This window comes from Myxine glutinosa, chromosome 3 (assembly GCF_964187855.1).
Source record: "Myxine glutinosa chromosome 3, kmMyxGlut1.1, whole genome shotgun sequence".
NCBI classification, from domain to species: Eukaryota; Metazoa; Chordata; class Myxini; order Myxiniformes; family Myxinidae; genus Myxine; species Myxine glutinosa.
Genome location: NC_136263.1, coordinates 130524087 through 130596175, shown reverse-complemented (window position 1 = coordinate 130596175; position 72089 = coordinate 130524087). Strand labels below are relative to the sequence as shown.

Sequence of the window (72089 nt, the reverse complement as noted above, 5' to 3'; positions counted from 1 at the left end):
TCCCAGACACAGGGGGGGGGGGGGGGGGTGGAGAGAGTGATCGCGTATTATATTCGGGCCATGAGTAGGCCCGAGCGAAATTATTGCGTCACTCGTAAAAGGTTATTTGTCTATGCTGGCTGCCATGAGTCATTTCCACTCGTACTTGTACGGGCGGAAATTTTTGGTTCGAACTGACCATTCCTCCCTGCAATGGCTCATCCGGTTCAAGGAGCCGGAGGGCCAAATTGCAAGGTGGTTGGAAAAGTTGCAGCAGTACGATTTTAATGTGACCCATAGGGCCGGGAGGGCCCATGGAAATGCCAACGCACTCTCTTGACGTCCTTGTTTGGGGGAAAATTGTAAATTTTGTGCGAGGCATGAGGATAGGGAACAATTGGCAGACTCCACCCCTACCCTCGTAGTCCATGCAACCCGGGTGAGGGGGCCAATCTTGCCACTAACCGCGATGAGGAATTTGGAACTTTGCCTTGGAGCACGGCCCAGCGGGAGGATCCCGGACTGGGACCGGTTCACGAATGGGTTTGATTAGGGAGAAGACCTAGTGTGGAAGAGGTCACGGTCACCCCCGCGGGGCACCAACAAAGGCATATTGGGCTCAATGGCAAACCCTGGAATTGAAAAATAACATCTTGTACGACAAGTGGGTAGAGATTCCCTCTGAGAAAACTTCCTGGCTGATGTTAGTCCCAGAGCAATTTAAGAACACAATTTTGCAGCAGGTGCATGGTACCCGCTCCGGCGGCCATTTGGGCAGAACAGAGACTACATCTCGGGTCCGCAGAGGTTCTATTGGGTAAATATGGGGCGCGAAATACAGGACTGGTGTCGGAGATGCGACGCCTGTACTGCTAAAAAGGGACCAGCATGGAGGATGAGGGTCCCCCTTCAATTACACCAGGTGGGGACCCCCGCTTAAGCGGGTGGCTATGGACATATTAGGACCACTGCCCCGCACCCGCCAAGGTAATAAATACATCCTCGTAGTTATGGACTATTTCACCAAGTGGCCGTAGGCCTATGCCCTCCCCAACCAAGAAGCCGGGGTGGTCGCACAGGCCTTTGTGGAAGGATTTGTATGTCGGCATGGGATTTCGGAGGAGCTGCACACCGACCAGGGTCGAAATTTTGAGAGCCAATTATTAAAAGATGTGTGCAAGCTCCTGTCAATTAGGAAGACAAGGACAACGCCCTTAAGACCTCAATCTGACGGGATGGTGGAAAGGTTCAATCGAACCCTGGTTCAACAATTGGCACTATTTACCACCACCCGTCAGGACGACTGGGACGAACATCTCCCGTCTTTGTTAATGGCCTACCGAACTAGCCAGCACGGGGTCAATGCATGTAGTCCAGCGCTGCTTATGTACGGGCGGGAGTTTCGGGCTCCCGCCGATCTGCTATGCGGTCCTGTGCCAGAAACCCCTGATAGACCGCTGGGGGAGGGCTATGCAAGTCACCTGGAGGAAGGCATGGAGTGGGTCCATGCCTTCGCACGCCGCCAGCTTCAGCTGGTGGGTGCCAAGATGAAGCGCAGATACGACCACCAGAGCTAGGGGAGTCAGTATTCTCCCGTGATGAAGATTTGGTTCTTCAATCCCCGGAGGCGGAAGGGCAGGTGCCCCAAACTCACCTCGCCTTGGCAATGCCCGGAGGTCGTCCTGGCACAAATTTGTGACGTGGTCATTAAGATCAAGATGGGACCACAAGCCCTCCCTCGGATCATCCATGCCGACCGAGAGACCCTACACAGGCGAACAGGCGCCCTCATGGATCGCCTTGGCCTTAGATGCCGAGGCAGGACCCAGTACCTCTAATGACGGGGGCTCATAGTTCAGAGGACTGGGGGGAGTAGTGTTGGGGGAAATGGTACCCTACGTGGGGGAATGGTAGTTTAACCATTCCTCACATGACCAGGGCCCATGAGCATTAATTTAGGGGGATGGCTGTGACAGGCACATGGGGGTGCAAGCAATGGTTACATCCATGGGGCACCGAAGCTAGCCGAGGGAGGGCTAGGATAATGATAGGGAATTAGAAGACTGTAGGGACAAGATTTAAGTAGTGACACGGTACCTATAGTGGGGACGTAGGTAGCTGAGATGGATGATAATGAAGAGGGAGTGCATAGTTTTAGGAATATCTTGAATGTGAAGTTAGATAGATAACTAGTGTGTGAGATAAGTGGTGTGGAATGCTGGGTGTGGGAATAAAAGTTGTGGAATGGATGGTGCGAAGGAGTGAATGGGGGGAGATGGAACACATTCACGGACGACCGGGGCATGTAGTGTAAAGCCAGGTAGAGGGTATCGGCAAAATTTGTATGGATATTGACACCTGTGGTGCGGGCAGTAGCAAGTAGTGTTTTGTTGGGTGCATGAGTATGTGGAATGGCTGGGCATGTGGTTTAATTGGTGCGTATGGTTATTGGGGCACTCCGCCACTGGTAGTTTGTTGGCCAGGTGAGACTGCAGGTAGGCTCTGGGAGCCAGTTAGGGTAGTTGTGAGTTGTTGAGTGGGGCCCGAGGATCCCAGGAGAGGACCCGGGTTGCCCGATGCCAAGGTGGGCATTAGGGGGTAAAGTGACAGGAGGGGCCTTCCCCAGTTTAGGTAGTCGCAGGAGCAGGTAAGCTCGGGTGGCGACTTCAGTGGCGGAGGTGCGCAGGACGGTAGACCTGCTAGTGGAGCCACACGACCCAGCCCCGAAATTGTGCAAGGGCACAGAGTGAAAATTCGTTGGGAGTGAGACCCAAATTTTGAAGAGCACCACAGAGTGGACAATGGGAATTTGGGTTCTTAGATCCACATAGTTTAAAGATGGCAGATTGGCAGGGTACGAGCCCGGGTAGTTTAAATGAGTAAATGTCAGTAGTGTAGTTAGGATGAGAAATCCCTTCGCAACATCCACAGCCAATCACCAAGGAGGACCGAACTCCACACAAGGGCTCTGTGAAACTGGTTGAGTTGTGAGACACATCATGACGTAATGTGACATTGTGTTTGTTCCATTCCTTTCTTCCTGGGAGGGATTGGGAGATTAATTTGGAGTAGAGGGGGATATGGGAGACAAGACGTAGAGACGAATTGTAAATACAAGGAGGGCTAGGGTAGTGTAAGCCGACGATGGGGGGTACGGATGGCTAGGGACAAGCCTGCACCCCTCGCGTTGCATTACATTGTGTTTTTGTGTGCTGTTGCATCCTTTCCGCTTTGCTGGTCGTGCTTTGTCTCTCCCCCCACCCCAGGACGATTTTGGAGGTGGAACTGTGCAGCACCATCATTTGGTGCAGCATCCCTGCTGCACTTTGTTACATCTGTGCAGCCGAACGGCACAGCATTTGCTGCCATATCCTTTTGCTGTAACTTTGCTGCACATGTGCAGCCCTTTTCTGCCACAAACACTTTGCTGCACCTTACACACTAATGGACGACAAGTTTTGTGGCCTTGCACCTCTGCCGTGCAGCACTTTGCTGCAAAATCATCTTGCATCTTCGGACCACTTGTTTTGAGTGGCATTAATGTCACGCATTCAGCCCACATGAGGTTGGCCCTGCCTGGCAAAGAAATGAAATAAACATTTTTTTTGTGCATTTTTATTATGGTGTGCTAGGGATGAGAAGATTTGTAAGTTTAGATAGCCCTGAAGATCAAAAATGGCCTGTATGCTGGTCCGGGGGCTAGCCGGTTTGATAGGTACACAGAAGAAGCAAGAAGCAAGATGGAAGAAGCAAGCAGCAAGTGTTATGATTTATGAGTGTGTTTTTGTGTTTTTGCTGTGCTTTCTATCCCCTCCAATCTTCTCTTCCAAAAAAGGACAGGTCCTGGGTAATAGAATTGTAAATAAATTAAGTTTCTGTGCTTGTAAATATAAAATGCTGTCCACCGGGTATGTGTTTAGTTTGACAAATTCCGCAATTCGGTTAGTTGTGGGCGTGATTCTTTTAGATACTACTCAACGCAATAGGGGGGACATATTTAGTGTTTTAAAACTGTCCCATACACGGGTTAGAGCAAATGTTAGGGGGAACCACACCTATATGTCACATGTAAAAGTAAAAGTTAATTTTGCATGTCATTCTCAAAACCGGTCGTTTCATTTGTTAGTTTCGACTCGGGGACGAGTCTGATGAGGGAGAGGGGTAGTGTTGCGGTTTTGTGTTTTTGCAATAAAAGGTTAATTTTCCCCTCATAGTTAGTCACACTACAACATGTAGCCTCGTTTAAGATCAGTTATTCCTTAGTAAGTGGAAGCGTAGACCTTTCCTATGTGTAGTTTTGTGTTGAGTAGAATAATGAGAGTTAGGTCTCCTTCCAATGCTTTATGCCGCCTCAATGCTTTGGTTTTTGGCGCAAATTACCACGAGGCCGGCCTGACAAGTCGAGGCAGGCCGAAGGAAGGCAGAACAGGAGAAGTGGGAGTGACCGGTAAGCACGAGCCGTCAATCAGGGCTCGAGGGGAGTGGCTCAGCCACTGCGTCAAAAGGCGTGGTTTGGAACATTCAATACGGGCTAAGGGCGTGGCAATATAACCCTTTGTGCGAAGCCCCCACTTCAGTTATGAGCCAGGGTCCTCTGTTAAGACTTCTGAGAGTGTGCGGTGTTGAATTGAGTTCCAAGTTGAATGCTCGCTTGAGCTTGAGGCAGATAATCTGTTGAGTTACGAGGGTGAAAGCGCGCCGTTGTATAAATCGAGCTGTGAAGGACCGCCGTGCCGGGGGAGAGACGCGCATATCTGCCTGCTTTGCCCTTGTTCGAGATACGCACCGCAAGGATCCCTCCCGCCTGCCTGCCTGCCTTTGTCAAGGGACGTGCTGTGACCGGCAAAGAGCCACGCCGGGTGAGCTGTTCCTGAACGACAAAGCCGGCACGTTCAGCACATGAACAATCCTTCCTTCATCCCCCTGTGAGTGTGAACTCGGTCCGGTCTTGAGGGGACGCTGGCGTTACTTGTTCGCCGCTTCTCCGACTGGGTCATTGTATATAGTCTGCTTTTCTGGTGGTCGTGGTGGCTTTTTGGCCATTGGGTCTGCCCTCTGCTCGGTTCCGGCTCTGCTCCTGGCTTCACCTGCCCGGCTCTTCCATTGTTGCCTCAGGCCCCCTCCCGTTGCTTGTGGCCATTGTTTGCGGCTGCGGCTGTTTGCCGCTGCGGTCTTGGTTTGCTGAATTAGCGGCTGCGGTCATTTGCCGCTGCGGCCTTTGCTGTCTTGTTAGCGGCTGCGGTCGTTTGCTGCTGCGTCTTGGTTAGCGGCTGCGGTCGTTTGCCGCTGCGTCTTGATTAGCGGCTGCGTCTTGGTTAGCGGCTGCGGTCGTTTGACGCTGCGTCTTGATTAGCGGCTGTGGTCGTTTGCCACTGCGTCTTGGTTAGCGGCTGTGGTCGTTTGCCGCTGCGGCAAGGCCTACTCGTCCTCCTCAACCTTGGCCTCTTACTCGTCCCTTCGCTCCTGCCTGGCATGGCTCTAAGGTACTCCGCCGCAAGGCTTCTTCTGCTCAATACTCACTCCACCCCATCATGCATCTCTGCAATCAAATCCCACGGACTCCTGCGATGACCCAGATACATTCATCGAGGCTCCGGTCGTAAGTTTGTTTATTTACAAACAGGTCACTTCATTCCGGTACTCTGGTCGGCTCAGCGCACTCCGACTCATCGTCCCAGCGCACCTGGTCACAGCAACCCACACGATCGCACCTCATGTCTGCAAACCCTGGCTAAATCACCTGAGTTCATCCCCACCATACAAAGCAACATCAAGCTCACCCTGTTCAATACCCGGTCCCTCAACAACAAAAGCCACATCCTGAACGACTACATTCTGGAAAATAAACTGGACTTTCTCTGTCTCACTGAAACCTGGCAACAACTTCTGGACTACTTCTCATTCAACCTCACTACACCCAATGGATATTTTTACATCAATAAACCACGCTCGGAGGGCCGGGGTGGTGGAATTGCCGTAATTCACCGACAGCACATCAAGACCAGCCTCATCTCCATCTCATCTGCTCCATCATTTGAACACCTGGCTTTTAAACTCTCTGGTCACACACAGTCAGTCATGGCTGTCGTCTACCGCCCTCCCAAACCACACCCATCATTCCTGTCTGACTTCTCCTACTTTCTGACCCAGCTATGTTCCCTCTCCCCCTCAATCCTCCTCCTTGGTGATTTCAATATCCACATGGACTCCACTGACTCCACAATAACCACTGACTTCACTGATTTACTCACCTGCTTTAACCTCACTATAATGTCAACTTTCCTACCCATAACCGTGGGCACATTCTGGACCTTGTCTGCTCTACTGGATTAATTTTGCACCATCTCTCTGGCTCCGACCTCACCCTCTCTGACCACTTAGCCATCACTATGACCATCAACATCCCCACCCCAGCACCAAGGCATTATCGCACTATCAACTTCCGTAAGCTAAACGCTCTTTCACCTACCTCATTCTCATACACCCTCTCTGAAAAAAAGTCCACTTCTCCCTTCGTTGACCTCCACACCCCTTCTGACCTCACTGACTACTACAACCACACTCTCTCCTCCTGCCTTGACCAGCTTGCGCCTATAAAAAGCAAAACAGTTTCTTTCACCCATTCTGCTCCCTGGTTTACCCCTGAACTCCGCCTGATGAAAACTCGTGCTCGCCAACTTGAAAGACTCCGCAATAAAACAGGTCTCACAATTCACTCCCAAGCCTACAAGGACCACCTACAGTACTACAAAGATGCCTTCTCCCACGCCCGCTCCGCCTACTACTCTCAAATTATCCACTCTGGCTCTGGAAACCCAAAAGCACTCTTCTCTACAATAAACAAACTCCTCAGCCCCCTGAACACCACCACCCAGTCATTCACAGTAGACAACTGCATCTCCTTCCTTTCATTCTTCCAAAGCAAAATTGACAACATCTACAACAGCTTAACCACCACCGCACTTGCTGCCCCTCAAACCACCTGCCCCCCCTTATCCTGCCAACCCCTGTCTCAGTTCTCCCCAGTCTCCCCTACTGACCTCTCTGAACTCCTCATAGGAATGAAAACTGCCACCTGCACTCTTGACCCCATCCCCTCCAGCTTTGTCAAGGCCTCCCTTCCTGCTCTCTCTCCACTTATCACTGCAACAATAAACTCCTCCCTGTCTACAGGCATCGTCCCACCATCCCTCAAAATTGCTGCTGTTACCCCCATTCTGAAAAAACCTGGACTCAACCCTGACACCCTAAACAACTTCAGACCCATCTCCAACCTACCCTTTCTGTCAAAACTTTTGGAACGCGCTGTAGCCACTCAACTTAAACATCACCTCTCTACCAATAACCTGCATGAAACATTCCAATCCGGATTCTGCTCCAACCACAGTACTGAAACTGCTCTCCTCAAAATCACCAACGACCTCCTCCTCTCCTCTGATGCTGGCAACCTCAACATTCTCATCCTCTTCGACCTCAGCGCCGCCTTTGACACCATCAATCACACCATCCTCCTCACCCGACTTGAAACCACCTTTAACATTACCGGCACTGCCCTCTCTTGGATCAAATCATACCTCTCTGAAAGATGCCAGTTCATCTCCATCAATAACTGCAAATCCCCCACTGCTCCCCTCCCCCAAGGTGTCCCCCAAGGTTCAGATCTGGGCCCCCTCCTCTTCATTCTGTACCTGTCCCCCCTTGGTCACTTCATCCGCCGTCATGGTCTCCAATTCCACTGCTTCGCCGATGACATCCAGCTTTTCATCTCCACCAAGTCCATCTCCACCGCCACCCACTCTATCCTGACAAACTGCATCACTGAAATAAAATCCTGGCTTCAAATCAACTTCCTCAAACTTAACTATGATAAATCTGAAATAATCATCATTGGCCCAAAAACGCTCACCAAATCCACCCATAACTTTGCCCTCAACATCGCCGGTTTCCCAGTATCCACCTCCCCTCACATCCGGAATCTTGGCATCATCTTTGACCAAACCCTCTCCTTCGACAAATACACTAAACAGATCACAAAGACAGCCTTCTTTCACCTGAAAAACATCACCCGTCTCCGTCCATCCCTCTCCTCCACGGCTGCAGAAACCCTCATCAATGCCTTCATCACCTCCCGTCTGGACTATTGCAACAGCCTCCTCTTTGGTTCACCCTCAATAATCATCAATAAACTCCAATACATTCAGAACTCCGCTGCCCGTCTACTCACCCATTCCCGGACCCGTGACCACATCACCCCCGTCCTTTACAAGCTTCACTGGCTCCCCATCCCCCAGAGAATCCAGTACAAAATCCTCCTCTTGACCTACAAAGCCCTCCATAACCTGGCCCCATCCTACCTGACTGACCTCCTCTCCAGACACACTCCCACCCGCAACCTCCGCTCTGCTGGTACCAACCTCATGACCCCTCCCCCCCCCCCATGCAGACCAAATTCAGATCCTGGGGGGACAGGGCCTTCTCCATCGCTTCTCCCACCCTCTGGAACTCACTACCTCACACCATCAGAGACTCCTCCTCACTCACCACATTCAAAACATCACTCAAGACTCACCTGTTCACACTGCATTCAACATTTAACCCACAGCATTTAACCCCTGACTATCTCTTCTCCTTCTCCTTCCTTTTGCTTTGATTATTTACCTGTTGATTTTTGTCTTTTTGCACTTGTTTTTTTTGTACTCTGTCAAAGCGACTTTGGGCTTCTTGAAAAGCGCTATATAAAATAAATGTATTATTATTATTATTATTATTATTATTATTGTCTGGGCGATAAGTAAGACTGACTAAGATCTGCCCTGTGTCTCTGCTTTCTACCGAATCATTGTAAATAATAATTAAACGTGTTATACCTTTGATTCTGCCGCTTTTGTCCCTTCCATCATTGACTGAGCATGGTACGAATTATATCGCTCTAATCGGGTTCCAATACCGAGGTAATAGCACGGACCACGTGGTGCGCCATCCGCTCGGGTGCACTCAACTTATGCGTGGTTCGTGCGAGACTTGATCCCCGCTTCCACGGCGGCATAGGTACTTAGGCACGTGCGAACATTGTCCCGAAACCCTGTCACGCGTCCGACCGGAAGTGGCGACTCAAGTCTCGCGGTTGCGATGACCCAAGGAGAACAAGGGGCTTAATCTAAGTTTTGACTTTTTCAACATATTTCAACATACAGCTATTTGATCTTAATTTCAACAATATTGATATTGGGGGAACATGCGGGGGGTGGGAGGGGACGGGCAGAGGAAGGGGAGAAAGGGCGGGGAGCTGGGAGCTGGGGGAGGAAAATGGGAGGGGAGGGTTGTGGAATCGGGTTTAATGAAAGGGAGTGTGGGGGCAGACAGAGAATAGACAAAGTGAAGATAAACAACAAATGGGAAAGAAAGGGTGAAACGACAAGAAAAAGGGGTAGAAAGATCGAAGGTCAGAGCAGCTCTTACCTCACCACACATGCACAGCCGCCATCTTGACACGCCAAAATACACCGACAGCCAGCAGGGGGCGAGAGAGAGAGAGAAAGGTGGTGGGGGTGCCATCTTTGGGGCCTGCGGCTGAGACAGGGCCACTGGGTGACATCTCAAACAGGCTTGAATTCCCTTCCTCCTCTTTCTCTTTCCATTAATATTTTTTTCTTTATACTCTGGCAAATATTATTTTGTTATTTTGCTTCTCCTTCCTCTACCCAACACCACACACACCTTTGGATGAGAGAGGGATATCTGTTGGGCGTTTTTTGTCTCGCCCGTATTGTCTTGGCACCTGTCTGTCTTAATTTCATTACTTATTTGTGTACCCCACACATGTCCGTAGGACTTTTCCCATGGTTTTTTTTGGTATTGCTTGGCTGTATATCCTGTTATTTTGATTTATCCTGAGTAAAGGATTGGCATTCATTCTGAACTTGCATCGCATTGCTGGATTGGCATACATTTGCATATTGTGTATCGGTGAGTGGGGGTGTAAAGTTTGCATCAGCACTCAGATGATAACTCCGCTCAGTCACATCTGACTGCTGAAACGGCGCAACCCAGAAATGGGGAACATAGTGACCTCCCGAGTACATAAATTAGGACCTTCAGAGCAATAGGCTGTACCCCGAGCCCTCTTTCCAAGGGCCAGGTCGTAGCAGTCTTCACTCAAGCAACCCTCCTGACCTAGTTGTTCTCACAAACCTGCAGCCTCTGTTGTTGTCTCTCTGTCAGTGCCACCCTCTCCAGACCATAAAGATAGGCTGGTGTTGCACACATCAGAATCTTTCCTTTCAATCTCTGAAATATTTCGGGCTGCCATTACTCCCTCCACTCTCCTCCACTCCTTTGCACCCACCTGAATCCTCATCTGCACCTCTACCACTAACTTACAATCTCCAGCCACTGTTCCACCCAGATACTCAAAACTATTTCCTTGTCTGATTTTTAATAATTTTTTGATGCAGGTAAGGGAAATATAATAACGTTTAAGAGGCAAGAAGGCCAATTTTTTTGCTGTATAAAAGAATATAGTGCATATAATAATTTCGTGCAATTGCTGCAAATTTATCAGAAAACATTTATGACTCAATTGTACATATTTTTGTGGAAGCATTCTTCTTCCTCTCTTCCTTTTATGAGAGGCGAAGCCCAATGGCACCAAGCCCTGTCTTGAGAAATGATGTGTAAGCATATGAAATGAAATATTTACAAATCATGAGATTTACAAAAAATTGAAATTTGAGTTTAGTTTCTCCATATTTCTGATATGTTGTTTCATCGTGCTTGAACCTCAAATACATGACGTAATTGGAGTCGTTTGCATTCACAATCAAAATGTTTATAACTTGAATAATTAGAGTCGTTTGAATTCACAATCAAAATGTTCATAACTTGACTTGAGTATGCATTCTGTCATGACAAATATAAGCGAATAATTATGTTGCTAAACTGGATATTTCGAATCAAATCTATATGTGCTTGGTTATGTGATATTTTGAAAAGCGTATTTGATAATAAAAAAAATCCATGATATTTTGAATTAAAATGTTGATCATTTTGTTGAAAGTTTAGTTGGGCTACGGTGCCGGCTGCAGATGCATGAGTAATAAGAAGTTATATTCTTCTTATGTTCGGACATATCATAGTGAAATATACTGGGGAACAGCATTTTCTCATCTGGTAAAACACTTCGGCTGGACATATGTTGGTATCCTAGCAGTGGAAGATGCTGGTATATTTGACACAATTGCTGATTTTCTGGCTGATGTCACACGTGCAGGCATCTGCATTTCATTCCAAGAAATATTACCACAACACTATGAAGAAAAACACCTTGAATATATAGGTAAGGTAAAAAAAACACATATATGTCATCCATCAGTGCAAATAAAATATTATTACCAAACTTGGTTGATATGAAAGAGCAATATTCTCAGAGATGGCCAAATGGATCTTCTCCAAACTTTCAGAGCACAGGTGTTGGTTGTAAACAGCCCAAATCATGGTAAACAGATGGTCGTGAACTACTCGCAAATGATTAATCGTTACACTCAACTCGATGCGTACCCGCTTCCCCGCATGGATGACATGGTTTGGGCGGTATCTAAATATAGAGTATTTAGCACTCTTGAGCTCCGGATCATGTATCATCAGATTCCTATATGGTCAGCCAATCGACCTGACACGGCCTTCGAGTCTGGACAGCGGCTGCAACAATTCCGTAGAATTTCATTCGGTGTTGCGAACGGCGTTGCATGCTTCCAACGAGCTATGGATGAGATTTTGGCAAAAGAGCATGTGAAAGATGTTTTCGTTTGTGTTGACAACGTGACCGTTTGCGGCTGGAATCAGAAGGACCATGACTCAAACCTGCAGTGCTTTCTGGAAGTGTCCCACAAATACCGGTTGACCTTCAACGAGTCAAAATGCAGCTATTATATGAAAACCATAATTATTTTAGGCTACACGGTGACAGGAGGGGAGATAAGGCCCGATCCGGCTCGGCTCCAGGCCCTACTCGACATTGCCCCTCCCGTCGATCGAGCGACTTTGAAGCGAGCTATGGGCTTATTTGCGCATTACAGTCAGTGGGACTCGAGGTTCTCAGAGAAGATAAGACCGCTTGTCGAGTGCAAAACATTTCCGCTGACCTTGGCTGTTCGGCAACTTTCGGCAACTCAGGACGGAATTTTGGCAACTCAAGAGTGACATCGCCGGCGCTGTTGTGACTTCAATTGACAAGACATCCCCTTTGTGGTGGAGACGGATGCCTCAGATTGCGCCATAGCCGCACCACTGAGTCAGTGGGGCCGACCGGTAGCTTTCTTCGCATGCACTCCATCTGACAGTGAGCGACGCCACTCCTCCATCGAAAAAGAGGCTTACGATGTGGTGGAATCGGTCCGTAAATGGCACTATTTCCTGTTGGGGAAGCGATTCACAGTAATCACTGATCAGCAGTCAGTTTCGTTCATGTACGACAGGAAACATTTTCAAAATATTAAGAATGAGAAGATCGCGCGCTGGTGCATCGAACTGGCTGACTATTGCTTTGAAATTGTGTACAGGCCATGTAAAGACAACCATGTGGCCGACGCATTGTCCAGGCCCATCTGCACCGGAATGACAGTCGACAAACTACAGTTAATACACGCTGCACTTTGTCATCCGGGCGTCGCACGAATGGCCCACTTTGTTAGAAGTAGAACCCTGCCTTTCTCCATGGATGGTATTCGTCAATTCTGTAAGACTTGTCGGGTTTGTGTTGAATTAAATCCGAGCTTCCACAAGCCACCGATGGGTACACTAATACATGCTGGGCGACCGTGGGAGTGACTGAATATTTATTTCAAGGGGCCTCTGCCCGGTATGGGGCCTAATCGCTACATGCAGACAATAGTGCACGAGTATTCTTGATTCCCATTCGCATATATACCCGTGCTCGGACACGTCTTCTCTTACCATCATCCGTTGCTTCCGGCAACTGTTCTTGATGTTTGGATATCCGGCATTCATACACAGCAACTGCGGGATGGCTTTTATGTCACGGGAGATCAAACTATTTCTCCCCGAGTGTGGGATCGCTTCTAGCCATACCACCGCCTACAATCCACAAGGGAACGGACAAATTTAATGTTACAATGGGATTTTCTGGAGGGCAGTCATGATGGCCATGCATACCCGCGGCCTGCCCCATGGGCATGTGGGAACGGTTGCTTCCAGAAGATACACAAACAAACAAACAAAACCATATACATTTGCTCTGTTATAATAAGATAATACAAATGTATTGTTTTCGTAATAATAACAATAATAACAGCATTAATACTAATAATCACACTAAAATACACAATTTGGCATCTGTCTGTCTGTCTGTCTGTCTGATCATTTTTCTCAACCAATCTTAACCAAACTTGACAGGATGACCAAGGGTTAGACAATGAAGGTTGTTGCGCATTCATTTGCCCCCATCCCCAAGGGGGTTTTCTCCCTGCAGCGGGTTTTCCCCACCATTGCCGTCAATGGGGTTGCATGTTGAGGTGTATATCCATGTTAAGTTAGCTTTATGGTGGCATTTTTTCCAAGGCCGTTTCGAATAACAAAACTAATGATACGAGCATAATAATAATGTTATTACAAAACAATATTTATACCATTAATATCCCACCTCCCCAAGGTGTTTTTCCTCCTTGAACAAACGTCGAGTCAACGTTTATAAATAGCTTTTCATGGCGTTTCCGTGGGAGCAACGGCACAACGGCCTCTACCAGAAGTAAAAATATTATAAACCACAAACACCCATGATTAGCTTTTTAAACAGTCTCTATTGCTGTTTATAACACTAAACAAAGAAATTTGGATGAATCCCGACACCGGTGAGGTAAGTTTTACTCACAGAACTGAGCGAAGATACACTGTGCCCTATATACCCCACAATGGTTGTGTAAATAACATGAGCCTTCCTGGCGCTAAAATGGCGTTTTTTGTAGCGGCCTTTTGAATGTTGCTCCATCTGTTTAACATGAAACTGAAAGGGAGGAAGCACGGGTTGTGCTCATTTGCCAAGCTGCTAGCTAGCACTTGCCTAGCCAGACGTTCCTTAATGGTTTTGAATGGAGTGCTTGCTCGAATGGTTAAACCACTTGGTAATCTCTCCACAAGTAACTTGGTAAATGAGTGTAGTGAAATTATACCAAGGCGAACCCAGGGTGTGCTCGCTACGGAAGGGGCATCTATAAGACCCGGGACAACCGGTGCGCGCGGACACTCCAGCGGAACTCACTGTGACATAGTCCTGTAGTTTGAATGGTATGTACGCCCCTAAATGCTGCGCTGACAGTCCTCTCTGTAGGACCATTGTTATATTAAATCAACCATTGCTGCTCATGAAATGCTCTGATTTTAATGCCTGTTGCATGCATGTATTCTTACAGGATGTACTACAGATCTAAATGATATTAAACCTACCCAGAGGTCAAGTCATGTCTGAGCTTGATTTTCACGACATTTAATATCATTTAGATCGCCGGAATGGCTGACCACAAGATGATCGTGGTACCGATTCTCGGAGCCGACCCTCAAGCTGAGGGATCAGCATCGGAGTTCGCTCACTGGCTCAACACGCTGGAGAATTACTTTGCTGCTCACGAAACAGAGCCCACCGCTGGGATAAAGCTGTCCGTGTTACAGTCGAAGGTCTATCACACCGTTTTCCGGAACATTTCTCGATTTGGGACGTACGCTACGGCTCTAGCCGAGCTGAAGCGCCTCTACGTAAAGACACGGAGCGCTGTGCACGGCCGGCATCAACTCTCTCAGCGGCGACAGCAACCATCTGAATCGATCGATCGCTTCGCGCAGGAGTTGCGCTACCTGTTGGCAGACTGCGTGCAGGATGTCCGGACCCACGAGCAAGTGCAGGACGACTTGCTCCGATATTCATTCATCTCCGGAATTAATTCTGGAGTCTTGCGGCTCCGACTCTTGGAGGTCGCGGATCTGACATTTACAGAAGCACTACGGCTGGCACGCGTATACACAGATGCCCGAGAACAATTGACCGCATATGATCACCCACGAGTCGTGGCGGGGACCTCGCAACTCGCGCGACCTGAGAGGGCTACCGCCGAGGATACGGAGGGGGACCCGACCACCACTACGGCCGAGTCTCTGGGAGCTCCTGAAGCGGAAATCCGCTTCCGGCCTCACTGCTGCTGACGCTGCCCGGCCACAGCCTGACCGGTATGCAAAATGTTATTTTTGTGGAAATCGGCAGCACCCTCGCTCTGAATGCCCGGCCCGGGAGGCGACATGCCACCTGTGCTCCACCAAGGGCCATTTTGCAAAGGTCTGCAGGAAGGCCGCTCGGGGCACGCGTCCCCGCACGACCTTGAATGGGCTCATCGCGGAGCCAACAGATCGAGCGCCGGACGGGGCGCCTCACTCGGCTTTGAAGAGCCGCTCTCCTTCTCGCGGGCCTCTGGCTACACGCCCGACCTTGGTGAGATACACCGGGCCGCCGAAACAAATGGCGCGAACGCGACCGGTCACAGCGCGACCGACCTTGACTGGCGTTCGAACGCCTACTTCAAAGAAGCGACATGCTCCTGCTTTGGAAACTCCTCTCGAAGTGCGGCAAACGCAGCACGTGACTCGAGCCCCATCTGACGGCAGCTTTTACGAATTATATGCACCCACTTTGGCATATGAATCTGCAGACGGCAGAGATCTTTCTCACGTGACGCGAGCGCCATCTGGCGGCGGCTCTTACGAATTACATGCACCCACTTTGGCATATGGATCTGCAGACGGCAGAGATCTTTCTCACGTGGCTCGAGCACCATCTGGCGGCTGCTCTTACGACCAATACAAAGCCACTCTGGCGAATGAAACTGCTGATGAGCCAACTGACTTCAATGCTCCTGCTGAGGCCCAACCTGCCGACGCTGCCCGAAGGATTGCAGCCGGCGTGGGATCCACCCGCGAGGCGCGATCTTCTCGCCCGGCCGGTACTATACCTGCCGGGTCTGCCGGCCTTGCGCAGGCCATCATTCCGCTCACGGTCGCGGGCGTTTTTGCGCAAGCTTTGATTGACACGGGGTCCACGGATAGTTTTATCGATCAGCGACTCGTGCATCAACATGGGTGGCCGGTTCTCGGGACAACCCGCCGGATCTTCATGGCCTCTCAGGGACTTTGGTTGAGCACAAAAGGGGCGTGTCGATTGAAACTTGTGATAAAGGGACGCACGTTCCCGGACGTGTATCTCATGGTATTACCGGCCTTATGCGCTGACGTTCTGTTAGGAATTGATTTCCTGAAGCGGCATGGACATTTGGAAATAGACTTCGGAGGGCCGGACACGCTCGCTGTGTGTGCCCTCGCTCAAATGGACATGGAGCCACTCTCACTGTTCCCCAACCTGACCACTGATTGTACCCCTGTAGCCGTCAAATCGCGGCGCTACTCTCGCGCGGACGCGCAATTCATTGCGGAAGAAACGGCCCTGCTCTTAAAGGACGGTATCATAGAACACAGTAGTTCACCGTGGTGGGCCCAAGTCTTAGTGGTGCGGAGTGAGGCCCACCGCCGGTGTATGGTAATCGACTATTCGCAGACGATTAATCGTTTTACACAGCTGGATGCCTACCCCTTACCGGGGATGGATGCCCTGGTACGCCAGGTGGCCCTGTATTCCGTTTATAGCACTCTCGATCTGCGTAGTGCATATCATCAAGTCCCCATCTCTAGGGCTGATCGCGTCTTTACAGCCTTTGAATCGGGTCAGCGGTTGTACCAGTTCACGAGACTTCCATTTGGGGTAACGAACGGCGTCGCTTGTTTTCAGAGAGCTATGGATGACCTCGTTGTGAAGGAGAATTTGACCGATGTCTTTGTCTATCTGGACAATCTTACAGTTTGTGGGTATGACCAGGAGCATCACGACGCTAATCTGAAACGCTTCCTCGAGGTCGCGCGGAAATATCGCCTAACCATGAATGCGGCTAAGTGTCGATACTCTCTACGCACGGTAGACCTTTTGGGGTACACCGTGACCCATGGCTCCGTCTCTCCGGATAAGGAGCGTCTGCGCCCTTTGCTCGATATGGCTCTGCCTAGCGATCGGGCTTCGCTGAAACGCGCTCTAGGGCTGTTCGCCCACTACTCAAAGTGGGTGCAAAATTTCTCCGCGAAGCTCCGCCCCCTCGTGGCCTGCGACACTTTCCCCATGGGCCCGGCCGCCCTGGCGGCCTTCGAGGGCCTTAAAGTCGACATCGCTGGCGCCGCTGTCGCGACGATTGACGAGAGTGCCTCTTTCGTTTTGGAGAGTGATGCCTCGGATCATGCGATAGCGGCGACTCTCTCCCAAGGAGGCCACCCTGTGGCTTTCTTCTCGCGGACTCTCACCTCCGCCGAGCGGAGGCATTCGTCTGTCGAAAAGGAAGCGTACGCGATCAGCGAATCAATTCGGCGATGGCGGCCGTATCTGCTTGGGCGGAGTTTCCAAATCGTCACGGACCAACAGAGTGTTGCGTTTATGTACGACACCTTACATGCTCAGCACATTAAGAATGAGAAAATCACCCGTTGGCGTATCGAACTCGCCGACTTCTGCTACACCATCAAATACCGCCCGGGGAAGGATAACCTGGTCGCTGACGCCTTATCGAGGCCGGCCACTTGCGCGGGGGTTGTAACTTTGGAGGGGCTGTGCACTTTGCATGGCACTATGTGTCATCCCGGGGTAACGCGCTTCGCGCATTTTGTGCGCGAGGGCAATCTGCCGTACTCGATTGAGAACATCCGCCGCATCTGCCGTGATTGCGCGATCTGTGCGGAACTCAAACCGCGTTTTTATAACCCCCCTATGGGGACACTTGTTAGGGCTACTAGACCGTGGGAGCACTTGGCGATGGACTTCAAAGGGCCGCTGCCAATGTCGAGCAACTCTCGCTATCTGCTCACTATCGTCGATGAGTATTCCCGATTCCCCTTTGCTTACACGTGCGGGGATATGTCGGCTGCCACAGTTATTCGGTGCCTGCAGAATTTGTTTTCCATGTTCGGGTATCCGGCCTACATGCATACCGATCGGTGTTCCGTGCGGACATACCGATCGGACATACACGGTGACCTATCGGTGTTCCTGTCCCAGGAGGTGAGGGGCTACTTGCTCCAGCATAATGTCGCTTCGAGCTACACCACCCCGTACTGGCCCCAAGCGAATGGACAGATCGAACACTTTAATGGGATTATATGGCGGGCCGTCATGCTAAGCCTTCGGACCCTCGGCCGAGGCCTCGATAAATGGGCGTGGTCACTACCTGCCGCTCTAAACTCGATCCGGTCTCTCCTATGTACTGCCACCAACCAGACTCCTCACGAACGACTGTTCCACCACCCTAGAAGCTCCGGCAGTATCCAATCTTTACCCAGCTGGCTCGCTGAACCGGGGCCCGCCTATCTCAAATGAGCGGTTCGCGCTAGCAAGTACGACCCCCTTGTTGACAAGGTGCAGGTCCTCCAGGCTAATCCTGAGCATCCTCGCATGTTAATGGCGGATGGCCGCGAGTCTACTTTCTCTGTACGCCATCTCGCCCCATGTGGGGACGACGACAGGGATATCGACGAACCCGTCTATGAGTCTATGGACTCTATCGAAGCTTCCCCTATGGAACTACCAATGTTACTCCCGTCGTCCCCCACTCCCGTGCCCGAAGGCGCAGGGGCACCCCCTCCGACTCCAACCTCCGGTGGCTATTCCGACGCGGGGGACTCCGGGCTTGGGGACGCCGTGCCCGGTAGATTCCGAACACGAACTGGCAGGGAGGTTCGCCGCCCCGACCGCTATGGGTGGACCGACTGACGTGGATTGACGTGACCCATTCGTTTATTGCTGATGCTTGCTTGCAACCTGCCGAGCGGCAGTATAGTTCTAACGGCGGGGAGAATGTAGTGAAATTATACCAAGGTGAACCCAGGGTGTGCTCGCTACGGAAGTGGCGTCTATAAGACCCGGGACAACCGGGGCGCGCGGACACTCCAGCGGAACTCACTGTGACATAGTCCTGTAGTTTGAATGGTATGTACGCCCCTAAATGCTGCGCTGACAGTCCTCTCTGTAGGACCATTGTTATATTGAATCAACCATTGCTGCTCATGAAATGCTCTGATTTTAATGCCTGTTGCATGCATGTATTCTTACAGGATGTACTACAGATCTAAATGATATTAAACCTACCCAGAGGTCAAGTCGTGTCTGAGCTTGTTTTTCACGACAATGAGCACACACCCAATGTTCTTTGGACCCGACCATAGATTGACTGTAAACAATGTACCTGGAAAAGGCATGACCCTTCCTGTCCCTCCGGTAGTAAGCGGGTGTACTATTATAGTAAATATAATTGTTACACTGCAATCAATTTGACGTCATTGCAAAGTTTATAGATTGATGCGGTGTATGGTTGGTTCATTGTTGACCCGAAGCAAAGAATAAACCAGTGTCTCAATGCAAAAATAATTTAACACTTACATTATTTGCTAACTGGCATCCCCACCCAGGTCGTACTATCCTCTTCAACTAAAGTATCAAATTAGCCCGGCTATGCCGATGTTAGACTTTCAGTCTTGTTTTATAAACATAAACCATGTTTTAGCTATTTTAATGATGTATAGAGAGCATTTCATCATTAGAAATTCATGGGCAACATGTAAAAGAAAAATAATTTAACACTTACATTATTTGCTAACTGGCATCCCCACCCAGGTCGTACTATCCTCTTCAACTAAAGTATCAAAGTAGCCTGGCTATGCCGATGTTTGACTTTCAGGCTTGTTTTATAAACATAAACCATGTTTTAGCTATTTTAATGATGTATAGAGAGCATTTCATCATTAGAAATTCATGGGCAACATGTAAAACAAAAATAATTTTGAAATAACAGTGCAATAAAGCCCCATTACTATTTAACACAATCTTTACACTTCATGGTTGCATGCTTCCACCTAGGTAAAATTCTGAAGAAAACAACAGCAAAAGCAATTTTTGTGTTATGGCAATACAAAGATATAATCCCATTTGGTGAACATTTCTTCAAACACAACATCACGGATAAAACGTGGATGGGATTTATTGCTTCACCTCTTCTGAAAATACCAAAATATTCACATGTTTATCAAGGATCATTTGGCTTTGAGATGCGCACTGGTTTTTTACAAGGTTTGGATGGATTTTTGAAAAGCATTATGCCCAATATAACAGCAATAAATACAGAATCTCAAAAAATACAGAGTCCAAATCTAAATCCGAGAATATCTGCCTCTAAAACACAAAATATAATGACGAAGAATAGCAAGAGTGGTAATGTACATATAAACAAAGTATTTCGAGAAAAACAAGATGGGCTTCTGAGACATGCCTTAAAATATGACATTCACAGCAAGATAAACATTTCTTCCATAAATTGTAACAGCAATATTCCAGTTCAACTGAGTCCAAATTCATACCTCTCTGTGGCACATCATCAAGAGGAAAACGTTTCATTTGATTCTCAGAGATTTATTAAATTCTGCAATAAAAGCTACTCTTTAAATAGCGTTGTTAAATATCATCAAACAAAACCAAAGCAGGGTTTCACCATGAATGATGAAACCACAGCAAGCTTGCTTATAAATGGCCAACCATTGCACAATATTAAACCTGCCAATATCTATGACAATGAACACTTATTGAGACTACATAAATTTGTCAATGACATCATGCAAACTTCCTACAACTGCACAATGAATGCACATTCGAAAGAGCAGCAGTCATGCATGACTTTGGATATTGCACATGAAGTGATAAAACAAGTCACAGATGTTTCAGAGAACAGGTTTGGCTACAATGTTTATGTGGCAGTTTTTGCTGTTGCTCATGCACTGCATGAACTCTATTTGTGTTTGCCGGGCTATGGACCATTCAAAAATAATACTTGTGCCTGGAAAGATGATGTAATGTATTGGCAAGTAAGTTTATTTTGATCTCACACCAGTCATCAATTCTTGTTTATAATAAAATATCTTCTTATTTACATCCTCAATGGTAATTTGAATTTATGGGTAAATATGCAGGTCATTCTAGAGGTCATTGTGTTTGCTGTTCATAACATATCTAAAGGCTGCCATCCAACATATTGTTACATTTGTGGGGGTAGGTAATGAAATACCTTCGTGAAGTTCGGAATGTTTAGTTTAGCGTGGACTGTATGACGCGAAGAAGAAGCCCCACCTTGATGTACATAAGTAAGGAATCTGTAGAGCATAAGATTGTATATGTGTCTGCATACAAGGGGTGGAGCTATGCTAATTAGGTAGGGCTTAAGGATAATCCCCAGTGTGTAATTGCCCCTGTAAGTTGTGCCTTATGTTTCATTTCATCAAAAGGGCCACCATTATTACAACAATTACAACAATGGCCATTAAACCAATATCGCTGACAGTATAACCAGACATTACGATCATCAAGGGAACCCTCGCTCAGCTGAACATTCCAGAAAGATGGCTAGACTCCGCCTCCAAGGAGTCCTAAAGGAGAAACCATGCCCCGAGCTTCGTGAGTGGTGAAAAAGACATGGGATGGTGTAATGGGACGTCAGGATTGGTTCGGGAGTGCAGTCAGCGAGCGAGGGACAAGGGAGTATAAGTCCATCCTCCCTCTCCCTCGCTCTCTCTCGTTCTGTCATTCACCCCTGTCGGTCGCTTTTTGTCTTCGGTGGCTCTTAGCTGCTGCTTGCTCGTGTGCTGGAACAGGATGCTAGCAATGGATTGTTCGACTGGGTGGTGGAGTTGCACGCTTTGGAGGAAACGAACTTGTTTTTGCTTGAACAAGAAGGGGGCCATCTTGTCCTTCGTGGGCTGGTCGTGTGAGTCTCACCAAGGAGCTCTGGACTGCGTTGGTAGTGTTTTGGCGCCTGCTGGACTTGTGGAGGTCTCAAGGGCATGCTTTTTGACAACAGGACGAGGAGGGCCAATCTCAAAGGCGACTGTCTTGGCTGTTTGCTTTGTACCAGGTGTTTCCGACATGCAACGCTGGCACCATTGTCGGAGCTTCCCACGCGAGCCGCTTCGGGCCACATCGTACTGCCGACATCTATCAATTATATCATTGAACAAGCTGTGTCGGCCTCGATAAAAATAACATTAATTTATTTTCTTTAATACAAGTCCCCTTGTCTGTGTTTTCGTGTCTGAGTGGAGATGTCTCAAGTTGGGATATAGTTTTTACCTCACATTCACTTTCATTGCTTCATGTTCTTTTAATACATTAATTATTTGTTGCATCTTACGTTTGTGTGTCGTACCCGTTTACTTGTTTCTGGGTTCGAGTAATAAAACCCCGTGTTGGCCGTCCGATCAGGTAACACTTCTAACTTTCCTGCGCACGTGAAAATATAATCCCGTCAAGTTTAAAATAGACCTCGGGGTTAACTGTTCGGCTATCTGTCCAAAGCTGGTCTTCATCGGCGATGGACTTTACAATACATATATGGAACAAAAGTACCACTCGGGCGATTTTGAAACAATCAGGAAAGAGCACACTTAGCTTCAGGCGATTTAATTTGAGATTATTTAGATCATTTTTACAACTTTGGCAGATGGAACCATTTTTATTAAATATATAAGATGTATTTATTTATTATAAGAAAATTCCAAAAAGCAGTCTTTCTCCACAACAATTACAACAATTTATTGAACAGTGTAAAGATAAAGAGGCAATCTTATCCCATTGCATTATATTTACATAATTATAAACTGTTTCATAAAATATACAAATTCACAACAAGTTAGACATAACTTAATAATTTCATAATCTAGTTATCTGGGTTCTGTCAAGTGGTGTCCATCTTCCGTCCAAAGTATTACAGTGTCTGTTTTTTGGATCACCACTTCTAATGACTATGGTGGTCGACTTTCTTCAAATATGGATTTGTTTTATTATTTTTGCAGTCCATGGAATTTATAACATTCGTCTCCAACACCACATTTCTAAACTGTTCATCCTATTCCTTTCCTTACTTTTCACTCTCCATGACTCACATCCATACAATGCAACTGGAAATTCCAGAGCATTCACCAGCTTCCTCTTGGTTTGTGCTGTCACCTCGTTGTCTTTCCAGATCTTCGTCAATCTTGACACTGCTGTTCTCCCTAATGCTAACCGTCTATTAATTTCTCCACCACATTTTTGACTCACTTCAATCTTAGAACCCAGCAAAATGAAAGTTTCCACTATTTCTAGATTTTCCACATGATCGTGTCCCAAGCTGAACACATCGATCTACTCAGTTGACAATATTTTGGTCTCTTTCATTTTAAAGGAAGACCAGCTTTGGCACTTTCTTTCGTCACAGCAATTTCGTAAAACCTCTTTGATTTCTGGCAACAAAGTGGTATTGTCAGTATGTCTGATATTGTTGATACTTCTTCCTCGAATCCCGACTCCAGCATGAATGTCACCCAAGTTTGATTTCTGTAAGATATACTCACGACACAGATTGAACAAGTAAGGGAGTGAATATACCCTTATTTGACCCCTTTATAAATTACTAATCTGTCTTTCCATGGCTACTCTGTTCTTATTGTGGCTTCTTGTTTCGTGTATAGGGTTCTTATCAGACATATCAGGTGCTCCGACATAACCATTTTTATCAACATAACCCACACTAATTAATGAACAAAACTAGAACGGGCACTCGGTAGAGCGCATACCTTCGCCGCAGCTACTGTTCTGTACTTGGTAAAAATACGATTTTGACCTTTTCGTGACCTTGACCTTGACCTTTGACCCGATTGCTCCAAAAATCTAATCAAATGTGTCCCGTATAATAACCAATCATCCCACCAAATTTCATGCAATTCGGTTGAATACTTTTTGAGTTATGCGAATAACATACACACACACACACAGACATACAAATAAATACACAGCGATCAAAACATAACCTTCCGCTTTTGCGAAGGTAACAATCATAAGCTTACTATCATCTACAACAGATACAGTCACGTGAAAAATTAAGTACACCCCATGTAAAGTTTTGACTCTTTCAACATATTCCAACATAGAGCTATTTGATGTTCATTTCAACAATATTGATAGATAAAGGTGATATAATATAACAAATATCATGAAACATTTACATTTTGTAGTCCATTGTATAATTTAAATAAACACAAATGCAAATTTCGCACGTGGAAAAAGTAAGTACACCCCTACATTTATCACTTCTCCAAATACCTAAAATTAGAATCAGGTGCACCAGCTCAGGTGCAAATGATTAGAACATCGTTAGAGAGGAACTTGGAGGCACCTGTCTTATTGAAACCTCGGACATTTAGTTTTGTTTGCTCTTTGTTGTTGAAGTGTGCGGCATCACCATGCCTAGATCAAAAGAGCTCTCTGAGGCCTTCAGAAAGAAGGTTATAGATGCCTACGAGTCTGGAAAGGGATCTAAAAAGATCTTCAAACAATTTGAAATCAATCATTCGAATGTCCTGAAGATCGTCTGCAAGTGGAGAAGATTCCAAACAACTGCCAACTTGTTCAGGCCAGGCCGCCCAGCAAGATCAGCACGAGAGCAGATCGCAAGATGCTGAAAGAAGTCTCTAAGAACCCCAGAATGTCATCACGGGACCTACAGGTAGCTCTTGCCACTGTTTGTTGTCAAAGTGCACGAGTCTACCATCAGAAAGAGGCTGCACAAATTTGATCTACATGGGACGTGTGCCAGGAGGAAACATTTGCTGTCCAGAAAGAACATCAGGGCAAGAATAAAGTTTGCCAATGAACAACTAGGCAAAGACCAGCACTTCTGGAACAATGTGCTCTGGACAGATGAGTCAAAGGTAGAGCTATTTGGCCACAGTACCCGAAGACATGTTTGGGGAAAACCAAAGACAGCATTTGACCACAACAACCTGAAACCAACTGTAAAGCATTGTGGTGGAAATATTATGATTTGGGGCAGCTTTGCTGCATTAGGGCCTGGGCAGCTCACCATCATAGAATCCACTATGAATTCTTCATTGTACCAGAGGGTGCTTGAGGATAATGTGAGGCCATCTGTCGGGAAGTTGAAGCTCAACCGAAGGTGGACCTTGCAACATCACAATGACCGTAAACATACCAGTAAATCCACCAAAGAATGGCTGAAAAGAAAGAAATGGAGGGTTCTGGAATGGCCAAGATAAAGCCCAGATCTAAATCCCATCGAGATGTTGTTGGGGGGATTTGAAACGAGCTGTGCATGCAAGAAACCCCTCAAACATCGCACAGCTGAAAGAATTCTGCATGGAGGAGTGGGCAAAAATTTCTCCCAGTCGATGTCAGAGACTGGTAGACAGTTATAAGAAACGCGTACTTGAGGTTGTTTCTGCCAAAGGGGGCAATACCACCTATTAGAGCCAATGGTGTACTTAATTTTTCCACATGAGAAATTTGCATTTATGTTTATTTAAATTATACAATGGACTACAAAATGTAAATGTTTCATTACATTTCTTATATTATATCACCTTTATCTATCAATATTGTTGAAATGAAGATCAAATAGCTGAATATTGAAATATGTTGAAAAAGTCAAAACTTTACATTGGGCGTACTTACTTTTTCACGTGACTGTATACACCTACCTTTGATATCCCCTTGCTTTATATATATATATATATATATATATATATATATATATATATATAAATATATATATATATATATGTTTTATATATATATATATATATATTGTTGTGGTTTTTAGAACCCTCCACTTTGTAAGTATCTGTAATATTCCCTTATAAATAATCCCCTGTAAATATTCCCATTTTTGGTGTGAAGGTCAAAGGTCGCACCCTAGTTAGGCCACGAGCAACACGTAGCACACCATAGGCTTCTTCTTTAGTTATTTCATTTGTAAGTGTTTCAGGTAAGGATCTGTTTCCAATAGTTGAATCTGCGTTGTATTAATCAAATAACCTATGCCCATTCTCAAATTCCCATTCCATTCATATTGCGGTGTAATCTGCCCTCCAAATCATATTGCGCTACTCTACCAGCCACAGCCGCCTCAGTGTCCGCTGCCTTTTGGTTTGTTCCTGCCGCCGCCATAAGCCACATGGCAGAGTGGGAGAAGAAGGGAGGAGCGGCCAGGAACATAATCATAGACGTGGCCCCATCAACGCGTCACGAGGGGAGGTACCAATGAACCCTCGCGACCAATCCGGGCCGAGGCGTGTTCAAGAGTAGGCGGAGCGAAGGGGACAATGGCTTGATATGCGAGGCTTGTAATAAAAGCGCCGCCGCAGACTACTTCGGCAGATGAGCAGATGCGGGGAAGATCGGCAGATGGGCAGAGCAGCAGATGATCGGCAGACACTGAGAGAACAGCGCTGAGGATCACTTGGAATGATCGTTCGATACGAACTGCCGTTGGGTTTTGAGAGCGTTCGGCACGCGATACGTTCGCAGCATTCCAGCCCCTCGCATATGTAAGGTCCGGTCGCGCGCCAACGATATGCGAAGCTGCCTGCCGTTCTTCGCCTGCGGACCCGGAGCCTGGATGGATCCCATCGCCTGGAACCATCTGCCTGGACCTTCCTCCCCTACCAGATACCATTCCGTGTGAGTCTGTCTGTTTGTCCTGGGGTCGTGATAAGTTAAGGCTGTTCAGATAAGCTTGCCCTATGTCCTTTTATTTCCTTCTTCTTGTATATTCCCTTCTTTCATTTCCTCTTTTAGTGTGGTTAATAAATCATATTTGTTCTTCCTTCACCCTTCTTATTCTTTGGTTCCTCTCATCCGATCGCTTGCGTCCTGTCCCCAATTGAATATCGGTGGTACGATATAGGAACCGCTCAGAATCGGGTTAGTCTTTCTGCTAACGGCTCGAGCTGCGGATTGCTAAACCACTCGGCAAAATTCCATCTTGTCCGTGGCTCGGGCAGAAGTAGCGCCCTGCTTTGCGGCGAGGTTGGCGAAGGTATCTGGGACTCAATTTACCAGTCATCCTGGTCAACCTCAACCCCGCAAAGGAGCACGATATCTTCTAGGACTCGGACGGCCAGTGTAATAGACAAAGGGATTAAACCCCCCTCGGTAAGGGGAGTGCGGTGATCTGAGATCCGTAACAATTGGTAGTCAGGAGTTGGGATTTAGAACCTGGGACTAAATTTATTTCGACCAAATTTTGGACACCAATTGTGCTATCGGCCTTAACAATTGGTGTCGGGTAGTGGGATTTGAAGCCCGAACCAAATTTTAATCCATCGGAAAAAATTTGGTCAAAATTACGAGCGGCTGAAATTTTACTATAATATCCAATTTATAATCGTGCCATGGATGATCAAGGCGGTCGGATGCGGGCGGGATAGAGGAAGAATTAGAGTCAAACCAGGACCCCAGGGAAAAATTGGGGGTAATGGAAGAGGGGGTTGAAGAAGGTGTGGTCGACGGGGTTACAGGCGCACAAAATGGCGGCGCCTCGCACGTGGCGGCGGGGGCCAACCCCGTTGTGCAAATGAGTGCTGAAGAAATGCAGATACTCGTGACACAAATCATGGCAGGGGCGAAAAGAATAGAAACAATGATGGAAGCCATGCTAAACGAAACAGGGTGTGATACGGAAAAATTGAGGGCAGAGTCAAAAAGGGAGGAATCCAGGGGTAACATGGAAAAATTGGGGAAGGACATTGGGCACGGGTTCGGCGAGAAGGTCCCAAGGGTACGCGACGAGGTAACGCGACTTGAGAAGCGTGGAGAAAGTGAGTTGGAGCAAGGCACAGGTAACTGGACGGGTGTAGAGATCGCGACCCGGGGTATGGGGAAGCCGGCGACCGCCGAAGTAGTAGAGAAAATTTTAATAGAGAAAGGCGGTCGTCGAGGGAAAGGAAAAAGAAATTAAAACCGAACAAATAGTAGTGGAAATTGGAATTGAAGAGACTTGAAGAGAAGAGAAGAACCGGACTTAGAAGAGCACTCGCGGGATGAAGGAATGGAAATTGTGCAAAGTCCATGCTCGCATCATGATGTCGTGCTTCATAATCCTTATAAAGATTTGCAGGTGCGTGTGGAGTGAAGAAAAAGAACGCCGAACGTGAGTCGGGCTGTGTATGGGGCTCAGAGATTTTTCGGCAAAGTGTTTGCCGCGAAAAGAATTTTCGCACGCTTGGGATCGAGACAGCACCCGGGTGTTTGTGGAGGGTCCCTTGTGAGTGGTGTGAGAGAAAATGGCACGCATGTGAGGAAAAGGTGTGTGACGGTGAACGGCGCACGTGTGCGAATGGCGTTGGAGCACGAGTGTGATACGGGGTGCGAGGGAGAATGCACGACAGAGTATGGAAGTGAAACCGAGTGCTAGAGCGAACGCACGTCGGAGTGTATGAGTGATGAATGCGACACAGGGTGTGGAAGTAGGAGTGAGTGTGACCAGGAGAGTGAGATGGATGGAGAGAGTGTGTGGGGATGCACACCTGAGTTGGTTGTGGTGCATGTGTGGGGGGGCACATCAGAGTGCGTGATGGGGAGTGTTACAGAGGATGTAACCGGAGAGTGTGCGCAAGAGTTGGCGCGAGAGTGTGCGGTGATGATTGGGTGTGCAGAAGAGTGAACCCCTGTGGTGAGTGTTACAGGGGATGCAACCGGAGAGTGTGAGCAAGAGTTGGCGCGAGAGTGTGCGGTGATGAGTGGGTATGTGCAAAAGTGCACACCCACGAGGTTACGGAGGACGTAACGGAGGAGAGGTGTGGAACAGAGTGTGTGATGATAGAGTGTGCGAGGAGATTGGGTGTGCCAGAATGTGCACGAGAGTGTGTGGTGAGCGTTATCAGTAGACCTGAGTACGGAGCGAAAGAGAATGCACGAGCAAGTGCAATAACAAAGTGTATGGAGACACCTGGATGTGTGAGTATGGGAAGAGTCGCGTGTGGATGTGAGCATGCGAGTAAGGCATAGACGTTGACCGGGGCAGCGGTTAGGCCGACGTATAACCGACGCGAACTCCCGGTCCGTGCCGGGCGTTGTGTGATGCAGGAGCCGGCGGGGATCGGTGTCGCGTCGCTCCTGTTCGGAGCATCATGCACGATTCGGGCTGGGCCCTGCCCTGCACGGTCGAATCCGCGCTTTGCCGGGCAAAGCAACCGGCCTGGTTCGAGGGGATGTCGGAGGGGTCAGAACGGCGCCTCCTTGTGGTGGCGGCGCTCCACCCGGGCAAGTCTAGGCCATCGCGCTTGGGAGCGCAAGGCCCCGCGCCGGGATGGTGCTTGGAGCCTTGGCCCGAGCAAACCTCCTCCCCTGAATCGGATGCCGGGAGGACCCAACCCCAGGTGACAAACCACCCGTATTCATTGCTCGGCTTTACGAAGCCGAGCTTTAATGATGTAACGACGCACCAAGGCTCGTAGTTTAATGGACTGATGGTAGTAGTGATAGTGATGGCGAATGGTAGTTTTACCATTCGCCTCACATCTTTTGGGGGCAAAAGAGCTGTAGTTTATGGGGGTATCGCGGTGAAAACCAAGCCAGGGAGGGTTTGGATAATGATAGGGATTTAGAAAGATGACCATATTAACTATAGATTTAAGTAGTGACATCATACCTGCAGAGGGGACGTAGCAGATTAGTGGATTATAATGACGAGGGAGTGAAATAGTATAAGGGGCGACTGGGAAGCACGAATCTTAGAAGGGAGTAGTTAGCTTAGATGATGCAGTTTGTGTGCAGGAAGTGATTGAGCAGAGTATTGTGAAAGGTGTGATTGTGCGTTGTATTGAATGAATGCGCCTGGAGGGAAGGAGGGTGCAAGTGCCACCAGGTGTGCAGGTGCCACCAGGTGTGCAAGTGCCACCAGGTGTGTGGGCACAAGGTGTGCAAGTACAGGTGTATGGAGAATGGTTGTGTGGAATAGCTGGTGTGGAATACATGGAGTATGGAATAGATGGTCTTGAGTGAATGGAGCATGGAGTGAATGGAGTATGGAATAGATGGTATGGAGTATGGAATGGATGGTGGGGAGTGAATAGTGTGGAATACGTGGAGTGGAGTGGTTGGTGCGAAAGGAGTGGATGGGAAAGATGGACCCCCTCACGAATACCCGGGGAGGGTAGTTTAAAAGTAGGTAGAGGGAGTAGATAAATTGTGGTTGGATATTGGCATCTGTGGTGCGTGTAGTAGTAAAGAAGCGTGTGATTGGTGCATGAGTAAAGTGGAATTGGCTGGGCGTGTGGCCTGACCATTCTCCATTCACTCCAGACCATGTATTTCATGCAACCATTCTCCATTCACCTGTGATTCGCTTGCACACCTGTGCCCACACACCTGGTGTCACCCGCACACCTGGTGGCACTTGCACGCTCCTTTCCTCCCAGGCTCATTCATCAAAACAACGCACAATCACAATTACTCACATGTCCACAATGCTCTGCTCATTCACTTTCACACACACACATCATTCACGAGCATTGCCTCATTTCATAACCAGCACTACCGTGCACTTTCATACCAATTCCTCATTTCATCACTCTCACTGCAAACACAACTGCATCATCTGGCTACCTGGTTTCCCTCTAACTTGGTGCTCCCCATCTTCCCTTTAAACTAAGCACATACCACGTCATTAACAACCATCTAACCTATTCTACGTCCCCTCTACAGGTATCATGTCGCTACGTAAATCTACAGTTACCTATGGTCATCTTTCTAGATCCCTATCATTTTATCCTAACCCTCCTGGGCTAGTTTGCACAGCCACCCCATAACTAATGCTCATGTGCCCTGATGGTAAGGGAGAGATGGCAGAGTTGCCATCCCTCCACATCGGGCATCTCCCATTATCAATTTTGCCCATCCAATTTTTGCCAATCAAATTTCAATTTTGCCAATCAAATTGTCCCATCCAATTTGCCAATCCTATTCACTATTCCCAATTTGGAATCAAAACACTATCATCATCACAGTCCATTAAACTTGAGCCTCTCGGTACGTCCATGCATGTTCAAAGCTCGGCATCGCAAAGCCGCGCAATGCATATGGGTGGTTTGGTCGCCTGCAGGTTGGGTCCGTCCGGCATTTGGTTCGGGGGAGGAGGTTTGGTTGGGACAAGGTTTAAAGCACCATCCCGGCGTGGGGCCTTTCGCTCCCATGCGCGGTGGGCCAATCTTGCCCGGGTAGAACGCCGCCACCACAAGGGGGCGCCGTTCCGACCCCTCCTACCTTCCCTCGAACCGGGCCGGTCACCTTGCCCGGCAAAGCGCGGACGCGGCCGTGCAGGGCGGGGCCCAGCGCAGATCATGCATGATGCTCAGAACAGGAGCGACGCGGCACCGATCCCCGCCGGCTCCCGCAATACACAAAGCCCAGCACGGACCGGGAGCTCGCGTCGGCTATACAGCGGTCTGAACGCTGTCGCATTTAACGTCGATGCTCCATGTACATGCTCACACCACTCGTTCCTTTTCCTCCTCACACATCCAGGTGTCTTCTTACACTTCGTTATTGTACTTTCTCTTACACACCACCCAGGTACACTCATTCCGCTCACAGACTTCGTTACACACCACTCCTCTGTTACATACTCCGTAACACTCACCACGGGTGTGCACTCCTGCACATACCCACTCTCACGCTCTGATGTGCCCTCCCGCACACGCGCCACCACCAACTCAGGTGTGCCTCCTCGCACCCGCTCCTCATTCATCTCACTCTCCGTGTCACTCTCATCACACATACACTCCGACGTGCATTCTCGATCGCACACGGTTTCACTTCCATACTCTGTCGTGCACTCTCCCTCGCACTCAGTAACACACTCGTGCTCCGATGCCATTTGTGCATGCGCTCCGTTCACCTTCACACACCTTTTCCTCACACGTGCGCCATTGCCATTCATAACGCACACCACGGACCTTTGACGAGCGCCCGGGTTACACCTGCATCCCAAGCGCGCGGAAATTATTTTCGCGGCAAACACCTTCCCGCAAAACCTCTTAGCCCGTCTCACCTTCGGGGTTCTTCTTCTTCGCTCCACACGCACCTGCAAATCTTTATTGGGGTTATTAAGCACAGCATCGTGATGTGAGCATGGACTTTGCACATTTTCCATCTTTTCCTCCCGCTGTTGCTCTGCCAAGTCCATGTCTCCAATCCCAATTTCCACTATTTCTTTGCTTTTAGTTGCTTTTTCCTCGACGGCCGCCTGTTCTAATAAAATAAAATTCTCTACTTCGGCGGTCGCCGGCTTTCCCATACCATGGGTCGCGATCTCTATACCTGTCCAGTTACCTGCGCCTTGCTCCGACTCACTTCTCCCGCGCTCCTCGAGTCGCGCTACCCCGTCGCATACCGATGTGCCTTTCCCGCTTGACATGCAGTCTATGTCTCTCCCTATCTTTTTTATGTTGGCGTTTATTTGCTCCCGATATCCCTCCGGGTTGTCCCTTGCTTCTTTTCTCCTTTTTTCCATGTCGATCCCCTGGGTAGCCATTATTGCATCCAATCCCTTACTGTCACCCTTCATAGATGCACTGAAATGCATCATAAAAAGGCACCAGTCCATTGGCACTGCGGGTCCGGCTATCACCGTCACGTACTGGAGGCCGCCATTTTGTGTGCCTGCAACCCCGCTACCGCACCTTCTTTGCTTTCCTCCCGCATTACTCCCACCTCTTCCCTGGGGTCCTGGGTTGACTCTAACCCCTCTTCTATCTCCCCCACCGGCATCCGACTGCCTTGACCATCTATGGCACGACTCAATTTTCGGATCTTAATAAAATTTCGGCCGCTCAAAATTTTGACCAAATTTCTCAGATGTTTTAAAAATTTGGTTCGGGTCCAAACCCCAACTCCTCGACACCAATTGTTACGGCCAATAGCACAATTGGTGTCCAAAATTTGGTCTAATGTGCCTTTCTAATGAAGGTTTATAGAACCTTTACTGGTAAATTTTAGAAAATGTTTCCCTTATAAATGTTCCCCTGTAAATATCCCCATCAATTGGCTTGTTAAAGATCGCACCCTAGTTAGTCCATGTACAACACGTAGCGAACCATAGGACCTCTCCGTAGTTATTTCATTATTATGTGTTTCAGTTAAGGATCTGTTCCCAACAGTTGAATCTGCATTGCATTAATCAATTAAGATAGGCCCCAGGATTTCGTTTGCCAGCAGCGTTCGCCGCCGTTGCACTGGGCTGTTTACTGGCACCACGCCGCCATAAGCCATGCGGTCTGAAGCCGAGGAAGAAGGGGGCGGGGCCACCAGAACAAGGTGTGGCACGTCGACGCATCAGCAGAGGTGGAGTCAGCGAGCCCTTTGCTGGCCAACCAGCGCCGAGGTGAGCCAACCGGTAGGCGTGTCATCAGAGCCGGCGGCTTGATTCCTACAGGGGCAATAAAATCGGCTGCGAGGGACTGCTTCAAAGAGTCGAGTGAGAAGGTGCTTGAACAGTGGAGTGGGTTGAGTGAGAGAGATGAGTGAGAAGGTACAGATGAGAAGAGAAGGAGCTGGGAGTGCGCTACGAACTGGCATCTCCCCCATCTTGTTCAAGAGAGAGAGCGTTGGCACGAGCCATTTATTACATACGGAGCATCCCAGTCCTACCGCCATATGCAACGTCCGCTCGCAGTCAACGATACGCGCTCGCTGCCTGCCAGGGTTTTCCCGCCACGACGCGAGTCGACTCCTGGAGCCAGACCTCGACGCCTACCGTCTGCCTGGGCCTTCTCATTCCTTCCAGCCATTCCTTCCAGCCATTCCTTCCTGCCTTTCCCTGTCATTTAAGTCTGTGTGTTTGTCCTGGGCATTGATAATTAAGACTGTTTTAAGGTTTGCCCTGTGTATCTGCTTTTTCCTCCTTGTAAATGCCCTTCTTCCGTTTCCTCTTTTAGTATAGAAATAAACCTGTGTTCTTCCTTTACCCTTTTTGGTTCTTTGACTTCCTCTCATCCGGTCGCTTTAGTCTTTTCCCCATTGAGTACCTGTGGCACGATTCGGCCAACGCGCAGAATCGGGTTATTCAATTGCTTATGGCTTGAATCGCGGATTGCTAAACCGCTCGGCAAATACCATCTTGTCCGTGGTTCGAGTGGTACTTGTCTCCCTACTTTGCGGAGGGATTGGTAAAGGTATTCGGGAGAACACCTTGACCAATAACCCTGACCAATTTCACACCGCAAAGGAGCATTATAAGTACCAGGACTAGAGACGGCCAGCTTAACAGGCCAGGGGGATTAACCCCCCCTTGCTAAGGGGAGTGCCGTCCCTGAGATCCATAACAATTGGTGTCAGGAGTGGGATTTGGACCCGAACCAAATTTTTAAGAACATCTAAAAATTTGGTCAAAATTTGGAGCGGCCAAAATTTTTATTAACACCACCAAATTTAAATCGTGCCATGGATGATCAAGGCGATCAGATGCCGGTAGGGGGAGAATGGGGAGTTAGAGGCAATCCAGGACCCCAGGGAGGCGGAGAGCAATGAGGGTGCGGTAGCGGGGGTTGCAGGCGCACAAGATGGTGGCGCCTCGCACGTGGTCGCTGCGGCACAAGATGGCGGCACCTCGCACATGGCCGCGGTAGCTGAGCCCACAGCACTAGTGAATCTGGACCTCTTTATGGCGCAAATGAGGGGGTATATGGAAAAGATGGCAGACAAATCCAGCAGGGAAATGAATAAAATGGGAGAGCGATTAGAAAACCAAATTGGGGGATTAAGGAAAGAGATGGGAGAAATGAGGGCTGATAGTGAGGGAATGGAAAGTAGAATGGTAAACCAAATTGGGGGCCTAGGAAGCAAAATAGAGGGGTTAGACAACAAATTTAAGGGGTTAGACAATAATTTTGAGGGGTCAGACAATAAATTTGAGGGGTTAGACAACAAATTTGAGGGGTTAGACAACGGGATGGAAGGGGTGAAGAATGGGTTAACGGGGCTAGAAGACAAGATGAGAGGCAAATTGATGGAGATGGGGGAGCAATCCGCCGGGAAATCAAACAAATGGGGGAGCAGCTAGAGGATGTAAAAATCGGGCTCAAAATCAAATTGGACACCCACAAGGGGGAGCTGGAACAGATGAGGGCGGCATCCACCAAGGAAATAGGAGAGATGGGGGAGGATATAAGGCGTGGAGTGAGCGAAGAGGTCGCGGGGGTGCGCGACGAGGTAAAGCGGGGTGAGAAGTGCATGGAGAAAGAGGTGAGGAACAGCACGGCTAGGTTACAGGGGGGCATGGAGGATCTGACGCGAGGAGTAGAGCAGCTGACAGTGGGACAAAAGGAGTTAGGGGAGCAGGTAGAAAAGAACACGGCGGTAATAGGGGGGTTGAAAGTGACGCAGAAAGAGATAAAGAAGGAATTAATAGCGATGAAGAAGGAATGTCAGACGGTACATAAGGGACTGACGAAGAGGTTAGAGGAGGTGGTAGAAGCAATGGAGACAAAAGAACGGGAAGTCAGGACGCACATAGAAACGACCAAGGTGGCCTTAGAGGAAGAAATTGAATGGGCGCACCGGGAAATCAAGGAGGTGAAACAGAAATTAGAGGAAGTGGAAGAGGGGGTAAGTGAAATTAAGAAGAGATGGAGGGAGACTAAGAAAGAGATAAAGGAGGAGGTGATGGAATTGGTGCAGGATCTGTGCTCACAGCATGATAACGTGCTTGATAACCAAATAAAGAGTTTGCAGGTGGCGGCGGCAGAGCGAAAAGGAAGAAGCGCCGAGGAGAGTGGCAATAATGTCGGAAATGTATATGGTGTGAGGGGAGGTTCAACGAGCTTGCGAGTGGGCATAGACCCGGGCGTTCATGAGAGGCCGATGGTAAGGTGTGCGACTGGTCCAGAGTGCGTGGAGAGAGAGTGTGCGCAGGGATGTCCGACCATGTGTGACCATGTGAGAGGTGTTGGTGAGCCAGGGTGTGCGAGAATGCAATGGGTAGTAGGTTGCGACGAGGAGACGCAAGCATCGACACCGACAGGGGTAGTCTTGAGAGGGACGGGAGACGCACGTGAGCCCCCATGGAATAGTGTACTGTGGGGGCCCAAATGGTTCGGCCCCACGCTAATTCCGCAGGGAGCGACGCACGGGGTCTGGCCTTCGGGCAGCCATAAGGTTCCACTCGCGCCGGATGATGGCAAGAGTGATTTCAGGGCGTATCTGGCGCAATTCGACCACGTGTGTAGGGGGATCAGTTGGAATCCGGACGAAGGTGGAGTACAACTTGTGGGGGCACTGCGCGGCGCGGCGGCGGAGGTTCTGACGGCCTTACCACAGGGTGCTATCACCCTGCCAGACCTCCATGCGGCCTTAATTAATAGATTCAGCGTAGAACAGCAGGGCGAGCTTGTTAAAGCTCAGCTCGCCATGCGAAAACGGAAGCCCCAGGAGACCATCGGGGAGCTTGTCTCCAACATTTGCCGCGCAGTAGGGATCGCACACGCTGACATGGCAGTAACCTCCCTGGAAAGCCTGGCGCTGGACCATTTCATCCAGGCCTTCCTGGACCCTGAGCTGCGGCAACAGCTCGCCATGTGGCGCCCGCGGTCCTTGAGCCAGGCGGCCGACGCTGCAGCCCGTTGGGAAGCAGCGAGACCCCTGGCCCGGGGAAGCGAGCGCCACGCAGTGGCGGTGCGACAGGTAGGGCCCGTGGCTGGTGGCGGCCCCCTGAGGGGGTCCGCCCCCGAAAGGGGCCCTGGCCTGGAAAGCATGGTCCGAAGACTGGTGGACCAGCGCCTCGCGGGATCTGTACCATGGCAGGCGGTTTCGGAGGTGGCACCCGGTAGGCCATGGACAAATGCCCCAATTAGGACTTACAGGGGGGGCAATTTGGAATTCCGGAGGCAAGCACCTTACCAGGTGAGGTGCTTTAATTGTAGCCGGCTGGGTCACCGTGCGTGGGAGTGTCGAGCTCCGCGCCGGGATGGACCCCGGCAGCCGGGACCATCAACTCCGCCTAGTACGGGTCGGGCTAGCCGACCCCAGACACCCCCCCCCCCCCCCCGCCAGGGCCCGGGAAACTAGTAAGTTCCGAGCATACATGGCCGTGTTCGGTAGTAGGGGATGGAGAATTGCCCTCATTGACACGACAGGTCATCTATTGTGGCGAAATTGGTACAGGTAGCTTGACAATTCAGTGCAAAATAGCTGGCATGGGGGTAGACGCCGTAGTGGACACAGGAGCTAGCGCCACGATCATCAGCCCTGTGATCCTCAATTCGAATGCAGACGGCCGGGATAAAATCCAGCATCTGGAAAATCATAGTCTGCAGCTGGCTACCGGGGTAACGGCCGCCATCATAGGGCGTGGTTTTGTAACCCTCAAGTTGGGATTGGTAAAGAGGGAGATATAAGTTTGGGTGGCAGAAGTGTGCGACCCATGCCTAATCGGGTTGGATCTGTTGACTGCCAGCGGTTGTAAAATCCATTTGTGCCCGGGGACCCTGAAAATTGGAATAGATGAGATGCCATTGGGAGGGGTGAGCACGGCCGACTGGACGGAGCTGGAGGCTTCTGAGGGCGTGACCATTCCCCCGGGGGCCGAGGCAATAGTGCCGGCCCGATGGCTAGATCGCCCAACATGGCAGGAGTCCTGCGGCCTGGTCGAGCCGGTGGCAGCGCAGTCCATCCCGGATTTAGTCGTGGGCCGCACCCTCGTAAAAACGGATGGACCGGTGGTGGCCGTCCGAGTAATTAATATTGGTACAGAACAACGCACTATAGGACGGGGCAGGAAGATAGCCGGCTGCACCCCAGTTAACGAAGTCGCGCCAGTGAGGGGAAAGAACGTCCAGCTGAGTCGTCCCCAGAGGGAGTCTTTAGCACATAGTAGGAATTGGCCCAATCCCATTTGTGAGATGGTAAACAGGAGTAGTGTAGAGTTGGATGGTACCCAGAGGGAGGCCTTACACAAATTAATTGAATCCCATTTGGATATCTTCGCCTTGTCTTCCGAGGATATTGGACGTACGGGCCTGGTGAAACATCATATCCACACCGGTGAGGGCTGGCCTATTCGTCAACCTGCCCGACGGCTCCCTTGGAGCAAGAGGCAGGAAGCTGATGAGCAGGTAGAAAAAATGCTCGATGCAGGTATCATTGAGCCCTCGGGAAGTCCATGGATGTCACCTGTTGTGCTGGTTAAAAAGAAAGATGGGACCACGCGTTTCTGCATGGACTATCGCCAGCTAAACAATGTGACACTCAAAGACTCGTATCCCCTGCCAAGAATTGACGATACCCTCGATGCCATTGCAGGCTCAAATTGGTTCTCAACCTTGGACCTCAAGAGTGGGTATTGACAGGTGGAGATGGATAGGGCAGGGAAGGAGAAAACGGCATTTTCCACAGGTAAGGGGCTGTATCAGTTCACTGTGATGCCGTTTGGTTTGTGTGACGCCCCCGCCACCTTTGAACGATTGATTGAGCATGGACTGGGTGGCATGCCATGGCAGTCATGCCTGGTGTACCTGGATGACGTCCTGGTACATGCTAAAACATTCCCCCAAGCCATTTGGACCAGGTGTTTGGGTGCCTCAGACAGGCAGGGTTGAAGCTGAGTACGAGTAAGTGCACTTTGTTTGCTCGAGAGGTGGCCTATCTAGGTCACATCATCGGTCGCGAGGTGGTAAAAACAAACCCAGGCAAAATTACAGCGGTAGAGGAGTGGCCCTTACCACGTACCATCAAGGAGGTGCGGGGATTTTTGGGACTCTGCTCCTACTACCGGCGCTTTGTGGCAAAATTTGCAGAGTTGGCCTGGTCCCTTCACCGGTTTACGGAGAAGGGGAAAAGATTTAATTGGACAAGGGAGTGCCAAGAGGCCTTCCTAGCATTGAAGGGGTTTTTGACATCTGCACCCACTCTAGCATACCCCACTAGTGATGGGACATTTACCCTGGACACGGATACAAGCCAGGAAGGATTGGGCGCAGTTTTGTCCCAGACACAGGGGGGCATGGAGAGAGTGATCGCGTATTATAGTCGGGCCATGAGTTGGCCCAAGCGAAATTATTGCGTCACTCGTAAAGAGTTATTGGCTATGCTGGCTGCTATGAGCCATTTCCATTCGTACTTGTACGGGCGGAAATTTCTGGTTCGAACTGACCATTCCTCCTTGCAATGGCTCCTCCGGTTCAAGGAACGTGAGGGCCAAATTGCAAGGTGGTTGGAAAAGTTGCAGCAGTACGATTTTAATGTGACCCATTGGGCCGGGAAGGCCCACGGGAATGCTGATGCACTCACTCGATGTTTTTGTTTGGGGGAAAACTGTAAATTTTGTGTGAGACACGAGGAGAGGGAACAATTGGCAGACTCCACCCCCACCCTCATAGTCCGTGCAACCTGGGTGAGAGGGCCAATTTTGCCACTAACCGCAGATGAAGAATTTGGAACTTTGGCTTGGAGCACGGCCCAGCGGGAGGATCACGTACTGGGACCGGTGTATGAATGGGTTCGATTGGGACAAAGACCTAATGGGGAAGTGGTCACCCCCCTCGGGCGCCAACAAAGGCATATTGGGCTAAGTGGCAAACACTGGAATTTAAAGACAACATATTATATCGCAAATGGGTGGAGGTTCCCTCTGAGAGAACTTCCTGGCTGGTGATAGTTCCAGACAAATTTAAGAACACAATAGTACAGCAGGTACATGGTACCCGCTCTGGTGGCCATTTGGGCAGGACAAAGACAACATCTCGGGTCCACCGGAGGTTCTATTTGGTAAATATGGGGCGCGATATACAGGACTGGTGTCGGAGATGCAAAGCCTGTACTGCTAAAAAGGGACCAGCACGGAGGATGAGGGCCCCCCTTAAATTACACCAGGTGGGGGCCCCCTTGACCGGGTGGCTTTGGATATTCTAGTACCACTACCCAGCACCCACCAAGGTAACAAGTACATCCTCGTTGTAATGGACTACTTCACCAAGTGGCCGGAGGCCTATGCCCTCCTCAACCAAGAAGCCGGGGTGGTAGCACAGGCCTTCGTGGAAGGATTTGTATGTAGGCATGGGATTAGGGAGGAGCTGCACACCGACCAGGGTCGAAATTTTGAAAGTCAATTATTAAAATATGTGTGCAGACTCCTGTCAATTAGGAAGACACGGACAACGCCCTTAAGACCTCAATCTGACGGGATAGTGGAAAGATTTAACAGAACCCTGGTTCAACAATTGGCATTTTTTACCACCACCTGTCAGGGCGACTGGGACGAACATCTCCCGTATTTGTTAATGGCCTACCGAACTAGCCAGCACGGAGCCACTGCATGCAGTCCAGCATTGCTGATGTATGGACGGGAGTTGCGGGCTCCCGCCGACCTGCTATGCGGTCCCGTTCCAGAGTCCACTGATAGACCACCGGGGGAGGGCGATGCACGTCACCTGGAGGAAGGCATACAGAGGGTCCATGCCTTCACACGCCGCCAGCTACAGCTGGCGGGTGCCAAACTGAAGCGCAGGTACGACCACCGGAGCCAGGGGAGTCAGTACGCTCCGGCGATGAGGATCTGGTTCTTCATTCCCCGGAGGCGGAAGGGTAAGTGTCCCAAACTCACCTCACCCTGGCAAGGCCCGGGGGTCGTCCTGCTGCAAATTTGTGATGTGGTCATTAAGATCAAGATGGGGCCAAGAGCCTTCCCTCGGATCGTCCACGCCGACCGGTTAAGACACTAAACCGACGAGCAGGCACCCTCATGGATCACCTCAGCCTTAGAGGCCGAGGCAGGACCAAGTACCTCTAATGATGGGGGCTCATAGTGCGAGAGGACTGGAGGGTGATGGGATTGGGAGTAGTGCCCGGTGTGGAGGGATGGTCGCCAGACCATTCCTCACATTGTTGGGGCAAAGGAGCAGTAGATTTATGGGGTGGCAGTTGAAGCTAGCCGAGGGCGGGCAAGGATATTGTTAGGGTTTTAGAAAGATGACCATAGATACATGAGATTTAAGTAGTGACATTGATACCGGTAAAGGGGACGTAGAGAGATTGGGTGGATGATAATGACGAGGGAAGTGCTTGTTATAAGGGAAGACGGGGAAAGCACCAGTATTAGAGGGAAGTAGTTCGTTAGATGATGCTGTGTGGGTGTAATTGTGGGTGCCTCTTGGGCTTGGTGAAATGAGGCATTGGTCGAGAATGGTTGTGTGTGTGAGAATCTGGTTATTGTTGAGCTTGGTGAAATGAGGCAATGGTCGGGGATGACCAGAGAAAGTGTAGGAGTGGTGAATTGAGGATAAGTGTAAGTGTGTTAAGTGATTGAGTTGCATGGCGTGCAAGTGAGAATACTGAGTTGTGTGGAATAAATGGTGGGAGTAAATGGTGTGTGAAATGAGTGTTGTGGAGCTCATGGCGCGAAGGAGTGGATGGGGGAAGATGGACCCCTTCACGAATACCCGGGGAGGGTAGTTTAAAGTTAGGTAGAGGGAGTAGGTAAATTGTTTGGATATTGACACCTGTGGTGCAGGTAGGAGCAAGTTGTTGCTTTGAGGGTTGCATGAGTGAGTGGAATGGCTGGGCGTGTGGGCTTAATTGGTGAGTATGGTTAAATGGGCACTCCGCCACTGGTAGTCTGTCGGCCAGGTGAGGCCGCAGGTAGGCTCTGGGAGCCAGGTAGCATTCAGTGTAGAGTTCAGTGGGGCCCGAGGATCCTAAGAGAGGACCCGGGTAGCCCAATGCCAGAGAGGGCATCAGCGGGGTGAGAGAGCCAGAAGGGCTTTCCCCAGTTTAGGGTAGATGTGAGGAGCTAGGCAAGCTCGGGTGGTGACTTCAGTGGCGGAGGTGCGCAGGTAAGTAGGACCTTCTGTTAGTGCCACACGACCCAGCCCCGAAATTGTGCGAAGGCACAGATAGAAAAAATGCGGGAGTGAGACCCCAAATTTGGTAGGGCACCACAGGGTGGGTCAATGTTTATTGGTTTTTTGGAACCACATAGTGTAAAGAGCCCAATTGGATTGGCAGGGCAAGACCCCGGGTAGTTTAAGAGTTAATGTCAATTAGAGTATAGTTAGGATGAAATCTCTTCGCACCATCCACATCCACTCACCAAGGTGACAGGACTCCACACCAAGTTTTTGAAAATATTTGGAATGAAAGACGCATCATGACGTGGGTGAGACATTGTGTGATATTCCATCCCTTCCTTCTTGGGAGGGATTGGATGACGAATTTGGTATAGAGGGGGGACGGGAGACAAGATGGTAGAGACGGAATTTGTAAAGTGTAAATACGGTGAAGGGCAAGGGTAGTGTAGGCTGACATGGGGGGTTACGTACGGCTAGGGACAAGCTTTCTCCGCTCGCTCTCCCGTGCCCCTCGTGTTTCAATGCCTTGTACTGACGTGTACCCTTGCATCCTTGTCCCCGCTGACCTCTGCTTTGTCTTTCCTCCCCACCCATGGACCCATATCTTTTGTTGAGGGGAGTGTGCAGGAACCCTGAGCTGAGCAGCACTTTGTACATCTGTGCAGCTGCACCCTGCTACCTGTTGCCAGCACCAGTACACCTATGGACCACACGTTCTGTGGCCTGGCACCTTTCCTGGGGCAGACCATCGCTGCAAACGTTACCTTGTGCCCTGTGGACCACTATTTTAAGTGGCATCGATGCCATGCAGTCGGACCACCTAAGTTTGCCCTGCTGGCCGAGATAAAAACGGACATGGTTGGTGCCTTTTTATTAATTCCTTTGGTGTGTCAGGAAAGAAGACTTCAAGTTTTATGATGGCACACCGAAGACGAAGCAGGAAGACGCCGCAGCCCAGCAGCCAAGCACAAGACATCATTGATTATTTTTGAAATGTGATTGTGCATGATTGTGCATTTATTTTTGTGCATATTGGTGTATGGTGTATTGGTGCAGTGCATTGCATTTGTGTTCCTCTCCAAATTTCTCTTCTTTCCCACAAAAGAACAGGTCCTGGTTTGTAGTATTGTAAATAATTAGTCGTCTTGTAAATAACATGCTCCCCACCGGCTTTATGTATAGTTTGGGAATTCTTTCCGTAATTCGGTTAATTGTGGGCATGAGTCTGATAGTTCGTACACAATGCAGTAGGTGGGACATATCTAGTGTTTAAAACTGTCACACACAGGGTGTTAGGTTAAATGTAGAGGGTAACCACACCTAAGTGTCACACTAAGCTAAAGAGTAGTCCTGACCCTTGCATCAGAACTGGTCATACTCACTTGTGTGGGTTCGACTTGGGGACGAGCCTGGCGAAGGAGGGGTGCAGTGTTACGGTTCTGAGAGTGTACATATACCATCATTAAAGGTTAAAGGTTTGCCCCCATAGTTAGTCCATACGCAACATGTAGGCCCCTTAGAACATTAGTTATGTCATAGTATGTGTTAGGATAAGGCCATTTCCACTAGTGATACCTGCGTTGAGTAAAATAAATAAGCTTCGGTCCCGTTCATTTTGCGGCCACCCTCCAAATCGACCTCATTGAGCAGCATCCATCCTGCAGCCAATTCGGCTAATCCACCTCGTTTGTTACGCGTTGGGCCGGCAGCTTTAGCTGCCAGTTGCTCGCTCAAACTAGTCGGGTGGCCACGAGGTAGGCCTGGAAAAGGGGAGGAGCGTGAGGAAGAGGGGTGGCCGCATCAAGCAGCACATCAGAAGGCGGTGATGGTGAGGGCAACAACCAACCAGGACTCGGTGGGCATGGCTTAAGAGGGTGTGGTAAGGGGGCATCTAGCAAGTGCTGGAAGGTTCACTTCAAAGGCTATATAAGCGCATGTACAAAGCCCTCGAGAGGACTCGTTGGAAGGCTGGCTTTGAAGGGATTGTGCGGAGACGTCTGTTTGTACAGGACTCGTGCAAAATAACTGGTTGGGAGAGCGGGCATGATAAAGGATTCATTGGAAGAGGACTGCGGGCGGATACGCGCTTTGTATGTGGATGTATGCTATTGAACTTGCATTGGGGAGCGCCTATTGAGCGGTATTGGGAGCGCATTTTGCGCCAGTTCATTTATTACGTACGCGGCCGAGCCGCGAAGTAACCGCCAGCAAGCCTTGCCTTTCGCCCCGTAATTGTCCGCTCTGCATCAATGACTCACGGGGAGCTTCTGCCGCCATGACCATCTGCTTCGCGGTACGAGTCGGGGACCGGAGTGAACTGCCTGGACGCCATCATCCCTGGACCATCAACCCGACCATCTACCTCCCTGTGTGAGTGTGTCTGAGTGTGAAACGGGCCTGTGTCCTGGGATAAGTTAAGACTGTATAAGCTTCACTGTGTGTTCTTCTTCTCCTTCCTGTACAAATTGTAAATAAACCAATCTGTTCTTCCTGTTTTTCCTGATTCGATCGTATCAGTGTTTTCCTCCATTGGGAAAGCGTGGCACGATTCGGAACAGCTCAGATCCGGTTTAGGTCTTGTTAACGGCTTGGATCACGGCTCGCTATCGCTCAGCGTTTCCACTTATAACCGTGATCCGGGCGGGGTTATTTCCTTGCTTCCTGGGAGGCGTTGGTAATGAGGTAATAGGAATTCGGCCTACGACCCTACTCAATGCTAACCGGCAGGAACGTCATAGCCCCGGATTGCGTTGGCTAGTAAAAGACAAGGGGACTAATCCCCCCTTGGTAAGGGGAAAGGCCGACGTTTATATCCGCAACAATATATATGTATATATATATATATATATATATATATATATATATATATATATATATATATATATATATATACATACAGGGTAGTCAAGAAATCCTGTGCACATTTTGAAGAACGATACCTGCAACAAACAACTTCATTTATTATTGTTCTTTGGTGCAAAACAAACATGATTACTCGTAAATAGATGTGACCGCTTCATCAAGTGATACGCAACAGGGCGAGGTGCTTCATGTGATATGGATCGGGGTGAGCTTTGCTCACTGTGCTGCGCGCATTTGTCTTTTCATTAGTTCAGTTCATTGTGAATTAGACGCCCTAATATTATGGAGGACATTGTGATACAGAAAATTTGTGCTGTACGCTTGTATTCTGCATCTGGAAAAATCGGCTGAATTTCACAGACAACTTGTCAAAGAATGTGGCACTGATGCAATTATTTACAGAAGAACCATTGGCAGAATAAACAAGCAGTTTGATGAAACCAGCAGTATTCTTCCAAAACAGTCACCCAGGTAGGCCTCACACTTTTTGAACTGACAAAAGCAGAGCGGTCATTCAACAACAACTCCACAGTAACACACCATTATCAACTCATCGTTTATCAAACATCACCAACATAAACCGATCATTGATTCGAAGAATACTAAAATACCTTGATGCGAAACCATACATACCCAGATTAATTCACCAACTATCTGAGGATGATTTTGACAGGCACGTTGAGGCATGTGAGACATTGCTTGGGATAATGGATATGGAAAATGATTTTCAGAGCAGGATCTTGTGGTCAGATGAATCCAAGTTTACTTTATCTGGTTCTGTGAATCGTCATAACAGTGTGATGTGGGCAGTAGATGACCCACGATTTACTGTTGAGCACAACGTCTAGTGTCAAGCGAGTGTGTCTGTCTGGGCAGGCATTTCTTCTTCGAAGAAAATGTGAATGCTGCAAATTACCTTATAATGTTGGAGCAGCATGTATTTACACTCAATCATGGCCAAATGTGGTTCATGCATGATGGTTTTTTTTATTTTTATTTTTATTTTTTTTTGTATACAAGATCGAGGCTCGTGAAAGAGCGAACATTAATCACACAGAAAGACAAACCGACACATAAAACATAACATAGGGAGCGGTAGACAAGATGGGGAGAGAGGGGGAAGGACACAAACACAACATTTGAGAGCAGGGACCGAGAGACATGGAGACATCGAGAGATCTGAGAGAGGGTGAGGGCTTTGGGGGGGGGGGGGGCGTGGGAAGGGGGCAGTGGGAGAGGTATAAAACATATGGACACTGCCAGGACTTCCAGGAAAGAAGTTGGAATTTCAAACAAGGTGGATCTGGGGTGAATTAGCGGGGGTAGAAAAGATCAAGGTTTTGGATGGGGGAAGATAAGAGATGGTGGTGAACAGCTGTTTTAAAGACCTGGAGGGAGGAGTGGGATTGAAGGGAGTGAGGGAGTTTGTTCCAGAGGCGGGAGAAAAGAGGAATGAAAGAGTGAAGGTGAGCGGAGAGCCGAGATTTCGGCAGTTTAACCATCAGAGGGTTGCTGGCAGATCTTGTGCGACCTGTAGGAATATTTGGGGGACAGAGCACAGAGAGAGCTGGGGGTGCAAGGCCGGAGAGGAGTCGGTAGAAGACAGAAAGACCACCTACCTGCCTGCGGTGAGTGAGTGAAAGGCCCTCAGAGATAGCTTCATCGCAGGAGATTCCAATAATTCTGAAACCTTTGGTTTCAACAGCGTGAAGCCGAGCTAGGTGTGAGGCAGGAGCACCGGCCCATAGGGGAGAACAGTATTCCATTGAGCTGCGGATGAAAGCCTTGTATGTGGTGAGGAGCTCAGGTGTGCCGAGGAAGGACTTCGCACGACGGAGGATGCCCAGTCGGCGACTGGCTTTGGAGGCCAGCTTGGAAATGTGGTTTTCCCAAGAAAGATCATGGCAGATAGTGAGACCCAAAATCTTGAGCGACAGAACTTCTTGGAGAGGATTGTTGAGAAAGTAGATGGGAGGGTTGTCCAGTCGATCTTTTCGGAGAGACATAGTAAGAGTGTGAGATTTGTCAGGATTGAAAGACATGTTCCACTTGTTTGACCAGTCTGTGATTTTGTCCAGGTCTTCAGAGAGTGAGGAGGCAGCAGACTGCCGATCTGAGGGAAGAGGAATGGAGCGGCAGAGAGTGGAGTCATCAGCAAAGAGATAGAGAGGATTTTCGAGAGAGTCAGAGAGATCATTGATGAAGACCAGAAAAAGCACGGGGCCCAGAACACTGCCTTGGGGAACTCCAGCCTGAACAGGAAGAGGAGATGAGAGAAACCCATTCAGGGCCACACGTTGACGACGACTAGAGAGGAAGTCCGCCAGCCATGCGTGGAGATTTCCATGGATACCAAAGGAGGAGAGTTTGGTGAGCAGAGCGGGGTGCCAGACCGTGTCGAAGGCACGTGATATGTCGAGGGAGACAGCTCTAATTTCCTGTTTGGCATTGAGGACCTCCATCCATTGTTGAGACAGCAGAAGCAGCATGTCCAGAGTAGAGTGACCTGGTCTGAAACCAAATTGATGATCAGAGATCAAGCCATTGGAGAAGAGGAAAGATTTCATATCAGAAGCAATGATGGATTCCATGACTTTGCTGATAATTGGGAGAAGGCTGATTGGTCTGTAGTTGCTAGGATCTGTTTTTGCACCTTTTTTGTGCAAAGCGGTGATGTTGGCTGATTTCCAAGCAGATGGCAGTTGATCTTGAGCAAAAGAGAGGGTGAAGAGAACAGAGAGAGGGTGAGATAGAGCAGCAGAGCAGGATTTTAGGACCCGTGGGCTGATGCCGTCGGGTCCAGTTGTAGAATCAGAGTCGAGGGTTGACAGAAACTTTTCCACCTTGTCAGGAGGAAAGGACACGGAGTCCAGAAGCAGCAGGGTACGACTGGGTATGGTGGGTACAGAGAGGGATGGGTTTGGGACACAAGATTTAGAGGCAAACACAGAGTTGAGGCATTCAGCTTTTTCACGTGCGGAGTCAGCTGTGTAGCCATTTGAGGTAAGGGAGGGGATGGGGGGGGAACAAACATTATGCTGCCAGTTATGCTGTTTGCCTGCTCATTATGCTGCCAGTGTATGCCAGGCCCTTGATTTGGACTTTACAGACAAATGGATTGGCCATCGTGGTCCGGTTGGCCACCATGGTCTTGTTGTTTAACAACCCTGTTTTGTGTTACCTCTCAAAACCCTGGTTACGGTGCCCCTCAGAGTCTGGAGAGTGAACGCGGCAGAAAGATCTGATATTTTTAGTGTTCTAAACCATGGTAAAACCACAGCAATGCAATTTTGTAGAACAAAATAAATAATTGTATTAAGAACTCTCACATACACAACTAGAACGACCCTCAGTAGAGAGCATACCTCCGCCTGGTTGGCCATATCATTCAATGGTGAATAATCACTAAAAAAATTAAATAATTCTCATTTCCGAATCCACATTCAGATCTTCACCAAAATGGAATCGATTCTTCCTTGTCACACACCCAAACGATCCACCATGTTTCGTCCAAATCCATCCACAACTTTTTGAGATATCCTTCTGTGTATCGTTTTTGGCCCTCTCTCCCAATGTTGAAGAATCATTTGAAACATTCTAGTAGACGGATACGAATCTGGATCTTCACCAAAATGTCATCATTTTGTCCTTGTCACACATGCTACATCTATGCCAAATTTCATCCGAATCCGTGGGCACCTTTTGAGATATTTTGTTCACAAACAAACAGGCAGACAAACAGAAAAACAGACAGGGTTGAAAACATAACCTCCATCCACCTTTGGTGGCGAAGGTAATGATAACACTCCAAGCGAAAGTACCATGAAAATATCACTTGCATCTCATGAACAATACACATGATGGTACCATCATTCCCCAATACTCTCCAATCAATAAACTCATGATACGCCAAACGTGAGTGGAATGTAACAATCCCAAAGTCCGTGCACGAATCCCCACGCTGGGCGTAGGTCAAAGTCATACAGAACAGCAAGAACAATAGGCATGTATCGGTGCGGCTGCAGACGAGGAGTTGCGAGGTGAGAGGTCTGGCCGTTGGTGGCATGGTCATGATTCCCCAAAACATGAGTGCAATCCAAGGCCCCCGTCCACCAACGATTAAGCCGATATGGGAGCAAATGGCGATCAACACGATGATGTCAATATGTGCATCCCAATGACAAAACACGATGCACCAGGCGGACGGCCTCCTCGAGGAAAAATGGTGGATCGGCCTGAAATGGAGGCGCTTGCTTTCCCACCAACAATAGTTCACGATTTTTACCAAAACCTGAGATGCAGGTTTAATTGCAATCGCAATATGGGACGATGTTGCAGGCAATCCCTTTCACGGAAAGCCTCAATTCATTCAGAACCAATATCGAGTAAGTCCACCCACAGCCTCGATGCAACTCAAGGCTATCTCTTTCCCCTGCCAATTCCTGCTCTTCCTGTTGCTGTTTCCGGTGTTTGCCGAGTTTTTCTTTTTTATCCAAAAACATTTATTTTTACCTTTTACTGACGTCATCTCCATTACACACAGAAATCTTAACAACAATATTACCTGAAACTAAAAATCCTACAAGTATATAATAACTACAAGTCTACAATCCTACAAGTCACTTTAGCAACAAAAATTCCAAACAACGCACAGGAATCCTCAAGGTAATTCACTCTGGATAAAGCATCGGGTGACTACATTGTCTCTGCCCTTTGCATGCCCAATTTCCAAGTTGAAATCTTGCAAAGACAAGCTCCATCTCATCAACCTCTGATTTTGATTTTTCATTTTTTGAATGAACGTTAAGGGGTTGTGATAAGTGAAGACTTTTATAGGAAAGGTAGTAGTTCCCAGATACACCTCGTAATTCTGTCGAGCTAGCAGGAGAGCAAGGGTCTCTTTTTCCACAGTGTCATAATTTTTCTGATGTCTGTCAAACTCCCTCGAATAGTAACACACTGGGTGATCAATTCCATCATCACCTTCCTGTAGTTGAACTGCCCCAGCCCCCACATCACTTGCATCGATGGTCAACATGAAAGGTTTTCGAAAAATCCGGCGCTGCTAGGACAGGAGAGCTCATCAATATCGCTTTGACTTGGGCAAAGGCAGCCTGGCATTTGTCATCTGAAACTTGGTCTCTTTCCTCAGCAAATTCGTTGAAGGTGAACGTCAGAAAAATTCATACAGAACCGCCGGCACCAACCAGCCATACCCAAGAATCTCAGAAGCTACTCTTTGCCCTCGCCTGAGGAGAGGGTATTGCATTTGAGTCTGTTTGTCTGTTTGTCTGTCTATTTGTTTGTCCGCACAGAATAAATATGATTTTCTCCGCAACCGTTGGTCCGATTGACAGGAATGTTTCACCATAGATGCAACCGCCACCGTAGGTGGTGCTTATTTTCACCACAGGTACATGAGGAGGTTGGTCACCTGTTTAATTTTTAATGATGATTATGACATCATAGGTGACGTGGTTCGGCCGCAATCTTGGAAAAACCGAAAACATTTGCACCTCCATATCTCTGAAAGCGCTGCATATAAAAAAATTGAGACATGGCTCATTGTAAAGACGTCTCCATGTATAATAAGACTACGGATTTTTATGTTAAGAAAATAGGCCTTTTATGTTTTGAAAAGCGGATTTTTTTTTTTATGTGAAAAAATCCCGAAATATTTTTTTCCCCTGTTTTATTCATTTTTTATTATTACCAAGTTTTTCAGAAATCAGTCAAAAAAAGAACAAAAAATGGTAAGCTTTTTCCTGCACAACATTAAGCACTCTGGGCTAGTAAACAGGTACAAAATGACGTTCAGGTACCTTTATTGCAACCGCATTGTTTGATAAGTAGAGGACTAGAAGAAATTGACAACACCCTTTTAGGAACGGTTAAAGTAGGTGTTTGAAATCATTATCTTGGTAATGTTCTCCTTGGTGAGGCGGTGGCGGCGGTCGGTGAGGACGTTTCTGTAGACGGAGAAGGACCTTTCCACGTCGACGCTGACGATGGGGCAGTACCTCAAGAGGGGGATGTCGGCAAGCTTGACTTCAGCCGGCACACCAACCTCAGATCCGTGCTGATCTCCATCCAGGATCAAAGCCACTGTCCTCAGCACATCAATGTCGGGATTGCGCTGCAGCACCACCTTGAACTTGGTGAGCAGGATCTCCTTACGGCAGCCTCGGATCTTTTCGAGCTCCTCCTTGGCCTGATCAAGGAGCTGGAAGGCCTTGGCCAGCTCCATGCCGGCCTCCTCCAGCTGCTTAAGGATCTTCGGGATGAACAACACGTGGGCATTTAAGAAGACCAAATTGAGCTTGATGTCCGCCTTTCCGAACAGGTCCTTGGCACTCCGGATTGCCATCGCGTCGTCATCGTTCAGCTGGTCCACAATGTCCTTGACGGCCTCGAAGTGCTCGGCGTAAAACACCGCGGCGTCGATCCACGTCCCCCACCGAGTCAGAATGGGCTCCGGGGGGGGGGGGGGGAGATAAAGATTGGGCTGCTGCTCCTTCCAAAGGACAACATGCGACGGGGCTTTGACGAACACCTTCTTCGTCATGGCAATCAGGTCGTTGACGTCCTTGAACATTTCTCGGACTGTCTCGCAGACACGGTGGAGCACGTGGGCAACGCAAGTCACATGCAGCAAGTCCGGGAAGAGTTCCTTCAGGGCATGGCCAGCCTTGATCATATAGGCCGCGGCGTCGCTGACGAGGACCTTGAGGCACTCCGGCTTGAAATCAGGCCAAAGATAGCGCAGCGTGTCGTTGACTGCACGCACGATCTCCCCAGAGTTGGTCTTCTCCAGAAACATGCACTGGACGAGGTGGGGACGAAAGTACCCCTCCTTGGACAAGCGTCCCGCGATGATGTTGGCCACATATCGACCTGCCAAATCGGTCGTCTCGTCGACGGACAGCCAGATGGGCTGCTGTCCGAGGTCGGCACGGAACCCCGCCAAGGCCTCGTCGTAGCACTTGTCGAGGTAGTGCTTTCGAATCCAGCTTTCATCGGGGATCTGGAGAGTGATGTGCTTCTCCAGAAACGACCGGAGGGCAGGGTTTTCCAATTTCGACCATGGGATGCCAGCGGCCAGCATGGCCTGGCACAGCTCCTGAGCCACGACGTCGCACTTGTGCCTCTTTCCGCCACCAAAGTCCTCCATGGTGGCTTGCGTGACCGTCCTCTTCTTCTTCAAGGCCAAGTTGTTCTTGTGGCGGTCTCCTCGGACATGTTGGGCCAGCTCACACTTCTGCTTCGCCCGGAAAGTCTTTTCACAAGCTCGACAGAAAGCCGTGTCACTCGACACGTACTTGAAGGTGGCCCCATCGCCGCCAGCGTTGAATTCCTTCAGCCACTTGTCACGAAGAGCAGCACTCATCTTGATAGGAGACTTGTTCACACTTTGTGTACACTCTCTCACTGTAGTACACCGCCTCACTGCTGTACACGCTGGGGACGCAACGCACGCAAGTGGACGCAACGTTTTGTTTTTGAGATCGATCGCAGTTAAAAATTTCGATCGCAGTTAAACATTTTGATCGCAGTTAAAAATTTCGAAAAATTCCCTAATCTTTTTTAGCATTGCCAGACATTTTCGACCAAAAAGGGCATTTTATTTTATTTTTCCCGAAAAAGGGCGAAATATTTGTTTTTCTCCGAAAATAGCAAAATATTTTTTTTGCGCGCAAAAAAGCGGTTTTATGTGAAAAAATATTTTTTATTTTTTCATATAAAAATCCTATGTGCAATAATAACATCTGTTAATGATGATGCCATAGGTGCCTTTATTATGACGTCATAATTTGACAAGTACAAAACTTCATCCGATCCAGATGAAATTTCTTGAGCATAATCTCAGAATAAATTAGCGCAGAAAAAAATAATGATGATGTCATCTGTCACGTGGTTAGCCGGCCATATTTGTTGTAACACAAAAGACGGAAAAAAACACTGAAAATACATCGTGGCGAGGGTTTGCAATCTCTGATTGCTCTTTCTTGTTCCCTTTTGGAATTTGGAAGCAAAAATTGCTTATGTCTTGACTTCCATTGGTTGCACCTGACCCTTACCGATTACAGTGCCGAGGAAAACCACCTGTGCTTTTACAAACTCACTCTTAGCTAAGTTGATGGTCAACCTTGCCTCGGTCAATTTCTTAAAGAATGCATGAATTTGTTAAAGATGATCTTCCAATGCTACAGGCTACCTTGCCTGCACCAGTGGCTGGATTTTCTTACGACCTCCGAGATGGATATGCGACCAAACACAGCTTCTCATTGATTGTTTCCTATCACAAAGCCAGTTTCCAATCCACTTTGCTACTGTACCAGCCACTTTGCATGCCTGCCCTTACTTTAGCGAAGAACCCTATATGTGGAACAATATAAAATGCATTTTAAAGATTTAGATATACTGTACCACATCCACTGTAAAACAAACACCGGTATTTGAAAAAGTATTTCAGCTCAGTTTGATCTAAATCATGTGTTACAGCTGCTTCTTTATATCAGGAAAGTCAATTTTGTAAACAACTTGGGTGAAGACGTTTATTTTGATGACAATGGAGACCCCCCTTCAAATTTTGAACTTGTCAATGCACAATTAGGTGAAGATGACCAGATTACCTTGAAAGTTGTTGGTTCTTTTGATAACCCACAAGGAAAAGGAATAATCATCAACAAGAACATTTGGTGGAATGATGAAAATCAACAGGTGAGGAAATATGTTGTATTTCATCGAATGCGTATAATTATAACATTAAGGGTCATTACCCATGTGCTGATCTGATGCTACACAATTTACAAAGGTGATGAGATGTGCTTAAGCCCGACATGAACGCGACACCTTCTGTATAACCTTATGTGTGTGAGTGAACGATCATTTTTGTGATACGTTACAGTTTCAGTTGCCAAATAAAGGGAGTTTTTAAACAATAAACTCAGTTTGACTTGAGACAGTTATCTCGTTTTTATTTTGTATATCTTTTGTAAATAATTATTTTCCTTTGGATATTCAAAACACTAAACAGTGGAATAACCCCCCCCCCCCCCCCCCAAATATTGTGCATCCAAGCTGAATAACTGCAGAACTATCAACAGAGTATCAACTCAAGCTCCACATTTTCTAGCAATGGTTCGAAGACTCATGGAGAAGCTTTCACAATTGACCCTTACCAAACCAATTATTTGAATATCTGCCATTTTAAAAAGCAATTCAAATCGCGTCTTCATGGGGTCTTCACACCATTGGCAATACCCCATAATTTACTTTATTTAGAAGTTGTATCCATTACTTCCATTTTACAGGCATAGCATTATGCTGACAAATTTGCACAGGATACTGAATCTTTTGCCCACCAGCAATATCAAAACTCATGTCCATTTGCTCAGAATGTCTTAGTGGGCATTGGATTCTGTTCGGTTTCTAAGAACTTTTGCAGTGATGCACACACAAACACAAAATAAAGCAGAATGAAATGAAAATATATTTTTTAACAGTTTGTGGCTGTGTCCAGCCTGTTCACCCCTGTGTCCTCCTCCCAATTTCCTTTATTCCTCACCGTCTACCTCTTTTGTTGAGCAGGCTTAGTGATTTATTGAAGGGCATGCTTAGTGATTCAGGCTTCCTCAAACTTCAGAATGCAGGGTAGGCTTAATGATTTATTTAATGAATGTCCGCAATTGGACAGACTACGCTATCCTTGCCAACATTCAGGCAGACTTCCCAGTGGGCGACACCATATACAGTGCATTCAGAAAGTATTCAGAACCCTTCACTTTTTTCACATTTTGTTATGTTGCAGCCTTATGCTGAAATCGTTTAAATTCATTTTTTTCCCTCATCAATCTACACTCACTACCTCCTAATGACAAAGAGAAAACAGGATTTTAGAAAGTTTTCCAAATTTATTCAAAAGAAAAAAAAAGAAATATCACATTGACATAGGTATTCATACCCTTTGCTATGACGCTTGAAATTTAGCTCAGGTTCCTCCCATTTCTCTTAATCATCTTTGAGATGTTTCGACACCTTGATTGGAGTCCACCTGTGGTAAATTCAATTGATTGGACATGATTTAGAAAGGCACACACCTGTCTATATAAGTCCTCAAGCAAGTGAGGTCGGAGAAGGGGCCGAGCTGCTTGGAGGGCTGGAGCAAACGCTGGCGAACGGGTGTCACTAGCGAACTTTGGGGTTTCCTGGGAAAGGGATTCCTGCGACAGAGTTGTTATCGCTGTGACAGATAAACCTGCGTGACAGGTTTTGTGGTTGATTCCGAAGAGAATCATTTGATTGCAGTTACGTCTCGAGTACGGGCCGTTGGTCATTTTGCCTCGTGCCTGATTTCGCATCACTCCAGGTTCTTCACCTCGCTTCAACCATTTTCACAATCATCCAGACGTTAATGTGGTGTGTGTGTTTAATGTGGATTTTGAGTGGGAAATTTCGGTTCACCGTCTGTGAGCCGTTGAACGTCCATACCCGAAGGATAATTTGCGGTTCGCCTCTTGAGGATACCTTTGCCTATCTTTGGCAGTGTGACTGTCAACCGAACGGGATTCTGGTCTCGATACAACATCGTTCTGACGATCACTGGAGCGTTGGATCGACTTTGGTTTGAAGCTGGGACAGAGACATTGGGAATGTTCTTTTCGCTCACTTGGAGCACAGTGAGTTATATTGTACGAAGCTGATGGTACCATCATAGGAATGATATATTTGTTGTACAATTGATTAATATTATTATTGTGTTGTTATTCTTGTGTGACCTTAATACAATACTTGTTTGTTGGTAACAATTGGTGTGGTTTCACCATTGATCTTTAACACACAGAATAACGCATCTTTCTGCCGTGACTCCTTTTGGGGCTTGGAGGTACACCGTGACCGGGGTTTGGGGAGGAGCACGTAACAAAAATTGGGGGCCTCGTCCGGGATAGAATTCCCTAACATTCCCAAAATTCCCAAATTTGGAATTTTCTAACATTCCCAAATTTTTCAAAACAATTGATTTTTTTTTTGTGTGAAGGTTAACAGGTGCTAACTGACAGTCACCATGGTGTTTGACACAGAAAAGTTTGCGGCTTCCTCTAATGAGGCACAGTTCCAGGCGTTAAAAAGATCGGAACTCATGATATTGGCCAAATATTTTAACTTGGAGGTCCGAGTTAGTATGAAGAAAGCAGAGATGCAGACATTGGTGGTGGAGTCTTTAGTGGGACAAGGAACATGGGAAGAGGTAGCCTTGGCTTGGTTACCAGAGGAAAAAGGAAATGTGGAGCTCTGGAAAATGAAGATGCAACTGCAGAGCCAGGAAAGGTCAGAAGAGAGAAGAGCAGAGGAAAGAGCAGAAGAAAGGAGAGCTGAAAAGGAACTCGAGGAGAGAAGAGCAGAGGAAAGGAGAGCTGAAGAAGAAAGAAGAGCACAGGAAAGAGCAGAGGAAAGGAGAGCCGAAAGGGAGTTAAAGGAACGGGACATGGAGTATCAGAAGGAACTTAAACTCAAGGAGCTGTAATTACTGGGAGAACGGAGAGAAGTAGTAGCCATGCCGGCTAGTTCGACAACTAGTGAGAATTCTTGGGATGTTGGTAGGCATGTGAGGCTGGTTCCACCCTTCAATGAAAAGGAGGAAGCCAAGTTTTTTTTTCACATTTTGAGAAGGTGGCTCAAATTCTAAAATGGCCTGTGGGGTCCTGGGCTATGTTAGTGCAAGGTGTTCTGGTGGGTAAAGCTCAAGATATATTTTCGGCTTTACCGATTGACCAATGTGCAGATATTGAGATTGTGAAGAAAGCCATTCTCAAAGCCTATGAATTGGTCCCTGAAGCTTACCGGCAAAAATTCAGGAATGCCAGGAAGAGGGAAATTGAGACCCATGTGGAGTTTGTCAGAATGAAGGAAACCATGTTTGATAGGTGGTGTGACTCGAAGGAGATTGGGAAAGACTTCAACCTGTTACGACAATTGATCTTGGTGGAGGAATTCAAACAGTGTGTCCACGTGGACATTAAAGTACATCTGGATGAAAAGAAAGTACCAGAGTTTTATGAGGCAGCAACCTTTGCCGATGACTATGCCTTGACACACAGGATGGGGTTCCACAAACCGAACTTCCCGCCGAGAGTTAGCATGGGGAGTTATGGTAAATCAGGTTCGGAGAACAGATTTTCATGGAGGTGGCCTAGAGAGGACTATGAGGACAAATCTGATACCGCGACTTTTAGGGGTCAAAAGACTACAGTTCCAAGACAGACTTATCTTCCGGGGGGCCCGAGGCAGACCACGAGTTTTTCCTCAGGGCCTACTTGAGCTTTTTGCAAGAAACCTGGACATTTGATGTCCCAATGTTACGCCCTGAAAAGGAAAAATAAGAAGCGGAGTCAAACTAGTGCAACTCCGAATGCATTGGCCAATGCGAGAAATCGTTCTTGGAGGACATTGCCTTGTGAAGGTTCCCATGCCAAAGTTACGGCATCACAGAACGACCTTGTCCAAGAGGGTTACAAACCTTTTATTTCCGAGGGGTTTTTGTCACTGGATGGGGACTTGACTAACCAGAGACCAGCTTGGTATTGAGGGACACAGGGGGCACATCAATCTTTGATGCTTGAGGGCATTTTGCCATTGTCAGAGAAGACGGAAACTGGTGTTTGTGTGCTTTTACAGGGGGTTGGTGGCTATGTTAAAGCTCCTCTTCATGTCATCCATTTGAAGTCTGATTTGGTGTCAGGACCGGTCACTGTAGGGTTACAAGCCACTCTTCCTATAGAGGGAATATCTTTTATCATCGGGAATGATTTGGCCGGTGGTCGAGTTTCTGGTAATCCAATGTTTGTTAAAAAGCCCAGTATGGAAAATAACACCGCACAGTTAGAGCAGGAGTTTCCGGGTATCTTTCCATCCTGTGCAGTGACTCGTGCTATGGGTAGGAAGCGCTCTGAAAAGAAGGAGAAGGAAGGTGATGTGGATTTGGGTTCCTTAGCGATATTGGAGGAAAAGTCTGGAAGAGATAATAGGAAAGGGAGTGACATCAAGGAACCGAAGGAAAAGGTGGCATCTGGAACAAAAGAGGAAATGGAGTGTCCGTTGGAGACATCTGGGAACGAGGTTGAACAAACGGTGCTTGTCCGAAAGAGACTTGTTGAAGAACAACACGGAGATTCCGAGCTCCGGAGTTTGATTGATAAAGCCGTTACAGAGGAAGAGGCTATGAAGATACCTGTTAGTTACTTCATGAAAGGGGAAATACTAATGAGAAAATGGAGACCACTGGAGGTGCCAGCAAACGATGAGTGGAAAGTTCATTACCAAATTGTGGTGCTACCACCGTACCGGAAGGAGATATTGAGTTTGGCGCATGAGACACCTTTGGCCGGGCACCTTGGAGTGAAGAAGACCTGTGACAGAATATTGGTACATTTTTTCTGGCCAGGATTGCGACTTGATGTGGCGGAGTTCTGTAAATCTTGCCATTCTTGCCAGCTGGTGGGAAAACCTAATCAGAAAGTCCCATCCGCACCTTTAAAACCAATTCCATCTTTTGAAGAGCCATTCAGCCGTGTCATTATTGACTGTGTTGGCCCTTTACCTAAAACTAAGGCTGGACATCAGTAATTGCTGACCATCCATCATGTGCGCTTCCACAAGGTTCCCAGAGGCAGTGCCTCCTAGAAAAATTACTGCGGCAGTTATTGTGAAGGCCTTGATTAAATTTTTCACTTTGGTTGGCCTACCTAAGGTCATACAGTCTGATCAGGGTTCCAATTTCATGTCAACGCTTTTTCAGCAAGTGGTACACCTGTTGGGAGTGAAGCAAGTAAGATCAAGTACTTACCATCCCGAGAGCCAAGGGGCCTTGGAAAGGTTTCACCAGACATTGAAGAATATGATCAGAATGTATTGTTTTGAATGTGACAAGGATTGGGGTGAAGGAATACCCTTATTGTTGTTTGCTACGAGGGAATCCGTTCAGGAGTCATTGGGATTCAGTCCTTTTGAACTTGTGTTTGGACACGCAGTTCGAGGACCATTGAAATTGGTGAAAGAACAGTGGCTACAGGAGGAGTCACAGTCAACAGTGGTAGAATATGTGTCAACGGCAAGGCACAGATTGGCAAAGGCTTGTGAAGTTGCAAGAAGAAACTTGAAAGTGACACAGGATAAAATGAAAGTGAGACATGACAATAAATCTCAGATAAGAAATTTCAGTCCTGAGGACCGAGTGTTAGTGTTGCTTCCTGTTCCAGGTCAGCCACTACAGGCTAGGTATTTTGGTCCCTATGCAATCGAAAGGAGGGTTAATGAAACGGATTACGTGGTGACAACTCCTGACCGACAGAAAAAGCGGCAGCTGTGTCATGTCAACCGACTGAAGAAATATTGTGAGAGGAAGCCTGTGGAAGAAATGGTTCCTGTCTCACCTGTCGTGCCTGTAGTTGGGGTGCAATATAATCCAGAGGTTGAGGCCGGTGTGAAGTTTGAAAACATTGATGACCAGGCTTGTCCCAGATTGACGATCACGGAAGTGTTGAGTCATTTAGATGAGAAATTAGGTCATTTGACGAGGGAACAACAAGGACAACTATCCAGCCTAATTTTTGAGTTTGCACATTTGTTCACAGATGCACCTGGTCGTACTGACTTGGTATATCATGATATTGAGATGGGGGAAGCCACTCCTGTGAAACAACACCCCAATCGGATGAACCCTGTGAAGATGGAGTATCTTCGGAAGGAGGTTCAGTATATGTTGGAGAATGACATCATCGAACCAAGCAGCAGTGAATGGAGCTCACCATGTGTGTTGGTTCCAAAACCCGATGGCAGTTTTCGCTGTTTCCGGATTTAAAACGGGTTAATGCAGTGACCAAGACCGACTCATATCCCATCCCGAGGATTGATGACTGTATTGATATAATAGGCCCAGTTAAATTTGTAACTAAATTTGACTTGCTGAAAGGGTATTCGCAGATTCCTCTTACTGATAGAGCCAAGGAAATCTCGGCTTTAGTCACACCAAATGGGTTGCATCAGTACAAGGTTCTTCCCTTTGGATTGAAAAACGGGCCTGCTACATTTCAACGGCTGATTAATAAGCTCATTGCAGACCTTGAGGGGGTGGAGGCTTATCTGGATGATGTCATCATCCACACCATGACCATGGAAGACCATATTAAACAAATTCATGCATTTTTCAAGAAATTGACCGAGGCAGGGTTGACCATCAACTTATCTAAGAGTGAGTTTGTAAAAGCACAGGTGGTGTTCCTAGACCATGTACTAGGTCAGGGTCAGGTGCAACCGGTGACAGCCAAGATAGAAGCCATTGATCACTTCCAAGTTCCAAAAGGGAAGAAGGAGCTTATGAGATTCTTGGGAATGGCTGGTTGGTACCGGCGGTTCTGCAGGAATTTTTCTGATGTGGTAGCCCCTTTAACGAATTTGTTGATGAAAGAGACCAAGTTTATTTGGGATGACAAATGTCAAGCTGCATTTGCCCACGTCAAAGCGATATTAATGAGCTCTCCTGTCCTAGCAGCCCCGGATTTTCAAGAACCATTCAAGTTGGCCATTGATGCAAGTGATGTGGGGGCTGGGGCAGTTATATTACTGGAAGATGAGGATGGAGTGGATCACCCAGTGTGCTTCTATTCCAAAAAGTTTAACAAACACCAAGCAAATTATGCCACCGTGGAAAAAGAGACCCTTGCTCTCCTGCTAGCGATTCAGCATTATGAGGTGTATCTGGGAACTACTACCTTTCCTGTAAAAGTCTTCACTGATCACAACCCCTTCACCTTCATTCAAAAAATGAAAAATAAAAATCAGAGGTTGATGAGATGGAGTTTGGCTTTGCAGGAGTTCAACTTGGAAATTGAGCATGTAAAGGGCAGGGACAATGTCTTTGCGGATGCTTTATCCAGAGTGAACTAACTTTGGAAATTGCTGTAGGTTGTTTGGAAGTTTTGTTGCTTTATTTTGGGGAATATTAAATATTGTTACTCACGTGAATTGATCATTTGGGAGTGAGTTTTACTATGGTTTGTTAAAAGAGGTTTTGCATGCAAAGAAAGTTTTCACTATGTTTCAATTTTCTTTCTTGAGAGGGGGAAGTGTTATGGATTCGTCACTTCCGTTGTTGTGGTTCTCATCCACTGTAAACATTTTTGGTTGCATGTACTATTATTGTTATCGTTTAAGTGAAATGGAGATCTTTTTTCAAAAGTTAAAATAAATTAATGTTTTAAAAGGAACCGGAAACCAGATCAAAAACAGGAAGAAGAAGAGGAAGAAAAGGAAAAAGGAGGCGGAGCAAGTGAGGTCAGAGAAGGAGCCGAGCTGCTTGGAGGTCTGGAGCAAACGCTGGCGAACGGGGGTCACTAGCGAACTTTGGGGTTTCCTGGGAAAGGGATTCCTGCGACAGAGTTGTTATCGCTATGACAGATAAACCTGCGTGACAGGTTTTGTGGTTGATTCCGAAGAGAACCATTGGAGTGCCATTACGTCTCGAGTACGGGCCGTTGGCCGTTTTTCCTCACGCCTCATATCGCATCGCTCCAGATTCTTCACCTCCCTTCAACCATTTTCACAACCATCCAGACGTTAAACTGGTGTGTGTGTGTGTAACGTGGCTTCTGAGTGGGAATTTGCGGTTCGCCGTCTTTGAGCCGTTGAACGTCCATACCCGAAGGTTAATTTGCGGTTCGCCATTTGTGAGCCGTTGAACGTCCATACCCGAAGGTGTGATTTCCCAGTCGCCTCTTCAGGATACCTTTGCCTATTTTTGGCAGTGTGTCTGTCAAACGAACGGGATTCTGGTCTCGATACAACATCGTTCTGACGATCACTGGAGTGTTGGATCGACTTTGGTTTGAAGCTGGGACAGAGACATTGGGAATGTTCCTTTCGCTCACTTGGAGCACAGTGAGTTATATTGTATGAAACTGATGGTACCATCATAGGAATGATATATTTGTTGTACAATTGATTAATATTATTATTGTGCTGTTATTCTTGTGTGACCTTAATACAATACTAGTTTGTTGGTAACAATTGGTGTGGTTTCACCATTGATCTTCAACAAACAGAATAACACATCTTTCTGCCGTGACTCCTTTCGGGGCTCGGAAGTACACCGTGACTGGGGTATGGCGAGGAGCATGTAACAGAGGGAAATTAAACTCAAGGAGCTTGAAACACTTGGAGGATGGAGAGAAATCTTATCCTTGCCTGCGGCTCGTTCGCTAACAAGTCATAACTCTTGGGATATTGGGAAGCATGTAAGACTGGTTCCACCCTTTAATGAAAAGGGGATCGGCAAGTTCTGTTTACACTTTGAAAAGGTGGCTCAGATGTTAAAATGGACTGTGGCGTCATGGACTATGTTAGTACAAAGTGTTCTGGTGGGTAAAGCTCAAGATAGCTGTTCGGCTTTACAGAATGACCAATGTGCAGATTATGAGACAGTTAAGAAAGCCATTCTCAAAGCCTATGAATTTGTCACGAAAGCTTACCGACAAAATTTTAGGAATGCCAGTAGGCTGGAGAATGAGACCCATGTGGAGTTTGCCAGAGAGAAGGAAACTATGTTTGATAGGTGGTGTGACTCGAAAGAGATTGGGGAAGACTTTAACCGTTTACAACAATTGATATTGGTGGAAGAATTTAAACAGTGTGTCCACGCAGACATAAAATTTATTTGGATGACAAAAAGTACCTGAGGTGTATGAGGCAGCAACAGTGGCAGATGACTATCCCTTGACACAAAGGATGGGGTTTCACAAACATAATTTCCTGCCTAGATGTAGCCAGGGGAATTACATTAAATCAGGTTTGGAAAGCAAATTTTCATGGAGGCAGCCCAGAGAGAAGTATCGGGCAAAATCTGGTACCTCAAATTTTAGTGATCAAAAGACTGACTGTCCAAGGCAGACCTACCTTCCAGGGGGCCCGAGGCAGACAACGGAATTTTCCTCCGGACCTACATGCGCTTTTTGTACGAAAGCAGGGCATTTGATGTCCCAATGTTATGCCCTGAAAAAGAGAAATCAGGATCGGAGTCAGGCTAGTTCAACTCCAAATGTGTTGGCCAGTGCGAGAAATAGTCCTTGGAGGACAGTGACTTGAGAGGGTCCCTGTGCCAAACTTACTGCATCAGAGAACGACCTTGTCCAAGAGGGTTACAAACCATTCATTTCCGAGGGGTTTGTGTTACTTGATGGGGACTTAACTAACCAGAGACCTGTTAGGGTATTGAAGGACATGGAAGCACATCAATCTTTGATGCTCGAGGACATTTTGCCATTGTCTGAAAAAACTGCAACTGGGGTTAGTGTTCTCTTACAGGGTGTTGTTGGCTGCGTTAAAGCTCCTCTTCATGTGATCCATTTAAAGTCTGAGTTGTTGTCAGGACCGATCACCATTGGTTTGCAAGCCTCTCTTCCTGTGGAGGGAATTAATTTTATTATGGTGAACGGTATGGCTGGTGGTCGAGTTTCAGGTATTCCGATGTTGGTGGAAAAGAACAGTATGCAAAATAACACAGCACAGTTAGAGCAGGAGATTCCGGGAATCTTTCCATCAAGTGTAGTGACTCAAGCTATGGGCAGGACGTGCTCTGAAGAGAATGAGAAGGAAGGTGATGTGGATTTTGGTTCCATAGAAATATTGGAGGAAAGGTCTGGGAGACACGGTAGGAAAGGGAGTGACACGAAGGAACCCAATGACAAGGTTTCATCTTGACCAAGGGATAAAATGGAGTGTCTGTCGGAGACATTTGAGGACGACGCTGAACAAACGGTGCTTGTCCGAAAAAGACTTCTTAAAGAGCAACACAGAGATTCTGAACTCCGCGGTCTGATAGGTAAAGCCATTACAGAGGAAGAGACTGTGAAGGTACCTGTTGGTTACTTCATCAAAGGGGAAATACTTCTAAGAAAATGGAGACCACCGGAGGTACCAGGGAATGATGACTGGAAAGTCCAGCACCAAATTTTGGTGCCACAACCATACCAGAAGGAGATATTGAGTTTGGCACATGAGGCACCTTTGGACAGGCACCTTGGAGTGAACAAGACATGTGAAGGAATTCTGGCAGATTTTTTCTGGCCAGGATTGCGACGTGATGTGGCGGAATTCTGTAAATCTTGTCATTCTTGTCAGCTGGTGGCAAACCTAATCAGCAAACCCCTTCATCGCCTTTAAAACTGATAACAGTGTTTGAAGAACCATTCACCCGGGTCATTATTGACTGTGTAGATCCTTTCCCTAAAACTAAGGCTGGACATCAGTAGATGCTGACCATCATGTGCGCTTCCACTAGCTTCCCAGAAGCAGTGCCTCTGAGGAAAATTACTGCGACAGTTATTGCAAAGGCCTTGATTCAAATTTTCAACCTGGTTGGCCTACCTCAGGTCATCCAGTCTGATCAGGGTTCCAACTTCATGTCAAAGCTTTTTCAGCAAGTTGTACACCTGTTGGGAGTGAAGCAAGTAAGATTAAGTGCTTACCACCCCGAGAGCCAATGGGCCTTGGAAAGGTTTCACCAGATATTAAAGAATATGATCAGATCTTACTGCTTTGAATGTGACAAGGATTGGGATGAGGGAATAGCCTTATTGCTGTTTGCTACCAGGGAGTCTGTTCAGGAGTCATTGGGATTCAGTCCTTTTGAACTCGTGTTTGGACACAGTTCGGGGACCTTTGAAACTTGTGAAGGAACAGTGGCTACAAAACGAGTCGCAGTCAACAGTGTTAGAGTATGTGTCAACTGTTAGGCACAGATTGGCTAAGGCCTGTGACGTAGCGAGAGGAAACTTGAAAGTAGCACAGGACAAAATGAAAGTGAGACATGACAAGAAATCTCAGATAAGAAATTTCAGTCCTGAGAACCGAGTGTTGGTGTTACTTCCAGTTCCAGGTCAGCTGCTGCAGGCTAAGTATTTTGGTCCCTATGCCATCAAAATGAGGGTCAATGAAACGGATTATGTGGTGACAAGTTCCGACCGATGGAAAAAACGGCAGCTGTGTCACGTTAAACGACTTAAGAAATATTATGAAAGGAAGCCTGTGGAAAAAAAATGGCTCCTGTCTTATCTGTCGTACCTGTAGTTGGTGTGCGAGATAATCCAGAGTTTGAGGCCAGTGTGAAATTCGATAGCATTGATGACCAGGCTTGTCCTAGATTGACTAACACTAAAGTATTAAGGAACCTAGACCAGAAATTAGGTCATTTGACGAGGGAACAACAAGGACAATTATGGAGGAGAAATATGGAGAAGTTGTGGAGGCCAATCAGAAACCCTTATTGTCAAACTCCACATGTGAGCGCTTGGGACTGATGCACTTCACTGTCCCTACTGCACTGAACAAAATGGAGCACAATCTGACTAGGCCTTTGACCAAACAACAGCTGATCAGCATGTATAACTATGTTTTCAATGGACCAATAGAGTCAGTTCCAGGAGAAGTACATTTTGGACTGGATGCTAGTAGAGTCCCTGTATATAGAGAGTTGTGTCAACTCAAATTTGGACGCCATTTTGTGTCTAAGTGTGTCGGATTAGATATACATGTACATTCGCGATATGGGGTGATATATTCTAAACCTGCTAAAAAAAAAATTTACGACACATATTTAGTCTTATTATTACATACAGGTGATATTTGTTTTGTCAAAAACTCAGCTATTGCCGTGAAAAAGAGCTGTGTGGTGATATTAAAAGTGGTATGGCAATGCATATTACAAGCCAACACTGCATATAAGAGCTAACATTATAAGTAAGACAAACCAATGCTGTCGTTCTCTGAATTTCTGAAATTTTGGACGTATGGATGGCTGCACAACCCGCAAAAAAATTGAGCAGGTCCCCCCCTAAAATTGCTTTTATGATTGCCGATTAGGCTAAAGATTTTAAACCAAAAAAATAACTTGCCTCGGAATAAGTTTTGAATGGACGGACAGACAACTGAAAACAAAACGGACCATGGGTTTCCCACCCCTATAAAATCAAAATTAATTCCCTCTGAAAAAGTACAGTGACATTGCCCGCAGACTACCCAACCGCAGACCAGGCAATGTCACTGTACCGGGACATTTCATCAATCAATGACAATATGCGGTCCGCTAGGACTACCCGAAAAAAATTGAGCAGGGTTCTTCCCACGGAAATGCATTTTTGGTCAGCTCCTTGAAGATTATAAACAAGCACAAATCACTTCCCTTTAAAAGGGTTTTCAACAGACAGACAACCAAAAAAAAACCGAGCAGATAGAATTGCTTTTGAACATCGATCATCAAGCGGCGTGGGCCTACCTGGCAGAGTCTCGAGGAGTCGATCGCTTTCCAGCTCTTTCGTCTGACTTTCGCTTCCCAAATTTGTCTTCTGACTTTATCACTTGGAAATCTATACATCTTATATTTCCCAAATTGGTTTGAACAACCAAAAGCAGAACAACCAGTCATTTTGTTTGGCAATAAACAACATTCCCGTACCAAGCTGACGTTCACGCACTGTGAAGTTAGACACAAAATGGCGCCACGAAATCACGTGACCAGAAATCTCGGGTCAGCGCATGGCGCAACTCTCTTTATACAGGGACTCTAGATGCTAGTATCTATCCAGTACAATGTGCACCACGAAATGTACCCGTAGGCTTAAATGACAACATTCTGGACTCCCTGGGGCAGGAAACTGTGGCTCAAACTGCCTTTTGGAGTCCACGTAGCACCAGAAGTGTACCAATGCAAGAAACTTGAGCTATTGGCTGGACTTGGTGGAGTAGAGCCAATTGCAGATGACATCCTCATTGTTGGCTGCGGAGACATGGATGATGAGGCAGACAGCGACCATGACACAAAGTTAATGGCGTTGATGGCCCACTGCAGGTAGGTTAAACTAAGACTTGGCCTGAATAAGCTGCAGTTCAAAGTCACAAAGTTCCATTTCCATGGACACATACTGTCTTCAAATGGCCTGAAAAGGTGAGGGCCATCCTGGAAATGTCACACCCAACAGACGTAAAGGCGGTCCAGCGTTTCATTGGCTTTGTGGCCTACCTTGCCAAAGTAATGTGACGCCTCCCTCAGGTTTGTGAGCCATTTTGGAGACTGCTGGAGAAGGATGCGACATGGCATTGGCTACCTAAACACGATGCTGCCGTGCAGGAAATAAAGCGTTTAGTCACCATCACGACTCTGTTAAGGCACATGACATCTCAAAGCCAGTCACCATACAAAGTGACTCTAGCCAAAATGAACTTGGGTGCTGTCTCATACAAGAGAGACAACCGGCCGCATTTGCATTAAGGGCACTAAATCTGGTAGAGAAAAACTATGCACAGATCGAAAAGAATGCCTGAGCATAGTGTTTGCCAGTCAATGCTTTCACTACTACCTGTTTGGCCGTGAAGTGATCACGACAGAGACAGATCACAAGCCGCTCATTGCCATTTTCAGCAAGCCTCTCCTAAGTGCACCTAGGCGACTCCAGAGCTTGCTGCTCAGACTCCAGAACTACAACCCCAGGGTTGTGTGCAACCCTGGGCCTAAAATGTACATCAGCGACATGCTCAGCAAGGCAACAGCAGTGGTCGAGGCTCCTAGTGCAGAACCTGAGTGACACTCAGTTTGTAGCATGCAGCAGGAGCAGTTTGATGTGGAGCATATCAATCAGGCAGATTAGCTGAACGTCACTGATCGACGCCTGCTTCAGATCAGACAGAGACAAATACTTGCAAGCACGAAAAGCTTTTGACTTGGCTGGATGGCTTTACCAGAGAGAGGAGACATCTCTTGCTGTTACAGATTAATGGCTATGCAGAGCCAGTTTTATCACATTGTCTGACAAATTGTCTGACATATCACAAAAATTTACCACATTGTTTATAATCTCTCAATATTCTCCTAATTACTCACTCTGTTAACTCGCTTCTCAAACCTCTTCCCACGACCATTCTTACTCGAAAAAATAAATGTACTGCTTGAAAAGTCGCTTAGATGAAAAGGCCTTAAATAACGCCTCAAACCAAAATAATAAAATTACCCACTAATGTGCGGCTAACACTACTGCAAACCTTATACAATATCAAATACAGTGCACCTTACACAAAATCACAATAATGAATATGGAAAACCACAAAGAAATGCATTAGGTTCTGCTGCAACTTGAGTGCCAAACTCACCAAACCAGAAACCCAACACCAATACTCTTTTGTTTACTTTCTGCACATCACATTGATCTAGGAGGGACTGGCATCTCAATCCCTCACCAAATAAACACAGCCAATTGATATTTTAAGCTTGGAATGCTAAATCATGGGAAGATACCTTAACTAGGAAAATGATGGATGGTGGACATCCCCTCATAGTACACCCCACTAATACAGTTTGCACAAGCAGCATTGGGTCGATAGGCCGCAAAGTGATTATGACTGCATGTAAGGACATTTATTATTTAAAAACAACAACCCTTTTCCAGGTTCCAGTTTCCATGTGCAGTGAACCCTGCTTGCCGGGAACTCGAAAATTGGCCAAGAAAGGAGAACCCATTTGCTGCTTCGACTGCATTCTCTGCACTGCAGGAGAATACTCCAACAGAACTGGTTTGTAACATGCTTAACAGCAACTCGTTTATACTTTGAAATACCATTATCTTCTCCTGGAAAAAAATTGGCTTTTTTGCGCATGCGCAAGATTTGAGGTCACGTTTTTTTGAAGCTGTCCATGCGCTCACGCTTTCGAAGTTAAGTAATTTTTCACAATTGTGTTTTTGTCGAAACTGTATCTATCTTTCGGTGTGTGTACCTATAGTGTGTCTTTAGTAAGATTCTCGGTGTTAATTTTTCATACATGAATACAAAATCGTCGGTTAATTCGTGTCGCGTATTCTGAGGCCTAGTAGGCTACCGTTTCCGAGCTTGAGGTTTTGTTTTTCTATCAGCGGTTCGTCGATTGCGCTGCAATTACTTTCGTTCTCTGTTTTTGTCCCAGTCTGTCACCTCATACTTCCTTGTTTAAAATCTCAACTCAAAAAAAAAAAAAAATTCCTTCTCTGTTCTTATTTGTTTATTCGTTGTTCTTATTTGTTCATTCGTCCTTCGATCACGTTGTTCGTGATCACATGATCACGTTGTTAAAAATGTTTAAACTTTCCCCTGAAGAACTGTATTCTGTCGTATATTATAACACCTTTTTCTTCTTCTTCTACAGACATGGCATTTAATATGGAATATTTTTTTTGTGGGGTTGAACTTACTTTTCAAGATGTCTTAGAACCAAAAGTTCATTGGAATTATGTTGAAATTATTCTAGATTTTGTTAATGTGACCTTTAAAAGAAACAAAAACCACATTTGACATTTCAAAACAAATAAATTGATCATTGAAAGTGATGTAAACTGATATCGAACTCAATCCATGGACAGTACTGTGTTAAACCTCTGTACATTTTCCAGAAGTATCTCTTTATTTTGCACATTAGCCAAAAGAAATTTCAACAAAAACAAAAGTTAAATTACGACTGGGATTACGGACAGTAAAATTACAGTTCAGTACTTCGTGTAACCCACACGAGCATTCAGGAGAGCACGTACATGTTGAGGCATGCTGTTCACGAGATTTGCCAAGGTTTGGACAGGAATTGCTTGCCATGCAGTTACAATAGCCTGCTGCAATTCACGCACAGAGGCAGGCTGCTGGTCCAAGTTGTCGATTTGACACGTTAATTCTGCCCACAAGTTTCCCTTGCCCCTTCCCTCCTAAACTCCCCCCACACCCCTACCCTCCAAGACTCTCCCTCGCCCCTCCCCTCCTAGACTCCCCTCTCACCCCTCCTCCTCAAGGCGTCCTCCCCGCTTCTTCCCCCTTCCAACTTTCACCTTCATCTCCCCCAAACTTCTGCCTTGCTCTCCCCACCCCCCTCAAATAACACCTCACTGTGCCTCACCCAATCACCATCAAACCTTTTGTCTGCCCCATTCTTCCCTTTCTCGAAGCTATTCTGAAATCTCTGACACACCTTCAACAGCTCTCCATACCTCTTCCTCCTCTTCCACATCATACCCTACCCCTCCCCCCCCCCCCCCCCCACGTTCTGTATCCAATGCTCACCCTACCTCTCAATTAATGGTATGGACCTCAAACATGTGGGGCCTTCACTCAAACTTGACTGATCTCTCCATACAGGTTGCTTCTGACAAACCAGACGTGATCTGCTTAACAGAAACTTTCCTCCTCCATGATGTCTCTGATTCCTTGGTATATCTCCCAGGTTACTCCCTCCTCCGGTATGATAGACATGAGCCTCGTCCTGGAGGTGGGGTTGCTATCTTTTTTTAAAAAACTCTCTTCCTCACTCGCCCTGCACTGCCCTCTCTCCACCTCACCCCCAGGAATAACTTTGGCTTCGGCTTCCCCTTCGCTCCCACCTTTTGTTCATATGTGTGTTGTACCGTCCACCAAACAGTGATGACTCCATCTACATCTCGCTGTCTGATAATATGGACCAACTTCTATCTACCCATCTCAACTCTCTCTTCCTCATATGTGGTGATTTCAATTGTCACCATGCCAGTTGGCTGGGTGTGGGTACCTCTCTCACCAGTCATGGCTCTTCAGCAAAGGACTTCTGCGACGCACTGGGACTGACACAATCTGTCAATTTCCCAACCCGGATCTCAGTCAACGGAGCATCTTCTCTTCTGGACTTGGTTATGACTAACTTCCCTGAAAATGTCTGCTGCTCTTCTTCTGCTCCAATCAGCTCATCTGATCATGTGCTTGTTAAAGTGGACATCTCTGTGACCATTCTCAGAGAGCCTCCTCAGCGTCGACGAGTCTGGCATTTCACTCAGGCCATCTGGCACTGTCTTCAAGCAGCCATCAATCATCTGCACTGGTCTCCCATCTCTACCGCCTCTGACATCAACTCATCCTGGGAATTCTTCCAAAGTAAATTGATCTCTCTCATGCACAGATTTATCCCATCTCGTATTCAGTTGTCATACCCTTCCTCCCGCCCATGGTACACGGAATCTTGTGGTGAGGCTGTTTGTTGCCCAGAAACAACTTGCTTTCGTCTCCTGGAAAGCAAATCCAACGGAAGGAAATCTCATTTCCTTTCACAAAGCCCAAAACAAGTGTGTGTCCACCCTCAGGAGAGCCAGGAAACAATATCTCTCCGTTCTCAAGACCGAACTCTCTTATCTGTCTCCCTCTTCAAAATCCTGATGGCATCTGGTCAAATCTGTTTCTGGTGTTTGTTCCCCCTCCATCCCCTCCCTCACCTCAAACGGCTACACGGCTGACTCCGCACGTGAAAAAGCTGAATGCCTCAACTCTGTGTTTGCCTCTGAATCTTGTGTCCCAATCCCATCCTTCTCTGTACCCACCGTACCCAGTCGTACCCAGCTGCTCCTGGACTCTGTGTCCTTTCCTCCTGAGAAGGTGGAAAAGTTTCTGTCAACCCTCAACTCTGATTCTGCAACTGGACCTGACTGCATCAGCCCACGGGTCCTAAAAGCCTGTTCTTCCACTCTTTCACTCCCTCTCTCTGTTCTCTTCACCCTCTCTTTTGCTCAAGGTCATCTGCCATCTGCTTGGAAATCAGCCAACATCACCGCTTTGCACAAAAAAGGTGCAAAAACAGATCCTAGCAACGACAGCAACGAACAGCTCCCAATTATCAGCAAAGTCATGGAATCCATCATTGCTTCAGATATGAAATCTTTCCTCTTCTCCAATGGCTTGATCTCTGATCATCAATTTGGTTTCAGACCTGGTCACTCTACTCTGGACATGCTGCTTCGGCTTTCTCAACAATGGATGGAGGTCCTCAATGCCAAACAGGAAATTAGAGCTGTCTCCCTTGACATATCACGTGCCTTCGATACAGTCTGGCACCCCGCTCTGATCTCCAAACGCTCCTCCTTTGGTATCCATGGAAATCTCCATGCATGGCTGTCGGACTTCCTCTCTAGTCATAGTCAACGTGTGGCCCTGAATGGGTTTCTCTCATCTCCTCTTCCTGTTCAGGCTGGAGTTCCCCAAGGCAGTGTTCTGGGCCCTGTGCTTTTTCTGGTCTTCATCAATGATCTCTCTGATTCTCTTGAAAATCCTCTCTATCTTTTTGCTGATGACTCTACTCTCTGTCGCTCCATTCCTCATCCCTCAGATCAGCAGTCTGCAGCCTCCTCACTCTCTGCAGACCTGGACAAAATCACAGACTGGGAAAACAAGTGGAACATGTCTTTCAATCCTGACAAATCTCACACTCTTACGATGTCTCTCCGAAAAGACTGACTGGACAACCCTCCCATCCACTTTCTGAAAAATCCTCTCCAAGAAGTTCTGTCACTCAAGCTTTTGGGTCTCACTAACTGCTATGATCTTTCCTGGGAAAACCACATTTCAAATCTGACCTCCAAAGCCAGTCGCCAACGGGG

At 47.4% G+C, this 72089-nt stretch overlaps 1 pseudogene; it reads left to right on the top strand.

Moving 5' to 3' along the window:
- The first annotated feature begins 20727 nt into the window (after positions 1 to 20727).
- On the top strand, positions 20728 to 52929 carry LOC144891228 (uncharacterized; annotated as a pseudogene).
- The last annotated feature ends 19160 nt before the right edge of the window (positions 52930 to 72089 follow it).